The sequence below is a fragment of the Notolabrus celidotus genome, unplaced genomic scaffold (assembly GCF_009762535.1).
Source record: "Notolabrus celidotus isolate fNotCel1 unplaced genomic scaffold, fNotCel1.pri scaffold_186_arrow_ctg1, whole genome shotgun sequence".
Lineage (NCBI taxonomy): Eukaryota > Metazoa > Chordata > Actinopteri > Labriformes > Labridae > Notolabrus > Notolabrus celidotus.
This window is the reverse complement of record NW_023260044.1, coordinates 58,882-116,705: the sequence shown is the minus strand read 5'-3', so window position 1 is coordinate 116,705 and position 57,824 is coordinate 58,882. Positions and strand designations below refer to the sequence as shown.

Here is a 57,824-nt window from a genome sequence, read left to right as displayed (position 1 = left end):
AAAAAACACTTTGAAATCAGATTTTGGTCTGCCTGAAAAACCTCTTCTTCAGTCCTCCTCAGAACACTCTGTTTTCCTCTCTGACCACGCCCTCAGAAGTGGGTGGCCTCGGCTGTCCAGCACGTTGATCTAATGTTTACATGTGGCTGAATATACACGGCTGCTCACAGATCGCTTCAACCCTCTGAATCTGATCCAGAATCTGATCCTGACGAGAGGCGCCTGCAGCAGGACCTTTCTGAAGTCGGTCACATATTTAGTTTTCTTGTTGTTTTGTCAGTATGTCGACGTGTGTCTTGGTACACAGCTACGAACATGTAGCTATGTGGCTATGCTAACTAGCGCTAGTACTTTTCCATGATAAATCAAACATCACTAGATCTTCAATCTGCAGACGTTGGAGTAAACCGACCTCTACCAGAAAGACAGCAGGACCTTTCTGAAGGATTGGTCACAGATTCTGTGTTACTTGTTGTTTTATTTGTCAGTATGTTGACGTGTTCTTGGTACACGCTACAGCTACAGCTACGACATGTAGCTATGTAGCTATGCTAACTAGCGCTAACACTTATCCATGGTAAATAAAAATCATCCACTAGATCTTCAAATCTGCAGACGTGGGGAGTAAAACCGACCTTTGTGTTTATTAAGACAGCCTACAACTAGCATGCCTCCCTCCTAAGCTCCTTGTTAGCACACACGTGTGCAGGGAATGAAAAACGGAGGAGGGGTTGAGTTGTATTTTGTACAGTCTATGGGCTGAACAAGCTCCGAGCTCTGACTTCCTGTTACAGACCGGATGGCGTTGTGACGTATGAAAAACACTGAAAACTGAAACGGCTGGTTTCAGCACACATTTACAGAAAGGTGGGAATCAGAACAGGGGCAGAATGGATTCTTTACATTCTCAGGGGTTTGTAGACATGCCAGGGACACATATTTCAGGTAGAGAACCATTAAAAAGTCCATTTTGCATGACATGTCACCTTTAAAGCTTCTGCAGATTTATGCAGAGTCTTAGGTAACTGGTTTCAGCTGAGGCTATTAAAGCAGCAAACACGCACACATTCAAAATCTCAAAATAGCTTGGCCGCAGAAACAAGCGAGGTGGTTGATCGAACGAGCCAGCTTCTGATGAAAGACTGGTCCTGGAACGCGTCCGTGCACATTGGTTTCAGTATAAACAAAGCAGCTCTTCGTGTTTGCATGTTCGATGAGAACCAGTCCGCAGGAATTTGTGTTTTTATCGTTCACCTCTTCTCCATATTTCCTGATTATCTGACAGATAACACTCAGTAGTTCTTTGGCAGTCGGCTGCATGCGTGGCTGCACATGCAAAGGAGTGACAGAGCGCCGCTCTCATCCCAACAGCTCTGTTATCACTCCCAGAATAACATGAGAAGCTCTCAGTAGAGTCGGTGGACACCAACACGTGCAGATATGTTTCTCTTCTGGAGGCTTCCTCTGCACTCCGGTGTTTTTAAACTCGGCAGAGAAACACAGAAAGATGTGGATCAGGTGTTCGTCAGTTAGTGCTCAGTTTGATGATGTCAGAGACCTGCATGTGCTCACATACTGTTCATACCAACAACAGGCTGCAGGAGCAATGCAGGTTGAGTTTCTGAAGTGCTTCTGGGAAATGTTCTCTTTGACTTCCCTGTTGTCTTTTTAGACGTTTGAATGATTTTTGCATCAACTTTGCAAACATCTGCAGAAAGAGAAGATTTCACAATATCAGTTTTTCCAATATTGTGCAGTCCAACAGGAGAGTTCACTAAAACAGTAGGTCTATAAAAGGCTGTATTATATATATATTTTAAAGAGACCCAGCATGATCAAGCATCCGGCAGCAGTAACAAGACAAAACCTGCTTTAAACCAGACTCATGGTGGACTGCTGTCAGCTAAGACAGACAAGGAGATGTAGACACAGTAACAATCAATCAAGTCTGATCTCATCTTAATCCACCATGAGCAGAGCACTTTACAGCATTTAGCAAGTTACAGTGGCAAGGACAAACTTCCTTTAACAGGCAGAAACCTCCAGCAGGACCAGACTCATGTTAGACACACATCTGCTGAGACCGTGTTGGAGAGAGGGAGAGAGGGAGATGAAGAGAGAGAGAAGATAGTGGGGAGACGATAGTAGTAGTTGTAGCAGCTGGAGTCTGGCACGTCCACAGCAGCAGAGATCCAGAGGACCTACGAGACAAGGGAGCTCAGGGACTCCAGAAAGGTCTAAGACAAGAGAGAAGAGAGGGAGACCAGAAGAAAGAAAAAGAGGAGAATAATGGTGAAGGAATGACAGAAGAAAGGATGGGATGAGAAAAGGAGACAAAGGATGAAGAAAGAAGAAATAAAAAATAATAACAATGGAATGAAAGGAAATGGGAAAATGAAAGAGAAAAAAAGTAAGAAGGAATAAGAAAAAGAAAAGAAAGAGAAAGAGAAAGAAGATGAATGACAGACCTAAAAAGGAACCTACGGGACAAGGGAGCTCAGGGACTCCAGAAAGGTCTAAGAAAGAGAGAAGAGAGGGAGACCAGAAGAAAGAAACAGAGGAGAATAAATGGTGAAGAATGACAGAAGGACAGAAAGTTAAGAAAAATTAAAGAAAGAAGAAAGAAAGAAAGGATGAATAACAGACCCCAAAAAAGGAATCTACGGCAGAGATCCAGAGGAACCTACGAGACAAGGGAGCTCAGGGACTCCAGAAAGGTCTAAGAAAAGAGAAAGAGAGGGAGACCAGAAGAAAAAAGGAGAAGAAATGGTGAAGGAATGACAGAAGGAAGGACGGGATAAGAAAGGAGACATAAAGGATGAAGAAACATGGAAAGAAGAAAGAAAGAAAGAAAGAAGAAAGAAAGAAGAAAGGATGAATAACACCCCAAAAAGGAATCTACTGCAGAGATCCGAGGAACCTACGAGACAAGGGAGCTCAGGGACTCCAGAAAGGTCTATGGTTAGTAACTTTAATGGGACAGGAAGAGTTAAAGTGAGAGACAGGCAGAGAGAGGAAGAGGGAAAGACAGGCTCCCAGTGTCAGTCTAAGCCTATAGCAGCATAACTAAGACCTGGTCCAAGCCTGATCCAGCTCTAACTATAAGCTTTATCAAAAAGGAAAGTTTGAAGCCTACTCTTAAAAGTAGAGAGGTGTCTGCCTCCCGACCCTGACTGGTAGATGATTCCAAAGGAGAGGGGCCTGATAACTGAAGGCTCGACCTCCCATACTACTTGGAGGTTGTTGTGTGGTTTAAGATCAGGTCAGTAAATTTAGATGAAGGTGTGACCCGCTCCTATCCGACTGACTCGGTGACTTAGTGACTAAATAAGGACGCCTCAGTCGGTCAGGACCTCGAGGAAGGTCAACAGATCGGCGTTCCTCTCGGAGATGTCACGTGAACCCCTCCTCAGCTCTCAGCCCGACTCTGTTTCTGTCGGTCAGTAGAGCAAGGCGGGATTACCATGGTAGGATTAGACACTGTAGGCAGGTGATTACACACACATGCAGAGAGACACACACACAGAGAGACACACACAGAGACACACACAGAAGCTGAAGTAACTGTATACCTGGTCATGCTGTCTGGTTGACTAAGCAGGTAGGATAACAGCTCTGTATGTCTTCTATACGTGGAGAGCTTTGAGAGGAGAGTTTAGTGTGTCAGTGCAGGCGGAGCGTGAAGACGCTTTCCACTCCTGGAGGGAGATTTAACTTGGCGCCAAAGCTGCTGAAACATCTAAGCAATGAGACATATTTTTCAAAATTAGGGTCGTCACAATAATACAATTTCAACTTTGATGTAATATTAGCCAAAATGAAAAGATATCAATACCACGGCATCAAATAATGAACTCCTGGGGTCCAAAACGAAGTCATCTGATTGTTTTTAACACACAACCTGCACACAGAGCTGCTATAGAAATATCACAATTAAAGACACACTAAGTGATTTTCTTACAAGTTATGTGTGGACCCAAAATGTAGACTTGTAATCCAGAAGAGGTGTTGGTGGTTTGTGTCTCTCTCTGCAACAGATACAAAAGCATGTTGTGTTCCCACCAGATGGTCTGCATGAGACAACAGCATGTTCCAGTGCTGTGTTGTGTTTCAGAGAGACACGGCGTGACTTTACTGCATGTAAACAAAACCCGGCACCTTCCTGCAAGTTTGAGCAGACGTGTGGGACTGTTTTTCTTTTTAGAGTTTAGCTGCATGAAACAATCAGAAACATCTTATTCCTGCGTCACTCGACTATCACTGCTCTCTCTCTCTCTCTTTTGGTTGTGGAAATTCATGTTTAAAATATGACTGTAAATCTATTTTAAAACAAAAAGTAGCTGCGAAAAAAAGGAAAAATTGCTCAGTTTTTTTCTGAATTAAGGAGATAATTTTCTCAGAATTATGAGAAACATTTTTCAGGAAAAAAATATTTAAAAGAAACATTTTTTTCAGATTTGATAAAATGCGGCGCCTCTATTTCCTTATATGGGCGCCCATCCTGTGTTTTAAGCATTTGTCCAATCGTATCTTCAGCCATCATCTTTTACACATGAAGCATGTTATCCCAAAGCGTCAACCGTCAGTCTTAAAATATGAAGCTAATGCAGAAGTGCTAAAACTGCAGTTCCTCAAGCGTCCACTGGGGGCTGCAGAAACACCAGAAACCACATCAGAATCAAAAATACTTTCTTTATCACAGGGAGGGAAATCCAGTTATTACAGTTGCTCTATACACAATAAATTATACAACTACAATAATAAGCTCTGTAGAAAATGAATCCATGGTTGAAGTCCCGGAAATCAGGAAGAGGGCCCTCTGGTGGTCTGTCTGGAGTCTGGCTATGGCAGCGTTGAGAACGTTGGACGTCGTAGTCTGGTTGGCAGAGGGGGGGATTTAAACAGCTACCAGTATGACATGTGAGATCTCCCTGTGCAGATAATATGGTGGGAGGCCCACAGCGCTCTCGGTGCTATACCGGTCTACCCGGACGGTCTGGAAGCCGTCAATGGAGACGTTGTGGTCGGGAATATCCTGATGCAGCCACGTTTCAGTGAAGCACAACATTCTCCATTCCTGAAACTCTGTCTGACTCCTGGCTAGTCCTGTTAGCTCGTCCATCTTATTATCCAGAGATCTCACGTTGCCCATGATGAGAGAGGAGAGACACGGCTTCGATCTCCTCTCCATAAACCCCTGTCTTCTTATACCACCTCCCTCGTAGCTCTATGCCTCCTCTGCTCTAAGCGTCCTAAATCTCCAGAGTTCTGCAGGAACATCCAGCTGGGTGAAATATTTTATAACTCTTTATTATTAAAGATATTAAATGTACAAGTTTTGCCCAAATAAGGGCGTGGCTGACTTGATTGACAGGCGGGAACACTGTAGCTGTTAGCAAAAAGGCTAAAGGCCTGCCTCTTTACCAATCACTGGCTTGGACGATATCGGGTTGACTTCAGCATTTCCAATATGGCACCCACCGACGATCGGCTTTCAAAACGCAATTCAGAAGCAGATGGGTGACATCACTGAGACTACGTCCATTTTTCATACAGTCTATGGTCAAACCTGATCTGCTGACTTTAGAGAAACTCTGCAACGTCCTGCAGATCAGAATAAAACACAGCAGAGACCTAATGCTTCAGAGCAACATCCACAAACATTAATGATACCATGTCACTTAAAAAACTGCATGTTTGTGCACACGGTCCACAAAACTCTGAGTGAACTGAAGCCGAATCAAAGACCTGATTGGATCCTTCACACAGCATTCCTTCTTCTCTTCCTGAGAGCACACGGCGGTGTCCTCGGCAGCTGTCTGAGGGAAACCCTCTGGACACCGTCGCTGACCCTTGTGGGTCTCTCGGGACCCTTATTTAGCCACCGCCGCTCTGAGTCGACCCTGGTTCTCAGTCTGGTGGTTTCAGCTCTGCCTGCAGTAAAACTGCTGCTGAGGTATTTTGTCTGCGAGTGAGTGAGACATTCTTGGCAGCCACAACAAATCCTGACAGAATTGAAGGTTTAGGCGAGACGTGGAGGGAACGGGGGAGAGGAGAACAGACTGAAACATCAGCAGAGAGAGAGAGAGGGAGAGAGGATGATCAGAGCGACCTTCAGTGACTTCAACTTCTTATCTTAGAAAACAAACACAACAGGAAGGAAGACAAGAGCCCTGTTATTATATTCTCACCAGGAGAGTTATGATAGCTCCTTCATACAGCAGCAGGTGTGCTCTTCAGTTTAGGGCTCACTGTTTGATCTGATTTCACATGATAAGGCTTCAGCTTGCATCGCCATGAAAAGCGACTCTTTGCTGTGTTTATTCTTCTTCCTGCACCGTCAGTCGGACGTGAGACATTGCTATGTTTTGGGATTAATGCTGAGACATGTCCTTGGTTGGATTCTTTCAAAATCTACTGAATCGTGCTCGTATCTCCGAAGAGTCCGTCCCATGACGGTCCTTTGAACCCATCAGCTGTTATCTTAACACCATTATGTGAGTGGAAAAGGCTCATCTTTTGGGGTTTCCATGTTGCCACAAATATCTGGAAAACTTCCTCTCCTTCCCCTTTTACTATATCTTCTTTCCTTCCTCTGACCAGTCATTGTTCAAGTCAGACATGCAACTCCAGTAGCAGCTGAGACTACGTTGAGGTTTGATTGTGATTTGAAGATAGCTGTTTATGGAGATTAACAGCACCTGCAATCCGCTGCGGTCCGCAGCTCTCTCATTCGTCAACACCCACTGGTTGCGTTTTCAGTGCACAGCATGGAGCAGGACCTCTGGACAGCTGGAGTCATGTGACCGAGGTTTTCCCGCTGTAATCACTGAAATCAAGGATCCTCCTCCTCGTCTCCTCATCCATGTTGTCTTTCTGGTCCTCTGAAAACCTCTGACCTGTTGATTCCAGGCCTGGCTCCGCTCATCATGACTTTGGTTTGTTGTTAGAAGAAAAGAAAAAAAATAGAAGTCTTGTGTATCTGATCCGGATGGCTCCAACCTGCCGGATCAGAGACGCAGCTGGAACGTAACTGAGCGGATCCAGTGGAAGTTAACACATTGACTAGAATAGAGACCTATCAGATCTAGTGCTGTGACGGATCAGAGACGGATCTGGTGGAATTTGTCCGTTACTTCTGTCATGAGTTGATGTTTAGTTTAGTGTTCTCCTTGTGTTTCATGCCTTGGTTCCTCCCTGTGTTTGTTCTGTGTTCTAAGTTATCCTAGGTCTTCCTTGTGTTTAGTTTCTGTCACGTTGGGGGGAAAGACTGAAGGAGGACCCAAGTGCAACAAAAGGCAACACACGAAAGACAGAAAGATCCAACCAAGAATGGACCTAGCAGACTTTTCTTTGTTGTCTTTAAGAGGACAAGAAAACAACCTTCAAAATACTTGGAGGACAGGTTGACCTTTACTGATGCATTCAAGGAAGTTTTGAAATCGAAAGAGCGTGAGCGGATTCATCGCTTGAGTTGAAATGTTTGATCTGGAACAGATTGTTAGCTGCACGGAGATCAAGAGATTGTTGATGAAGCAGGGTGTCATTACAGCCTGATTTTGCTCTCCATACACGCAGTTTCTCGTGCGTACACTAAAGCTAACACTAGGGATGCCCCGATCCGATCCTGGTATCGGATATCAGCTAGATCGGACTCAAAAAGCTAGATCTGATATCGGTGACAAAGGGCCGATATATAGTGCCGATCCATATGGCAGATCTATTCATCTCAGTTCTATGCTTTTCTGTGTTTACAACAGCCATGTGCGTCTCCTACGTCATCAGCGCCGGCCGGTCTGTGCATGTTTGCCCGGTGGAGCATGATGGAGGATAACTACAGAGGCTCTGCAGTTTAGCTGCATGTCTCACTTCTCATGCTAACAACTCCGCCTGAAACCTGCAACATGTGCAGCGCTAATGTTTAACGGATGGCGGTCACTCTGAAAAATATAATGGAAGCCTGAAGCAGGAAGTTTACATCAGCTGTAGCCGACTGCAAAGGATTCAAAGTGTGAAAAACACACGGACAGGTTATTGGATTTAATTGTTCTGGATCCTTGAAATGAAGGGATTCCAGCCTCTGGTTTAGCACTTGGAACCCAGGTACAGTTCGCCATCAAGTCAGAAAAGCCTGAAGTTGCCAAAACATGATTCTATCCTCACATTAAAGAATAGAGATTGTTAAATCAAAACCAGGATCAGATCAGCTAGTATCGGTATCAGCAGATATCAAAGCCCAGGTATCGATATCGGGACCTAAAAAGTTGGATCGGTGCATCCCTAGCTAAAACCAGGACACTTCCCACGGTCCTTTGCGTACAGATCTTTTTGTTTTGAATCTGTGAAAAGACTTCCACCTCTCATGGAAACAAACATCAACTTCTACCTTGGATGAGATTTTAGTGATTTGTTTCTCTACATGAGATAACAAGAGTTGTGTTCACTTTTCCTGCAGAACTCAAAAGCAGCGTCTTCTTGTTGAGCACTTCTTTTCGGGGGCAAAGCTGCTCCTCTGCCTGCAGCAGCTGATTGATTATGTAATGTAAGGCTGATTCATGCAGCAGCTCTGACCTCAGGTTACATCTGAGACCAGCATCAGCTGCTCCAGTCCTCTGCTCATTCAATTAAAGAAGCAGGAAAGCCCTGCTGGACCGGAGAGCTCAGTCCAACTTTCTCCCTCTTTTGTCCCTGAACCCCTCACACCCGCCCCGTCCTCTGTCTCTGCCGGTCCACCGGAGGGCGGATTATACGGCTTTAACCCCTTAACACCGCGGCATTAGCCTCTTAGCTCAACACCGCCGAAGCTGTTAGCATGGCCTCTGCTTCACAGCTTGAGGGGCCGACAGGTTTACTGGCTGCAGGGATTTAGCACCGCGTGATGAAATACTGCAGGTGAGCGGCCGAATGCCTCCGCTGAACAACAAACAGAGAGGCGGGGAGAGACGGAAGGAGCTGAAATAGACCGCACTCCGGGAGCTTTATTGATCCCTACAGGAACAAAGGGCCGGGCTTTACACCAAAGTGGATCTGAGACATGAACTGAAGCTCACACAGTAATTTTAAGATGAGCAAAGCTGCGTTTTGGGGACTGAATTCATTAAGTGGTTATATAAGAGACATTAAGTGACAGTAGATTTGAGGCAGTGGGTTGCTGCTGGGTTCGATCCTGTTGTGTGTGGAATTGAAGGCATTCATATTATAATGTAATCTTTCCAAAAGCTCATCTTATGCAAGAGGTTTTCACTCGTATTAATCTTCCAGAGATCCCAGCGTGGAGACCGGCCTCGTGTATAAATCTGCCCGGACTTGTAGGGAATCAAATCTCTTGTTCCTCCTGTTCACTCACTCTGACATTTTATTACGTCGCTGTAAACGCTTGTCGACTTATTCCTACAATTTCACGTTGGTATTTGAGTTCAGGCAGAGTGTTTCAGCTTATTAACCCGGCGCTGGTTCAGTGTGACCTCATGAACTCAGACTCTGATGGATCTGAAGTGGAAGTCTTTTGGTTCTTCATAGCTGGAGTCGTGCGGACACATCAGTTTGAAGGGCTTTGATTGCATGCAGAAAAACAGTGAACAAGAAAGAAGCAGACTGCAGTTATGTAAAGATGAGCTCTGTTTCCGCTCCAGCTGCTTCAGAGTGTAGCTTTGCATGTTCTCCTCATGCATGCGTGGGTTCCCTCTGAGCGCCCGGCCTAACAGGTGTGCTCGTTAGCTTAATTGGTGTCTCGCATATGTGTGTATCTGTTAGTTTGCCTCTGTATGACAGATTACCTAGGGTGTACCTTGCTTCTCACCCAATGCAGCTGGGATTGACTCCAACATTTAGAAATTTTGTAGGCAAATTTTCTTTTTTTGGGTGGTGGAGACCAAATCAGAGGAAAAAATGAAGTATCTAGTTGGATATATCATCAAATGGACGAACCCGTGTCTGGTCTGTCTCCGATCCGTCACAGCGCCAGATCTGATAGGTTTCTATTCTAGTCAATGTGTTAACTTCCACTGGATCCGCTCCGTTGCGTTCCGGCTGTGTCAGAGTGTAGCTTTGCATGTTCTCCTCATGCATACGTGGGTTCCCTCTGAGCACTCAGCCTCACAGGCGTGCTCGTTAGCTTAATTGGTGTCTCTTAATTGCATGTGTGTGTATGTGTGTCTGTTAGTTTGTCTCTGTATGACAGGTTGCCCAGGGTGCATCTCGCTTCTCACCCAATGACCGCTGGGATTATTGGCTCCAACGTTTTGAAATTTTGGAGTCAAATATTTTTTTTTGGGTGGTGGAGACCAAATCAGAGGTAAAAGTGAAGTATCTTGTTTGATATATATCGATCAATGGACAAATCCATGTCCGTCCGTCTCCGATACGTCACAGCGCCAGATCTGTTCGGTTTCTATTCTAGTCAATGTGTTAACTTCCACTGGATCCGCTCCGTTGCGCTCCGGCTGCTTCAGACTGTAGCTTTGCATGTTCTCCTCATGCATGCTGGGTTCCCTCTGAGCACTCAGCCTCACAGACGTGCTCGTTAGCTTAATTGGTGTCTCTAAATTGCTCGCATGTGTGTGTGTATCTGTTAGTTGTCTCTGTATGACAGATTACCTAGGTGTGCTTGCTTCTCACCCAATGACAGCTGGATTGACTCCAACATTTAGAAATTTTGGAGTCAAAATTTTTTTTGGAGGTGGAGACCAAATCAGAGGTAAAGTGAAGTATCTAGTTGGATATGTATCGATCAAATGGACGAATCCGTGTCCGGTCCATTTCCAATCTATCACAGCTGATGGATCTGATAGGTTTCTATTCTAGTCATGTGTTAACTTCCACTGGATGCGCTCCGTTGCGCTCCGGCTGATTCAGAGTGTAGCTTTGCATGTTTAAAAGAAGTGAAGTAAAGTGGACGGAATACTTTGGATACCAACCATACGCCGTCCAACGAGAGCAATCAACCGCCAACAACCCTGTCACCCTCCCTCAGGATAAACATGCTGTCTAGTCATTGTGTTAACTTCCACTGGATCCGTTCCGGCTGCGTCTCTGATCCGGCAGGTCGGAGTCCTCCGGATCAGATACACAAGACTTCTATTTTTGCCTGATGCCGGCACGACGCATCAATCTCAACAGAGCAGATGGAGCGGACAGGAAGTCAGGTTTCACCAAAAACAAATGAAAACATCCGGTTAATTTTCAGAATAAAACACTCTGTGTTATCACCAGATCGTATTTCACTTAACACAACAACAAACCAAAGTCATGATGACGGAGCCAGGCCTGGAGTCAACAGGTCAAGGTTTTCAGAGGACCAGAAAGACAACATGGATGAGGAGAGAGGAGGAGGAGAATCCTTGATTCAGTGATTACAGCGGGGGAAACCTCGGTCACATGACTCCAGCTGTCCGGCGGTCCTGCTCTGGACCGCAGTGGATCTGGTGGAATTTACAGTGAACCTGAGACTCACCAGATCATATGAACCATTTCAACATTTCTGAAGAAACTACAGATTCTGCAGTTTAATGATGTCATGTTTTAAGTGGGCGAGAAAGTCGAGTTCATTTCAAACGGGTGAAATTCAAACTGCAGCATGGTTTCATCATGAGCTCAGAGAACGAGCTGCAGCAGGATGAAATCCATCACAGCTGCACACCAGCAGCCTCTGTGTGTTTGTGTTTTTTTCCTGTGTTTCCTTCTGTTTGTGTCGTGTTTGCGTTCAGCCTGAGAGAAACAGCATCTGTCCTCCTGTGAAAACCCAGAGACGCCAAAATAACCGCAGTCCGTCAGCTGTCGGCTGCTTTTTTTACACATCTCAGAGCTGCTGCTGTTCTTCAGGGGGGAATTTACACAGAATAATCTGACGTTTGTGTATTTACGGCTGAGACTGTTAGAAACAAGCTGTGTTGACAAGTGCCGCTGACCTTTGACCTCTGGCTGTAATCTCTCCTCAGCACCACCTGGATTAAAAACATTTAAATACGTCAGATTCTCGTCTTTCTGTCTTAATCCTTGTTTGTTTTCATCAACAGCCCTCAGAGTACAGCTCATATCACACTCTCCTTTTTATGACACAACTTTTACATCCATCTGTGCTTCTTTTGAGTTTAAAAAAGGCTTATCTTTATTAAAATGAATCATCTCTTTAAATTTAAACTCATTTCTCTCTGCGTTAAGTTTCTGTTCCCAAGATTCCCACGCTGTGCAGTGAAATACCTGACAGGTTTAGAGCTAATGCTCCAGTAATAGCTCTGTCTCCCTCATTAAGGTCATCTCTTTAGATTATTGGCACGAGATGTGTTTTTGTTTAAGTGTTGGTTTAACGCCTCGGTGAAACTCAGATAATCATGTTTTTATGTGTATTAACTCCACTGTTGTCCTCTGTGTTCTCTGCAGGCCAGTTACCCTACATGGGAGGACTTTGTGACCAAAGGGGCCAAGCTGCAGTCACAGCTCAGGTAAAACAACACTCCTAACACACACACACATCTTGCAACAGAGCTGTGCGCTTATCAGAATATTCCCACGTCAGTGATGGAGCACCACCACAAGAGAACCCTATTGTAACCTGAGTGTCATGTGAGACTCGTATTAAAGTAGCTGAGGTCATCACCTGTAAGTGGAAAACATCTGATGTGCATGGTGTCAAGGGCTAACAAGACCCAACATCAAGACCGGATCAGATCCAGTCCCATCTTCCAGACAGGACTCAGTCTGATCTCATCTTAATCCACCATGAGCAGAGCACTTTGCAGCATTTAGCAAGTTACAGTGGCAAGACAAACTTCCTTTAACAGGCAGAAACCTCCAGCAGGACCAGACTCATGTATAACACACATCTGCTGAGACCGTGTTTGGAGAGAGGGATAGAGGGAGATGAAGAGAGAGAGAGATGATAGTGGGGAGGACGGATAGTAGTAGTTGTAGCAGCTGGAGTCTGGACACGTCCACAGCAGCAGAGATCCAGAGAACCTACGAGACAGGGAGCTCAGGGACTCCAGAAAGGTCTAAGAAAAGAGAGAAGAGAGGGACCAGAAGAAAAAAAAGAGGAGAAGAATGGTGAAGGATGACAGAAGGAAAGGACGGATGAGAAAAGACATAAAAAGAAAAAGCATGAAAAAGAGAAAGAAAAAAAGAAGAATGCAATATAAGGAAATACTAGAGAATGAAATAGAGAAGAAAGACGGAAGGATAAAAAAGAAAAAAGAGAAAGATAACAGAAAGAAAGAAGAGAAAGACAGACAGTAAGGAAGAGAAAGAAACAAAGAATGAAGAATTGAATTAGAGAAAAGGGAAAATAAAACAGAGAGAAAGAAGAATAAATGAAATGAAAAAGGAAAGAATGACAGAAGAATGAAATAATTGAATTAAAAGAAAGAAGAAGAAAAAGAGAAAGAAAGAAGAAAGAAAGTAAAAAACAAAGAAAGAAAAGGATGATAACAGACCCAAAAAAGGAATCTACAGCAGAGATCCAGAGGAACCTACGAGACAAGGGAGCTCAGGACTCCAGAAAGTCTAAGAAGAGAAGAGGGAGACCAGAAGAAAGAAAGAGGAGAAAAATGGTGAAGGAATGACATAAGGAAAGGAACATAAAGGATGAAGATCATGGAAAGAAAGAAAGAAAGAAAGAAAGAAACAAGAAGAAAGAAAGAAAGAAAGAAAGGATGATAACAGACCCCAAAGGAATCTACAGCAGAGATCCAGAGATCTACGAGACAAGGGAGCTCAGGGACTCCAGAAAGGTCTATGGTTAGTAACTTTAATGGACAGGAAGAGTTAAAGTGAGACAGGCAGAGAGGGAGAGAGGGAAAGACAGGATCCCAGTGTGTCAGTCTAAGCCTATAGCAGCATAACTAAACCTTGTCTAGCCTGATTTTGACCTGAAAGTGTTAGAAAGTGGAAAAAGCTTTTCAAACATTTTGTGTGTGCTGAATTTGACATGAATACTGCGTATGTTTCCGACTCTGACACTGCTCCCTCACACACACACACACACACACACACCCACACACACACACCACGCACACACACCCCGCAGCGTTTAGCTCTGTATAATAACAGTGTAATGGCTTTGTATCCCTGTAGACCAGTTTACTTTGATAAGAATCATTCTGCCTGCTGCAGCCAGTCACAGCCCATTATCCCTGCCAGTCAGCCTGCTTCAACACACACACACACACACACACACACACACACACACACACACACACACACACACACACATGCACACAAATAGGACATCCACACAGTTTAATGTAGCTGCTGTGGATAATTAGCACACAAGGAGCTTTGACACAGACTGTTAACTTTACATTTGTTTGTTTATTGAACCGCAATAAAAAAAATCAAGAGTCCTTTAAGAGATGAAATTTAGACTCAGACGAGTCCCTGATAGTTTATCAAAGTGAATTAAATCAGGTGTGTTTAGTTCATTCAGCAGCATCACATCACAAGCATAGTTTTCTAGATTTAAGTCCAAATCTCCACAAAGAATATTTCATTACTCTGGTTTTTTTCTGGAAGTGTTTAATAATTTATTCCAGAAAAGCTTGAAAGGCTGAGAGGAGAAGAGGAAGTATTTTAAAGACTTCAACATGCAGACAAACGCATGAAGTCCTCAGTGTGATCTGGATCCTGCAGGACGTACAGGGAGCAGTCACGTTTTGAATACAGGATCGACTTTCAGATCGTTGTTTGAATCTCCTCTCCTTCTATGCACCAAATAAAGCTTCACTTGAAGTCAAATTAAACCCCCATCAATAAATAATAACCTGTTTTAAAGGATCAATAGCTCAGCGTGTAAAGTGCATCAGGAGGAGTTAGCAGAGAGAGTGTTCTTGTCCACATTCGGGTGATCGTGCAGAGAGCGATGTGATGATGTCAGCTCTTGGTGGATCTCACTATCTCAATAAAGCACTCGTGAAAACACAGGAAAATACGGCTTCATCGATGAGTTCTGGACTTCTCTTTGTCGTGTGCTGCCTTTAGATAACAATGTGGCGCCGATACATCCAACCACAACTTATTTAAAGACCAACCGGCAAAGACACTTTGACAATGTAGCCAAGAAGATGAAATGAAAATTAAACAAAAGCAGTTTAAGAAACAGATTTTTTCATGTTTGTTCTGGCAAACAGAAAGGAAATATTTTAAACTAATATTATTAAGAAAAGGACGCTTTAAGAAGAAAATATTTTGACTGAAATAACATTAAAGGTGACATATCATGCAAAATCCACTTTTTAATGGTTCTCTACCTGAAATATGTGTCCCTGTCTACAAACCCCCTGAAAATGAAAAGAATCCATTCTGCCCCTGTTCTGATTTCTCCACCTTTCTGTAAATGTGTGCTGAAACCAGCCGTTTCAGTTTTCAGTGTTTTTCATACGTCACAACGCCATCCGGTCTGTAACAGGAAGTCAGAGCTTGGAGCTTGTTCAGCCCATAGACTGTATAAAATACAACTCAACCCCTCCTCCGTTTTTCATTCCCTGCACACGTGTGCTAACAAGGAGCTTAGGAGGGAGTGTGGAGGCATGCTAGTTGTAGGCTGTCTTAATAAACACAAAGGTCGGTTTTACTCCCCACGTCTGCAGATTTGAAGATCTAGTGGATGATTTTTATTTTTTCATGGAAAAGTGCTAGCGCTAGTTAGCATAGCTACATAGCTACATGTCGTAGCTGTAGCTGTAGCTGTGTACCAAGACACACGTCGACTTACTGACAAATAAAACAACAAGAAACACAGAATCTGTGACCAATCCTTCAGAAAGGTCCTGCTGCCTTTCTGGTAGAGGTCGGTTTTACTCCCCACGTCTGCAGATTTGAAGATCTAGTGGATGATTTTTATTTATCATGGATAGTGCTAGCGCTAGTTAGCATAGCCACATAGCTACATGTTATTGTAGCTGTGTACCAAGACACACGTCGACATACTGATAAATAAAACAACAAGAAACACTAAATCTGTGACCAATGGTTCAGAAAGGTCCTGCTGCAGGCGCCTCTCCGTCAGGATCAGATTCTGGATCAGATTCAGAGGGTTGAAGTAACGTGATCTCTGAGCAGCCGTGTATATTCAGCCAACATGTAAACATTAGATCAACATGCTGGAGAGCCGAGGCCACATCCACTTCCTGATGGGGCGTGGTCAGAGAGAAAACAGACTGTTCTGAGGGGGGCTGAAGAAGAGGGTTTTTCAGGCAGACCAAAATCTGATTTCAAAGTGTTTTTTTGAGCATAAACTTTAAAGACATGTTTTGGGGACCTCTTAGACCAATATATGTTGATGACAAAAGCATGATATGTCACCTTTAACTGATAACGCGCAAAAGGCGAAAAAAGGAGCGCACTCAATCAATAAAATCCCTTCATTTGCACGACCATACAAAGACTACAAAGAGGTAAAAACGCCGGGACACTAAATGCCATTTAAATTACTTATTGCCCGGCTTTCTTGCTGATGTTACGGTTGTGTAAGATGCTTGATTCTGATTGGTCTAAACCCCTTGACTACAGTTATTAACTTTCACTAACATGAGCAACGCCAGAGGCAAACTGATCAGACGTCATGTTGGAAAAACCATAGACCGTAAGGTGAGGTAAAACCGTTAGCTTCCCTTTTAAAACAATGCTGCTAAAACATTAGCTTTGGTTAGCATGCTAAATCAGCAGGCTACGGACGTTTTCATCCTGGAACGATCACTGACAAGGAAACACTGGGACTATTTTTGAAAACTGTTTATAAATCATTTAAATCAATAAAATCATCTTTAGTCAATATTTTATAACAACGTGTTTGTATCTGAAGTTCGTAGCCGGATAATACGCGGATCATGTATGGTTAGCAGGTAGTTATGGGAAATCAAAGTAGCATGCCGACCAGTAACAGATGGGTTTGGACCAAGCGGCAGCCTCAGGTCTTGAGTAGAGAAGCTGTACTGTTAAAAACTGCAGTTCATCGAGCGTCCACTAGAGGCTGGCTGCAGGAGCACCAGAAACCACATACACACCCATTCAAAGAGGCAATCTTAACAGCAGAAATTAACAAGCTCTCTACACAACGCTAACTGACTTTGATGAGATGTGACATTAAGTGTGTGTGTGTGTGTGTTGTGTGTGTGTGTGTTTGTGTGTGTGTGTGTGTGGTGTGTGTGTGTGTGGTGTGTGGTGTGTGTAACCTCAGTGGAAATTCTCTTTCACATTGACAGACACACACAGGCTTCTGACAGCCGTGTCATCTGATCTCTAGTTTTCAGAGGTAATGAGTGTGTGTATTTTGTGTGTGTGTGTGTGTGTGTGAGTGAGATAATGGGACACACACACACACACAGACAGACAATAGGTCCATTGACGGTGATGATGTGTGTGTGTCAGGTCTCCAGTTGCTCTCCTAACACTGGGCTTTGAGGGCGACCGTCCTCCTCGGTCTTTTATTTCTTTATGATTTGTCGTTTTCTTCTGAACATGGAGATTTTTCATGTTTTGTTTGTTTTGTTCAGACTGACTGGTTGTAAACAAACAACCGTCACATGACTGACAGGCTGCTTCTGTTTCTCCTGCAGGAGCCGAGTCGGCAAATTAGATTGAGTTGATTTAATTTGAGTTTATTATAACTAATGTGGCCGTGTTCCTTCTCTCTGACGTTCAATAAAGAAGACACAGACGCATTGAGCCGATCATCTCATCCGATCATTTACGTCTGCTGTCACTGAACTCAATTTGCAGCTGAAGGCTAACGAACATTCAGCGTTCGCTTTAACGTGTTTACATAATGAGGAAATACTAAATGGGACATTGATGTAGAACTCACATGAGCACCGCCAGACACATTATAGAATAAAGCTCTATGCACCCTACGGTAACTCTCCAGGGTTCAAAAAGACGAACACATAAACCAAACACAGGACAGTCTGTTAGCATTAGCATTAGCATCCTCGTGGTTAGTGGCAGCTACCGTTCTCTATACCGGCATGTCGCTCTGAGGCTGCCGTCGTGAAACACCCACTGTCTCGGGAGAGTTGCGTTCAGGGCAGCCTCTGATTTAAAGGTGACATATCACGCTTTTTTCATCAATATATATTGGTCTAAGAGGTCCCCAAAACATGTCTTTAAAGTTTATGCTCAAAAAAACACTTTGAAATCAGATTTTGGTCTGCCTGAAAAACCCTCTTTTTCAGTCCTCCTCAGAACAGTCTGTTTTCTCTCTGACCACGCCCCCTCAGGAAGTGGATGTGGCCTCGGCTCTCTAGCACGTTGATCTAATGTTTACATGTTGGCTGAATATACACGGCTGCTCACAGACCCGCGTTACTTCAACCCTCTGAATCTGATCCAGAATCTGATCCTGACGGAGAGGCGCCTGCAGCAGGACCTTTCTGAAGGATTGGTCACAGATTTAGTGTTTCTTGTGTTGTTTTATTTATCAGTATGTAGACGTGTGTCTTGGTACACAGCTACGAACATGTAGCTATGTGGCTATGCTAACTAGCGCTAGCACTTATCCATAAATAAAATCATCCTCTAGATCTTCAAATCTGCAGACGTGGGGAGTAAAACCGACCTCTACCAGAAAGGCAGCAGGACCTTTCTGAAGGATTGGTCACAGATTTAGTGTTTCTTGTTGTTTTATTTGTCAGTATGTCGACGTGTGTCTTGGTACACAGCTACAGCTACGAACATGTAGCTATGTGGCTATGCTAACTAGCGCTAGCACTTAAACATGATAAATAAAAATCATCCACTAGATCTTCAAATCTGCAGACGTGGGGAGTAAAACCGACCTTTGTGTTTATTAAGACAGCCTACAACTAGCATGCCTCCCTCCTGAGCTCCTTGTTAGCACACATGTGTGCAGGGAATGAAAAACGGAGGAGGGGTTGAGTTGTATTTTATACAGTCTATGGGCTGAACAAGCTCCGAGCTCTGACTCCGTGACAGACCGGATATTGTTGTTACGTAACAAAAACACTGAAGTCTGAAACGGCTGGTTTCAGCACACATTTACAGAAAGGTGGAGAAATCAGAACAGGGGCAGAATAGATTTTTCATTCTCGGGGGGTTTGTAGACAGGGACACATATTTCAGGTAGAGAACCATTAAAAGTCAATTTTGCATGATATGTCACCTTTAAGAGTGCTGTAATGAAGCACACCAGTTTGGTGGGTCTCACGGCCAAAGTCCACCAGATCCGTGTCCAGTCCGTCACACCACCGGATCTGATAGGTTTCTATTCTAGTCAATGTGTTAACTTCCACTGGATCCGCTCTGTTGCGTTCCGGCTGGGATTGGCTCCAACGTCTAGAATTTTTTGAGTCAATTTTGTTTTTGGGTGGTGGAGATCAAATCAGAGGTAAAAGTGAAGTTTCTAGTTGGAAACATATCGATCAAACGAACGGATCCGTGTCCGTACACTTGCGTTTCGACCGGAGGAACCAGGGTCTAAATTTAGTTCAGGGAAGATAATCTCCCGCCTGAAAAGCCCCTGCTAGGGGGGTAGTACTTTTCAAAGGTCTAGGGACTCTCAGTTGAACGTAACGGTGTTTGTGAAGTTGTTGAAACAGAGGGAGTTCCTGGGAATGCAAACTAGTTTAGTTTTTTTATTAAGATTTCAAAATATTATTTAATTTTTCTTTTGTCTCCATACGTCACTGGCCTGATTTGCACAATCTACCCGGGACTTCAGCCCGCGGTCGAATGGCAGACAACAATGGGGGCACAGGAACCTTTTAGTTCAGGGGAAAGTAGTTCTGGGGGCTAAAAGACCGCAGAACTCTTGGTCGAATTGCACCTATTAGCTGTAGAGAGACAGGAAACATGGGCAGTAGAGAGCGGGGGAAAGACATGCAGTAGATGTTTGACCTGCCGGGAGTTGAGCCGGCGACCTCTGCGACGAGGACTAAAGCATCTATACGTGGGACGCTTAGACCACTAGGCCCCCAGCGCCCCTCAATAATTGTTTCTTTAACTAAAACATTTCACCCTGATTTCTTTGAACATCCAAATGCATACTTTAATGCATCTTTGAAAAATGCAAACACCTGTTTCATCACGTCGTCTTGACACCTACCCTCCAGCAGCGGTCTCAGGATTTCGATATAAAAAGCAGAATTCATCAATCTTGTTGCTGATGGTTTTGTTTGCTTTTGTAACTCAGATAGAGATGTCAATATTCGTTTCAGTGGGTTTTATTACAAGCCAAAAATTGCTCACTGGAGCTTTAATATCTCTGAATCACACTTCATATTCGTAACGCACATCGCCTGTTCCCTGATACTTTGGAGACTGATTATAAACGTGTGTTTGACACTAAAGTAACATCATTTCTCTGTCTCTGCACACACTCATTGATTGAGTTGATATATGTTGTGTTGTTCTTCTTCGATTCAGGACGACCATCATGGTGACCGGAGCAGCTTCCTGGATGCGTTTCAGAAGGTGGCAGACATGGCGACCGGGACCAGAGGTAAACAAACAAACACATTTGAATACACCTACACACGAAAAACACACGGAGGTACATGTGGAGCGACAGGGAAGCATTTGTTCTTGTCTGAGAGCCAGAGTCTCCAAAAGGAACATTATTCTGAGATTAGCCTTTTCTGGATGTGTGTGTGTGTGTATGTGTGTGTGTGTGTGTGTGTGTGTGTGTTTGACATCATGTAAGAGAGCTGAGGGAAATGTTCTCCCCCTCGATCTGTCTGTTCTTTCCTTCCTCCTTGCAGCCGGATCTTTCACTGTGTCTCTTTTTTATTATAAATAGTGAGATCATGAGGGAGCTAATTATCTCCATTTACTCCCTCTGGATCTGACTGTGTGTGTGTGTGTGTATGTGTGTGTGTGTGTGTGTGTGTAATATTGTATGATGTAGAAACCATTAAGGATTGTGCTACCGAAGGATTAAATAGGCCTGGAAAATTACTCCGCCAATTTTCAATTCATTTTTCTTTTCTTCCTGCCTTCCCTCGCCTTGTTTTGTGCTTCCTCCCTCTCTCTCTCTCTCCTCTCTCTCTCTCTCTCTCTCTCTCTCTCTCTCTCTCTCTCTCTCTCTCTCTCTCTCTCTCTCTCTCTCTCTCTCTCTCTCTTTCTCTCTCTCTCTCTCTCATGTGCAGCTGTCTTGTTTAAAGCTGGATCAAGTTTCTCACATTCACACAAACAAGCTTCATAGTGGAGGAGGGAAGGAGGGGAGGAGGGGTCTTAGTTAGAGCTGGTCTTTGAGAACATGTTTCACCATCTCTATGGATGACCCTTATCGCAGTGACACCAGGAAGTACGCTGACTCACTGACCATTGAACCTTTAAAACACTGCGCGAGTAGAGACAGAGATAGAAGTTACCAACTCTTGTAAAGATGGACGACACGTCTCCACCTCCTCCTTTTTGCACAAAATTGAAGCCAACATCCCTTAATGACAGGCGCAGACATATGGCACGTTAGGAACCAGAGTCTGTGCAGTAGAGATCAGCTGGTTGAGCCTTGGTATTGATGCCCCGCCCCATTTACCCATAAAACATCAGAGCTGGGAGCTGGTCCAGTCCTCCGGTGGGTCCAGTCCTCAGCATCACAGACTCTGTGTTGGTTTGAAGCAGACTCTCACGGTTGTGGAAAGTTCAATGACTTGTGTTAGTGTGTGTTATGTTTCCTCTCACCGTTCCTCCTCTAGTCTGATAATCCGGTGCTGCAGGAGCCTCATTGGTCCACACATCTGTCAATCATGATGTCACCCCCTCTTTTTATAGCTTTAAATAACTCATTCAAATTAAAGGTTTGGAGGATGAAGGAGGCGGGCTTTATGATCTTTACTGCAGCCAGTCAGCAGGGGGAGCTCCGATCTTTTTGGCTTCATCTGCCAGGAGTTGTCCGGCAAAATTGATCCGGTCGAACCAGACGTGATGTTTGTAACGTGGTGCCGACTTCACTTATGACCAACACTGTAACTCAGGTTCCCACGCCTCCTGGAAAAACTGGAAAACCTGGAAAACAGTTGACCAGTTTTCCAGTCCTGGAAAACACCTGAAAAATGGGAGAAAAAGTAAATGTCCTGGAAAATCACAGATTGTCCTGGAAAATGATTCCAACATGACCGTGTGCGACCTCACAAGGTTAAAAAACACATCCCCATTCAACATTTGTAGCCATTTCTGTCATTCAGATCTATTTAGGTCAATTTATGCACTGATCCTCTATTATTATTATTATTCCTTTATGTCAGTAAGGCAGCTTCCAGATTCCTTTGCTGGCTCTTTTGTTTTTTTCTTGGCTAATTTTATATTTTTTGAGAAAAGAAAAAGCTGAGATGAGAGTTGCCCATCATTGTTACTTGGTTGCACTAATAAAGTGAAGTGCTGTACATCTGTGGTTGCATTTTCTATAATCAATTTGCCATCATTTTAAGCATGTAAGAGATGATTTCATGGATAGCTATAGACTGCACGTCTTCAATGTAGACTTCCACTGAGAGGAACATATTAGACTATTCAGGAACTAAATTAGGAACTCATTTTAGACTGTCACACCAGCTTGATCATCACTGAAAATGTCCTGGAAAATGATCTCTGGAAAAGAGTGGGAACCCTGGTAACTGAAGAAACAGTGTTTGAGAAAATCACTGCGACTGTCGCTGATGTTTTCTTCTTCTTTTGCTATTCAACCCTAGGACACTAACGCTAAAATTAGTAACACATCTCTAACGCTGGGTGTTTTTTTACCTGATATAACATACCCAATAAAAAGTACTTGTCATCCAAATATTTCAAAATATGACAACACATGACAAATTAGAGTAGTGTTCCTTTATTTTCAACTGTGCCATGTCTAACAAATAATAAAAAAAATTACATTGGGGGACCCGATAAAACGCTCCAAATTACTGAAAAATTTGCAATTCGAAACCAAAATTCCCATCCATCCATTTTCTTCCTTATCCGGGGTCGGGTCGCGGGGTTAGCAGTCCAAGCAATTGACCCAGACATCCCTCTCCCCGACACTTTCCAGCTCCTCCTGGGGAATCCCGAGGCTTCCCAGACCAGCGGGATATAATCCCTCCACCGCGTTCTGGGTCTACCCCGGGCCTTCTCCCAGTTGGACGTGCCTGGAACACCTCTAAAGGGAGGCGTCCGGGAGGCATCCTTATCAGATGCCCGAACCACCTCAGCTTTTTTAAAAAAAAGAAAAAGATGATTGGGGCGCTGGTGGACTAGTGGTCTAAGCGCCCCACATACAGAGGCTACAGTCCTTGTCGCAGGGGTCTTCGGTTCCATTCCCGGCCAGTCAACCATTTCCTGCATGTCTTCCCCCGCTCTCTACTCCCCACAATATCCTGTCTCTCTTCAGCTGTCCTGTCAAATAAAACAAAAAGGCCAAAAATATAACTTAAATTTTTTTTTTTTTTTAAATGATGAAACTACAAATATGGTGTTGGTTCCACCCAATCCTGGGACATTTGAGACTTCCCTGGCACAGTTTTCTTGACACACAATAGCTGCAGGAGAGAGATACTAAAGAGGGTGACAATCACCCGAACATGTACCTGTAGGAAAAAGCGTGTTTTGGAGGGAAACACCCACGCCTTCAAATACAATGCTGAAGCTACCCAGGGAACCATGACACTCAGACAAACGCAACATAATGAAAATGTAGATGTGTTTGCTCTGAAAATCACCCGGCGATAGTGTTCTAGGGTTAATGGTAAATGGATTTGTACTTATATAGCGCTTTTCTAGTCTTTCTGACCACTCAAAGCGCTTTTACACTACTCATCACATTCACCCATTCATACCCATTCACTCACTGATGGTAGAGGCTTCTACAGTAAGGGACCATCAGTGTTAGCTGATGTCATTCGTTCACATTCACACACCTCTGAACAACAGAGGGAGCAATTCGGGGTTCAGTGTCTTGCTCAAGGACACTTCGGCATGTGACTGCCGGAGCTGGGATCGAACCGCCAACCTTCCGATTGATAGACTACTGACTCTACCCACTGAGCCACAGCCGACCCTGCAGTTAGCATTCTTCATCTGTTTGCTAATGCGGTTAGCAAACAGCTTTAAGACGCTCTATAGCCACCGTCTGGCGGGAATACCGTATTACAACCAGACACCGGTCAAATGATGAAAAATTGTACTTTTAAAATGAGAAAATATTCAAAGTAACTCTTCGATTTTTACAAAGAATGAATATTCAAATATTCAAATATTCAAAAATCATTGCCCATCCCTACTTTCTGCCTTCTTTCACCTCCGCAACATGGCCCGCCTCCGTCCCACTCTCTCCAAATCCGCTGCTGAAACCCTAATTCATGCTTTTATCTCCTCACGACTCGACTACTGTAACAGCCTCCTGTATGGTCTTCCCTCCTCCCATCTACAAAACTACAATAAGTACAGAACTCTGCTGCCCGGCTACTCACCCACTCCCGCTCCAGACCACATCACCCCTGTCCTTCAACAGCTCCACTGGCTCCCCGTAAAACAGCGCGTCCATTTCAAGATCCTGCCACACGTACAAATCCCTCAATAACCTGGCCCCCCCATACCTCACTGACCTTCTCCAGTACTACCACCCTCCCGCCGCCTCCGATCCTCTGACTCCAACCTCCTCACTCCCATTACTAAATCCAAGCGCCGTACCTTGGGGGACCGGCCTTTGCCATAGCCGCCCCACCCTCGGAACTCTCTCCCCCCACACATCCGTGCTTCTGACTCACTTCATTCATTTAAGAAACAGTTAAAAACTTACCTTTTCAAACAGGCATTCCCCACACATTCATTTTCCCTTGTCGTCTGCTTGTCTTATATGTCTTTATTTGTATTATTTTTGTCTCTCTTGTAAAGCGTCTTTGAGTTATTTAAAAGCGCTATATAAAACTTAGGTATGAAATATGGACGTAGTATCCGTGACGTCACCATCTGTTCCTGGGCGCTGTTTTGAAGCCAATCGACGGCGCAGCCATATTGGAAATGCTGAACTCAATCAGGCAGAGTGTGACGTCAAGAGGCGGAGTTTGAGCCTCCTAGCCAACAGCTATGTGTTCTGTCCGGGAGTCACGTCTGTCATGTCCTTATATGGGCAAAAACATAGTTTAGACCGGAGGTTGCCGCTTGGTTGGAATTTAAATTTCCATTTAAATGAGTCTGAAATGAGCCGCTTAGATCTCATCCCTGACTAATGTCACCTCTCTATATGGCGATGGATCAATTCCCTTCCTCTTGTCACATGATCAGTGAGTCACACTCGTTCGTTTACACATAACTTCTGTCGACAAGTATTGACAAGGTGTATTGAGTGTCTGAAGTAATCACAATTGATAGCATAGAATACAATATATAGGATTTAACCAACTCTATCACAGAGAGATGAGAGATAAGTTGCACTACCAATCATTCAAGACTTAATCTGTGTTGCTCCTCCTTTTTAAATGTTCTCTGTTATAAGAGTTCACATCCTCTAATGGGTCCTCATGTTCAGTTTCTGGATCCTGGCTGCAGAGATTTGTCCCCATAGACCGCAGCAGCATCACTGAGGTCCAGCTCTGATGTTGGGCTACATGCTCTGGCTTCATTTTGGCATTCCTCTTCACTCCTGAGGTGTTAGTGGGTTGATTTCAGGGCTCTCTGTCAGCCAATCAGCTTCTCCAAACTCTGTGCATTCACTCTGAAACATCCCTGTCAGTATTTTTTACTCAAGGTCTGCTTCAAACAGACACAGAGCCGTCCTCTCCTGTGAGCACAGAATCAGTATTGACTCCCAATGATTCAGACTGCAGGCTCTAACACACGCAGGATGTGGACAGGGACTACCCGTGTGTGCAGAGCTGCTTGGTCTGTGTATTCCATCTGTGTTAAGCCATTCAGCTGCTGCTGCTGCGGTTATGTAACGCAGAAGTCGGTTGGTATTTTGAGGAAATCCAGAAGCACGTGGGTGTGTGTGTGCGGGAGGTGAATCACGGCCGCTCCCCCTGTGGAAGTCTCTGCAGACCTGCTCCATCACGTCTCAGTGTTCATGTTTGTTTATCAGAAAAGGCACATACACACAAACACCTACAAACACACAACACACACTCACTGTGCACACTGAATTCATTTCATGGTCCTGCAGGTTCAAACTGAAGCAGACTGCAGGTAAACAGCAGCAGCACAACTTCCTGACATCACATGAAGCATGTTGTGTCCTCTGCAAAGCATCATGTTATCTGAAGGTAGCATCATGGATCTCACATGACAGGAAAGTTCAGCTGCAGGAGAACGTTTCCACAATGTACAGCTTAACAGCGTTGGGTTTTCTTTCTGTAACGACATGGACTCAGTCTCTAGTTTCAAGTTGTCCTAAAGTTCTATTATTTGGACATTTTTACCTTTTATTTTGATAGGACAGCTGAAGAGAGACAGGAAATGTGGAGAGCAGAGAGTAGGGGAAGGCGTGCAGAAAATGGTCGAGGTCGGGAGTCAAACCTGCGACCCCCGTGACAAGGACTTGAGCCTCTGTGTAGGGGGGGAAAAGGCTTAAAGGTGACATATCATGCTTTTTTCATCAATATATTGGTCTAAGAGGTCCCCAAAACATTCTTTAAAGTTTATGCTCAAAAAAAACACTTTGAAATCAATTTTGGTCCTTTGTTGTTTTCTGATGGACAGGTTTTTGTCTTTTCACCGTTTGTTGTTATCATCCGTCTCCGCACATGAACGAGCTCCTTGGCTAATCTTCCAAGATCGTCATCTCTGTAGTGATTCTCCAAAGTTGATACACTTCCCTCTTTAGTCCCCCCAAAGCTGGAACGTGGACAAAACTCAGTCATCCACAATTTGGACCACAGCTACAATATGATATTCAGCGAGTTGACATTTTCTACGCCCAGTATGATACAGCGTCTCATGTCCTCCAGTCTTCTCTCTCGGTCATCTCATCATTACTCTGAATGAGGCACCGGCTCTTTCGTAGCCCCCGTCTGGTTTGACCTCACGTGACCCCCGCAGCCGACACCTGCTGCCATCTGTTTAGCAGTTAGCTCGGTGAAAAGCTAACACGAGCTCCACAGACTGCATGTTGACCGAAAACATTCCTCCGCTCTCTGGATGTGCTGTGTGTGTTGTCAGCTGTCTCCCCGGTGGAGAGCAGGAGACGCAACGGGAAATATTAAAGAGCACGTTTCTGACTCTGCTCGGCGACATTCAGAGCCAACGGGAGTCATGTGTGCTGGATCAGATGAAGCAGATCCTGATCGGGCACAGCAACTTCTTGAGTCTGCTCTTTCAACAGTTCATCATTCAGTCATCTCAAACATGCAGACCTGCACTGAACCAGATTTCAACCTCATTGTCCTACTTTAGGATTATTATCCTACTCAATCTTTACCTTCATCTATCTTGGACTGATTTGTTTGAAATCTGACTTTCAAATTTGTGCTAACCTAAAAAAAAATACATGTACAGTTTTTCAAAGTGTGTAAATTTAGATTTTTTTTAACAGACACAACAACTTTCCTTTTGATGATTTTGAAAATGTCCCCAGTGAAAGAGACCTTTTACTTCAGATTCAATGGAGAGTGGGTCATTTAAGGTGCTTTCAACTGCAGGAACTTTTATCAGGAACTAGGGACCTTTTGAGGAACTATGCACGTTTCAACAGCAGGAACCAGGTCTTATTTAGTTCCTAGGTAGTTAATCTCCCCCTGAAAAGTCCCTGCTTTGGTGGTCGTACTAGCCAAGGATCTTTGGGGGCGGGGCCTGCAATACTAAACGTTTCTGATTGGTAGAGTACCCTCAGTGTTTTTATTTCACCCTCCGTCCACACTAACATCACACACACCTGTGATTCACTTGGTTTAGTGACTCCTGAACATTGGTCTTCTCTCAGACTGATAGTGTGAATGCGTCTGTCAGCTCCCGGTGTTCCAGTCTGAAGAGCGACTCTGTAAACTGGAGACCTTCAGCTGAACGTGTCAGTGTTTTTGGAGTTTAGAACAGCTGTTGAAACACAGAAGGAGTTCCTGGGAATGTAAGCTAGTTTAGTCCAAATATCCTCATGAGATATTTAATCATCTAAAGACGTTTGTGAGGAAAGTCTCCAGTTGACAGGGTCGCTGTTTAAACTGGAACACCAGGCAATCAACAAATCCATGTGAAAGACTCTTAGAAGTGAGCATGAGCAGCTTTGATGTTCCTCTCACATTAGAGCCTGTTCTCACTCAGAGTTGGCTGAGCAGTGTTAGCTTTTTTAGAGCTCCAACACTCCTCCTCTTCCTCCTCCTCCTCTTCCTCCTCCTCTTCCTCCTCTTTCTCTTATTGTCAGCTCCTTCAGCCTGTCAGCTGCTGAGTGTGTGAGAGACAGAAGACAAGAGGAACAGCTGATCTTACTCCCTCTGTATCTCTCTCTCTCTCTCTCTCTCTCTCTCTCTCTCTCTCTCTCTCTCTCTCTCTCTCTCTCTCTCTCTCTCTCTCTCAGGCGTGTGCACGAAAACCCAGAGTGCTGCTCTGTCTTTCTGTTGACAGGTCGTGTCAGCATGTCAAAAACATTTCAGCCCCTCTTAACGCCAGCATTAGACTCTCTCACAACTGGTCTGTTGAGTTTTGTTGTGGTTTGTGTTCTCATCTTTCCTTGGTAGAAGAAACTCAACTGAGGAATGTTTGGACAATGGTTTATCAGCACAGAGAGACTCCCCCTCGGTGGTCTGATGCAGCCGATGTGATGGTTTCATCCTGTGCAACACGGTTTCTTCATTCAGTGGACGCTATTAAAACTCCTACACACTTCACAGAATGTTCTAGTGGAGCTGTGTGTGTGTGTGTGTGTGTGTGTGTGTGAACCAGGAAAACAAGGAGGAGTGACATGTAACAGGATGGATGGAAGCAGCTGAGGTTTTCAAGATGTCTGCACGTCTGTCTGTTGTCTCTTTGCATTGTTATAAATGCATGACCTGTAATCCTAGCGGGCCTCCGTTTCGTCCTCCATCATGTTGTAAACATCACACCGCAAGCTTTTGATGTCCCCAGACTCCCCCGCCCACTCGCCACTTTATCCACCAAGGAAATCTTCACGCTTCAGGAGACGTGTGAAGCAACTTTGCAGAGGTGCTGAAACTTACAGGAGAAGCTGCAGACGCATTGATTGTCAGACAGGCTCAGTAAGAAGACAGATGTTGAGATTTAAAGAAGCACAGGGATGAGATTGTGTAATCTTCATCGTCGGTGAGATCAGAATCAGAAATAAAACTCTGCACCATCAGCTGATTGTACAGCAGCTTCCTCTTGTCTCTTCTCTGGTGGATCCACATGACTTGTTTCCACAGCAACGCAGGAACAAGTTGACGTCTTTGGCATCATGGGGTTTTTCGGCATACACACACACACACACACACAAACACACACACACACATTCGCACGCACAAACGCAGATCACAAGACCACCTACTGTGTGCTGACGAGCTCTATTGGAGGAGGTTTCCTGAGGTCAGCTGTGTGTGTGTGTGTGTGTGTGTGTGTTTTAGATTGAAGAGGCTGACTGACCGGTCGACTGGTCAGTTAATCAATAACAGGATCAATAAAGAGAGAGCGAGGTGCAGAGAGCTGGAGGCGCTCTCTGCTGCAGATTGAGATTGATTTAGAGGTTAAAGATGGCGGTATGGCGTGGTCAGTGAGGCAGCGTGAATCTTATATAAACTTCATACAGTAATACTGATGGACATGGCCTCCATGGTGTCACCTACTGCTCCCTGACTGCCTCAAGTTGAGCTTTGTGTTGGTTTCCTGGAGCTTGAAGTGACCGTATAAGGAGGAGAGGGCGGAGCCAGAGAGGAGCGAGGGGTTGGCAGTGACAGCGGAGGTTTGTCTACAGGAGTTTATTGATCAGGCTGGAGAAGCTGAGAGAGCTCTTTGGTTTCTGACACGCTGCATAAAACCTCAAATAATGGGTCCTCTCGTCATTACCATCAAAGGCTCCACGCCGTGCTGACGGGCCAGATGTGTTGAGTAATAAGAAGAAGAAGAAGAAGAAGAAGAAAAGGAAGTAGAAGAAGAATTATAGTAATAATTGTAATAAAAACTAATTGAGTAATTAAATTATTAATTCATTAGATCATTATAATGATAATAAATCAAATAAAGAATTATAAAGACAACCATAACAATAACAATTGTAATAATAACTTATTCAATAATTAAATATATACATAAATAATTTAATAATTAATTAAATAATAATTATAATAGTAAATCAAATACATAATTATAGCAATAACAATAATAATACAATAATAACAATAATACCAATTAAACTAATGCTTCTACTACTATACTACTAAAAATACATGAAGTAATGAAATAATTGAATACATTGATTAAAGTAATAATAATAATAGTAATAATAACAATAACTTTATATATATATATAATAATAAAAATTGAAGACCCTAGTTCCTGCTTTTAATTACAGTTAAATAAATACATAATTGTTTTAATAATTGATTAAATAACAATAATAATATTTATAATATTAAATCAAAAATGATAATGTAATAACAATAATTAGTTACATAATAATAATAATAATACTAATAATAATAATTATTATTATTATTATTATTATTATAATATAACTAATACTTCTCTACAAATAATAAAAATACATGAAGTGATTAAATAATTAAATACATTCATTATAAGAATAATGATAATATGATATAACTTATATATATTCACTTTTCAAAAACAGGTGATAAGTGCTTTACATGGGCAGCAAAATAAAACTACAAAAGATAAATCAAGTATAAAAGGTTTTTTTATATGACAGAAATGTATTTTAAAAGGTGACCATATCACGCTTTTTTCATCAATATATATTGTCTAAGAGGTCCCCAAAACATGTCTTTAAAGTTTATGCTCAAAAAAACACTTTGAAATCAGATTCTGGTCTGCCTGAAAAGCCCTCTTCTTCAGTCCTCCTCAGACACTCTGTTTTCTCTCTGACCACGCCCCCTCAGGAAGTGGATGTGCCTCGGCTTTCCAGCACATTGATCTAATGTTTCATGTTGGCCTGAATATACACGGCTGCTCAGAGATCACGTTACTTCAACCCTCTGAATCTGATCCTGACGGAGAGGCGCCTGCAGCAGGACCTTTCTGAAGGATTGGGCACAGATTTAGTGTTCTTGTTGTTTTATTATCAGTATGTAGACGCGTGTCTTGGTACACAGCTACAGCTACGACATGAGCTAGGTACTAGGCTAACTAGCGCTAGCACTTATCCATGATAAATAAAAATCATCCACTAGATCTTCAAATCTGCAGACGTGGGGAGTAAAACCGACCTTTGTGTTTATTAAGATAGCCTACAACTAGCATGCCTCCCTCCTAAGCTCCTTGTTAGCACACATTTGTGCAGGGAATGAAAAACGGAGGAGGGGTTGAGTTGTATTTTATTCAGTCTATGGGCTGAACAAGCTCTGAGCTCTGACTCCGTGACAGACCGGATATTGTTGTTACGTAACAAAAACATGGAAGTCTGAAACGGCTGGTTTCAGGTAGAGAACCATTAAAAAGTCCATTTTGCATGATATGTCACATTTAAGAACTCTAAAAGAATATAAAATAAATTGAATGTATTTTTTTAATTCAAAGAAATAGTTCAGGTAAAATTAGTAAAAAGGCTCTGCAATAAATTAGGAAGGGATTTAAAAGAGATGAATGACTCAGCAGACCCGATCTCAGATCATCCCAGAGTTTCAGACCCCTCTCTGCAGACTCTCTGCCCCCTTTTGTTTACATTTTGGCATCAGACACACGCAGTACTGTACACCTCTGCCCAAGGATCAATGTACGCAAGTCTAGTATACCTGCTACTAAATGCAAAACCCAGACTTCTTGCACCACCACCTAGTGCCAGAATCCACACATACATACAGTCTTATTATGGAATAAAAAAAACAGAAACAGTCTGAGAGGTGAAGTTCAGACCTACAGCTGTCGTGAATAAAGCTGTGAGCTGAAATCTGACTTTTGTACAACTAAACATCCGAACTCTCAAACTTATTTCCTCTGAGTAGATGATCTATAAAAACAGAGAAACTGAATATTTGGTGATTTATGGATTTAAATTGTTAAACTATTAAATCTAATAATGCTCATATCTTTGAGTTTAACCCGCTCACAAACTTTACCTCCAGCTCTCTGAACTCACTTCTCAAAAGTTGCACAAGTGACGTTTTCATGATCCCACTGTGAGACAGAAGTTTGTCACACTCACAGAGAGAACATTCAGAGGAGTCTGAGGAACAACGTGAGAGCACAGAAATCTACAGGCGTTAATATTCACACACACTCACACACACTCTCACACACACACACGCAGACTTTACTGAAAGGACACATTATGAGCGGAGAGGAGGAGAGTGAAGCGGAAAAATCTGTGTTTGGGAGGAGGGTGAACAGCCCGCTCTCTGTGACTCTGCTGTTGTGTCTTTGGAAAGTGGAGGGAAATCATGAACGAGTGGAGCAGCGTCTGATTTCCTCCTCGGCTCCACACGAGCAGAGACTTATGGTAATGTTGATGAATCTTAAAGGAGCTTCTTCAAACAACTAAAGCTCCATGTTCTCTAACGATGAAGGATCATTGATCTGCGCTGACTCAGCCGAACATCAACACGAGAATCAAAAACAACCCGAGTCCGTCTCGTCTTGTCGGGTCACATTCTTCTCTAAAGTCATCCCTGCTCCGCTCTGAGCTCCATTAGACATGTCTGAACACAGACGCAGCAGCAGCAGACGCCCACCGAGGTTAGCACCTGGATGCAACACACACACACACACTCACACTCACACTCACACACACTCACACACATGTGTTGCTAAATAAATACTTACAGCATTAATCAGGGCAGAGCAGAAGCTGTGATTTCCTTCCACACCTCTGTGCAGACGTATTGACCTTTCATTCTGAAGCAGTGACAAGGAACTCACTGATATGATGAAATATAAAATAAGACATGTAGATAAAACTTTCTTGCAGTCGTGCAAGTTCTGCAACAAAAGCCTGGGTTCAAGTCCTGCACGATCAGACACGTGTTGAAGAAGATTTGAAGTTATAAAGAAGGCAGGCCGTGCTCCTCCTTTCATTTGATATGTGAATTTAAAGAGAAGAGTTCACTGAAACAAGGGGTCTATAAGGTGCTGTATTTTCTAATTTTAAAGAGACCCAACATGATCAAGCATCCGGCAGCAGTTGCAAAACAAAACCTGCTTCAAACAGGCAGAAACCCTGAGCAGAACCAGGAGACAAGACACAGTAACAATCTATCTGTATTTATAAAGCGCCAAATCACTTTCTAAGACTCTTTCCAAACAGAGCAGGACTAGACTGTACTCTATTATCTACAAAGACCCAACATTAAGACCGGATCAGATCCAGTCCCATCTTCCAGACAGGACTCAGTCTGATCTCATCTTAATCCACCATGAGCAGAGCACTTTGCAGCATTTAGCAAGTTACAGTGGCAAGGACAAACTTCCTTTAACAGGCAGACACTTGGACGCACACTTGATCTTTCACCGCTATCGTTCTCTTTTTTATTTAACCGAGATGTGACTCAGCTCTGCAGCCTGTGTGTGTGTGTGTGTGTGTGTGTGTGTGTGTGTGTGTGTGTGTGTGTGTGTGTGTGTGTGTGTGTGTGTGTGTGTGTGTGTGTGTGTGTGTGTGTGTGTGTGTGTGTGTGTGTGTGTGTGTGTGTGTGTGTGTGTGTGTGTGTGTGCGTGCCAGTGTGTGTGCCAGCCTTCCTGTTTCCTCTCTGTACAGCTCTCTGATTTTGAAATTCAAATAACATGAGATGACTCAGCGTGAACTCACACACTTCAAACTGTTCTCTGGAAATCTGCTGTGTCACTTTTCCTCGCTCGCAGGATCGAGATGAGTGACGGCGTGTCGTCGTTAACGGTCTGAAGGAGGACGAGATTTTTTTGTGGATTGTTCATGGTCTTCTTTCAGTTTGTAGTCCTGGTAGTATTGATCATCCTGCATTCAATGTTAATCAGCTGCAAGGACAAACTTCCTGTAACAGGCAGAAACCTCCAGCAGGACCAGACTCATGTTAGACACACATCTGCTGAGACCGAGTTGGAGAGAGGGATAGAGGGAGATGAAGAGAGAGAGAGAGATGATAGTGGGGAGACGGATAGTAGTTGTTGTAGCAGCTGGAGTCTGGACCACGTCCACAGCAGCAGAGATCCAGAGGAACCTACGAGACAAGGGAGCTCAGGGACTCCAGAAAGGTCTAAGAAAAGAGAGAAGAGAGGGAGACCAGAAGAAAGAAAAAGAGGAGAATAAATGTTGAAGGAATGATAGAAGGAAAGGACGGGATAAGAAAAGGAGACATAAAGGATGAAGAAACATGGAAAGAAAGAAAGAAAGAAAGAAAGAAAGAAAGAAAGAAAGAAAGAAAGAAAGAAAGAAAGAAAGAAAGAAAGAAAGAAAGAAAGAAAGAAGGAATAAAAAGCAAAAAAGAAAAGAAAGGACAGAAAGTAAGGAAAAGGGAAAGAGAGAAAGAAAGAAAGAAGGAAAGAAAGGATGAGTAACAGACCCAAAAAAGGAATCTACGGCAAATATCTAGAGGAACCTACGAGACAAGGGAGCTCAGGGACTCCAGAAAGGTCTAAGAAAAGAGAGAAGAGAGGGAGACAAGAAGAAAGAAAAAGAGGAGAATAAATGGTGAAGGAATGATAGAAGGAAAGGACAGGGATAAGAAAAGAGAAAAGTGAGGGAGATGAGAAGAAAGAAAAGAGTAGAGTGGTGAAAGAAAGGCAGAAAGAAAGAAAGAACAGCAGGAATAAAAAGAAAAATGAATGAAATAGAGAGGAAGAAGGAAGGGATGAAAGAAAGAAGAGCAGAAAAGAAGGACAGAAAGAAAGAAAAAATGAAAAAAGAGAAAGAAGTGAAGAAAGGACAGAAAGTAAGGAAAAAGGAAAGAAAGAAAGGAAGAAAAGAAATAAGGAAAGAAAGAAAGAAAGAAGGAAAGAAAGAAATAAGGAAAGAAAGAAAGAAAGAAATAAGGAAATAAGGAAAGAAAGAAAGAAATAAGGAAAGAAAGAAAGAAAGAAAGAAAGAAAGAAATAAGGAAAGAAAGAAAGAAGGAAAGAAAGAAAGAAGGAAAGAAAGAAAGAAAGAATGAAAGAAAGAAAGAAAGAAATAAGGAAAGAAAGAAAGAATGAAAGAAAGAAAGAAAGAAAGAAGGAAGGAAAGAAAGAAAGAAGGAAGAAAGAAAGAAATAAGGAAAGAAAGAAAGAAGGAAAGAAAGAAATAAGGAAAGAAAGAAAGAAAGAAATAAGGAATGAAAGAAAGAAAGAAAGAAAGAAAGAAATAAGGAAAGGAAGAAAAGAAAGAAAGAAAGAAAGAAATAAGGAAAGAAAGAAAGAAAGAAATAAGGAAAGAAAGAAATAAGGAAAGAAAGAAAGAAAGAATTAAAGAAAGAAAGAAATAAATAATGAAAGAAAGAAATAAAGAAAGAAAGAAAGAAAGAAAGAAAGAAAGAAAGAAAGAAAGAAAGAAAGAGAGAAAGAAAGGATGAATGACAGACCCCAAAAAAGGAATCTACAGCAGAGGTCCAGAGGAACCTACGAGACAAGGGAGCTCAGGGACTCCAGAAAGGTCTATGGTTAGTAACTTTAATGGGAAAGGAAGAGTTAAAGTAAGAGACAGGCAGAGAGAGGAGAGAGAGGGAAAGACAGCATCCCAGTGTGTCAGTCTAAGCCTATAGCAGCATAACTAAGACCTGGTCCAAGCCTGATCCAGCTCTAACTATAAGCTTTATCAAAAAGGAAAGTTTGAAGTCTACTCTTAAAACTAGAGAGGGTGTCTGCCTCCCGGACCCTGACTGGTAGATGATTCCAAAGGAGAGGGGCCTGATAACTGAAGGTTCTACCTCCCATACTACTTTGAAAGACTTCAGGTACGATGAGCAGGCCTGCATGTTGGGAGCGTAGTGTTCTAGAGGGGTGATATGAGCTCTTTAAGAGCTTTGTGGAGTTGAAAATGAAATAATAAAATATATTAAAATTAAGGCTAAAAATGCCAATAAAACTGATTAGATACATTAAAAAGTAAATTAATAAATTAATAAAAATAACAGTCAAAATTAATTAAATGATTAAACAACATTAAAATCAATATATTAAAAGTAAGTAATAAATAGTTAGCAATGATTATGGAAGAGGGAACTCCATCTTTGTCTCTCTCTGTGGGCGGTCCACTCTTCTGCTGTGGGATTAATAAAAGATTACTTCCTCTTTTTTTATCTGACATGCAGGAACGATTGCTTTCTCCTGATTGACCTGTGCACAGGAGAACATGCACACTATAATAAAGTTAACTCACAGGACAGGAGAGAGGAAATAATCCAACCTTAGAATCACAGGCCGGTTTGTTTCACTCAGAGACGTTTAAATTCAACATTTCTGTGTGTGTGTGTGTGTGTGTGTGTGTGTGTGTGTGTGTGTGTGTGTGTGTGTGTGCGTGTGTGTGTGTGTGTGTGTGTGTGTGTGTGTGTGTGTGTGCGTGTGCGTGTGTGTGTGCGTGTGTGTGTGACAGAGACAGCGGTTTAACAGGAAGTGTTGTGTCCACATAGACTGAGTCCCACAAAGAAACCATTATGACGAACTTGGCTCTGCGTGAGTGGATTTGTGTGTGTGTGTTTGTGTGTGTTTGTGTGTGTGTGTGTGTGTTTGAAGATGACAGAGGACTCACTGTAGGACTGATGCAGCTCTTTCCCTTCTTTTCTCTGCCTGTGTCAACATTTATATCGCTCCGATCTGAAGAAATGATTTGAAAGTTGACCTCGAAACATAAAGAAATCTTTCTTTATTTCCCAAAAATTCAACTTTAATCAATATTTTGTTATTAGGGCCCGAGCACCGCTGGTGGCGAAGGTCCTATTGTAACCCTAAGGATTGTTCTTTCTTCCACCACTTAAAACGCATTTTTGGACCCCTGAACGTGAATGAAAGCGTGGAAATTTTTGGACACTCATCGGGTCTGGTGAAAATTGCAAGTTATTATAGGTCTCGCAAAAGAAATTCTCAGTAGCGCCCCCTAGAGGTAAAAATAACATACTACGCATAGAGTTTTTTTGAGCTACTTGCATGAAAAGTACTACGCATATTCATGGCATCAGGACGCACAAAAAAGCCTCTTGCAACCATATTTGAAACTCAACAGGAAGAGCGCCACCTAGCTTTGAACATGAAAAATGGGGCCAAAATGGGTCCGTGCAAGGGTGCATACTTTTGCTAATTTCTCCTAGAGCTTTTCTCCGATTCAGTCCAAACGAGGCACATTCTATAGTAAACCCATTGATGATTAATACAAAGTAAAGGCATTACATTGAGACTAAAGATGTGGGCGTGGCAGACTTTGGGGCGGGGCATAAAAAAAAAAAACATTGAAAAATGGATTTTTGTGACTTTAAAATGCACGTAATCTCACCTCATCCAACACACTCATCAGTCCTGGGGAAAATTGCGACATTTTATGGGTTTCGCAAAAAAAGTCGAAAAAATGTGATCACTAGCGCCCCCTACAGTTTTCAAAAAACCCTCCCCATAGAGGTTATTTTGAGCTACATGCTTGAAAATCAATACGCATATTCATGGCATCAGGACGCACAAAAAAGCCTCTTGCACCCATATCCCAAACTCAACAGGAAGAGCACCACCTAGCTTTGAACATGAACAATGGAGCCAAAATGGGTCTGTGCAAGGGTGCATACTTTTGCTAATTTCTCCTAGAGCTTTTCTCCGATTCAGTCCAAACCAAGGGCAACCTATAGTAGACACCTTGACGATTAAGAATTTTAAAAGGAATTCCGTTCAGTCTAAAGTTGTGGGAGTGGCAGACTTTGAGACGCAGCATTACAAAAAAAATGTTGGGAAATGGATTTTTGGGACTTTAAAATGCACTTAATCTCACCTCATCCAACACACTCATCAGTCCTGGGGAAAATTGCAACATTTTAGGAGTGTCGCAAAAAAAGTAAAAAAATGTGCTCACTAGCGCCCCCTAGAGTTAAAAAAACACCTTCCCATAGAGGTTATTTTGAGCTACATGCTTGAAAATCAATATGCATATTCACGGCATCAGGACGCACAAAAAAGCCTCTTGCACCCATATCCCAAACTCAACAGGAAGAGCGCCACCTAGCTTTGAACATGAAAAACGGGGCCAAAATAAGGGTGCATACTTTCGCTATTAACTTTTAGAGCTTTTCTCCGATTCAGTCCAAACCAAGGTCAACCTATAGTAGACACCATGACAATTAAAAAATTATTAGAACAAATTTTGATCAGACAAAAAATGTGGGCGTGGCAGGCGTTGAGGCAGGGCATCAAACGCACATACAGCTTTGAATGTGAAGAATGACGCCCAAATAAGGGTGCATACTTTTGAGAGCTCCTCCTAGAGTTTTTCTCCGATTCAGTCCAAACAAGGCACATTCTATAGCAGACATACTGACGATTAAATTATTGTTAAAGGAATTCTGTTCAGACTAAAATTGTGGGCGTGGCACACTGTCAAGTTTTGAGGTTTTCTTGGCAATCTGCCAAAAACTTGGAACATTTGCACCACCTGACGCCGTATATACTCTCAGATCTTGCTTTGGCATCATGTGATGGCAAATATCAGGCGACGGTTTACATGTGGCGGCGGCCTGTTTTTCTGTTGCCATATTGATCTTAAACTGACTCTTGAGCATCTTTAGAGCTACAAAATAGCTACTATAGCCGATGAGAACTTCACCAGGACAGCCTTCTGTTTTTAAGATTAAGCTGCTTATAACAACATAAACACACTGATGTCTGAAATGCATGGAATAAGTGTTGTTTTATTTTGACGTAACGTCACATTAAGCTGCATTAATAAGCTCAGAGCACTGCAGGGAGGAATTAAACGACATAGCATGCCATATCACACAAACAGGAGTAACTAATGTATTCAAGCACAAAAGAAAAGACAGATAAAGACTTTGATAAAAAGCTCTTTTCAAAGCTCTGTGTCTCATGAAGTCGTCCTCTCTGTGGTGAGTGAGTTGAGGCTCTGTGTAACTTTAGTCTTTGTCTCTTCAGAGAGCTGCTAACAGTGTTTGTTTAAAGTATGACGGTGATGGGAGGCGTGTTTACTCATCTTCTGGAGCCGTCATAGTTGTATAAGCTACAAATTCATGTCGTCAGCCATTTTCCCATACTTCCATACTTCCAAAAAGTGCAGTTCCTCAAATGGCCACTGGAGGCAGACCCCAAAAGTGAATCAGTCCCAATTAAGCCCAATGTTAACTTTAAATTGTTTTGCTAAAGTGAAGCTATAAATGCTTCTTCAATGCAACAATAAGATGCCTCCTTTTCACTCCATCACAGGTCCTCGATGGTATCCACACACTTATGTTTTTGCAATAGTGTGAAATTGATAAAAGCGTTACATCCCAGTCCAGAGTCAGGGCTGCTTAATCCACAAACATCAGTCAATCTTTATTTATAAAGCACCAAATCACAACAACTGTTCTCCTCAGACTCTTTCCAAACAGAGCAGGTCTAGACGGTACTATTGACCTTTCATTCTGAAGCAGTACGAAGGAACTCACTGAGATGATAATATAAAATAAGACAGGTAGATAAAACTTTCTTGCAGTCGTGCAAGTTCAGCAACAAAAGCCTGGGTTCAAGTCCTGCACGATCAGACACGTGTTGAAGAAGATTTGAAGTTATAAAGAAGGCAGGCCGTGCTCCTCCTTTCATTTGATATGTGAATTTAAAGAGAAGAGTTCACTGAAACAAGGGGTCTATAAGGTGCTGTATTTTCTAATTTTAAAGAGACCCAACATGATCAAGCATCCGGCAGCAGTTGCAAAACAAAACCTGCTTCAAACAGGCAGAAACCCTGAGCAGAACCAGGAGACAAGACACAGTAACAATCTATCTGTATTTATAAAGCGCCAAATCACTTTCTAAGACTCTTTCCAAACAGAGCAGGTCTAGACCGTACTCCATGTTCTATTATTAACAAAGACCCAACATCAAGACCGGATAACATCCAGTCCAATCTTACAGACAGGACTCAGTCTGATCTCATCTTAATCCACCATGAGCAGAGCACTTTGCAGCATTTAGCAAGTTACAGTGGCAAGGACAAACTTCCTTTAACAGGCAGAAACCTCCAGCAGGACCAGACTCATGTTAGACACACATCTGCTGAGACCGTGTTGGAGAGAGGGATAGAGGGAGATGAAGAGAGAGAGAGATGATACGAGTTGTAGCAGCTGGAGTCTGATCCAGAGGAACCTACGAGACAAGGGAGCTCAGAGACTCCAGGAAGGTCTAACGTGTTGGTGTGTCAGATTCTAACTTGTTGTAATGAGTTAGATTAAGAGTCTCCAGCTGTGTGTTGTTTGTGTGCACACATGAGCTATTAAAGGCTCATTGGATGGCATGAGTAGTCGGATCGTATTATCGTTGCAGCATTGTGTGTTAGACTTAAGACCGCTCTCCAATTAACCGAGGCTGATTGTGAAAGGAGGCGGACTCAGTGTTACATCATTAATCATCACACCCCTGGGTTTAGCACACACATTACAACACTCCTCATAAGATCTTAATCAGATCCATTTTCCTTAATGCCATAATATGAAGCAATTAAAGCACAGCAACACACACACACTGCGGCTCAGTGCTTCACATCAGCTGTTTGTTACACAGACATGTTTGAGGTTAAACCATTGACGGCAGATAAAGATGGTTGTTGCGTTTCCACCTCCTCTTATTGTAGAAATGTGAAACCACCAATCAGACGCCACTTCTGCGAACCAAAATCTATATTTGACTTACCCTAAAAATCGCCAAAGACCCCCCCAGGTGGGTCCGGTCCACAACAGAACAGACTCTTGTGTGGGTATGGAAAGTTAAGGGACTCTTGTGTTAGTGTTGCAGGAGCCTCATTGGTCCACAGAGCTGTCAATCATGACATCACATCCTCTCTTTGTAGCATCATATAACTCATTAAGACTAACCTCCTCAGACATGAACACAGCGTAAAAAAACTAAATAACATGACAGGAGAGTTTGTTTGATGTGTATTTTTACTTCATAGTTCGACCCATGTTCCATCTGTTAACATGGAGGAGGCGGGGCTTATGAGCGATACAGTCGCCAGTCAGTATGGGGAGCTCCGAATGCTAAAGTGTCCCCCCTTTGGAGATCTGTCGTCAGCCATCTTTTTATACTTTGAAAACTTTAAATTGAAGCCAATGGTGAAGTGCCAAAAAATGCAGTTCCCCAAATGGCCACTAGAGGCTGATCCCAAAAGTGAATCAATCCCCATTAGGTCTTATTTCGACCGGAGGAACTTTACCCTGGAACAACTAATCTCCCCCCTAGAAAGCCCCTGCTAGGGGGGTAGTACTTTTCAATGGTCCCTGAGATTTCAGGGGGCGGGGCATGCAATACTGAACCTCATCAGATATTTAATGATGGTCTAAAGACGTTTATGAGGGATGCATCCGGCTGAAAGTCTCCAGTTAACAGGGTCGCTGTTTAAACCAAAACACCGGCCGATCTCTGCCACGGCTTTTTGAGTTCAAAAGGATTTTAAAGCCGTGTTGAAACGTCTTTGCTACTCGCGCTTATCTCCTCTCACGTGTTGATTCATTCTTTGCTTTTTCCATGTTTTTAACCACAGGAGCAAAATTTTTACTTTTTTTCATGTTTTTCTGCTTTTGGAGCAAAATTTCAAACATGAGGAAAATGTATTGTTCCGACAGGCTCCAGGTCAACTTTTTTATAATTTTTTTTAGTCAATTTTTTTTTTTTATCAAATTACTTTTTTTCAAAAAAAAAAAAATTTTTGAATTTTTTATCAAACTTCTTTTTTTCAATTTTTTTTTTATAAATTTCTGTTTTCAAAACAAAAAATTCAAAAAAAATGTCATTTTTTTTTCAATTTTTCCAAACAACATTCACAGTCATTGTTTTTTCCATCTGTGATTCACTTGATTTCTCTTTCTTTCATTAGTTTTTATTTGTTCTATCTTCTTTGTATGTGTGTGTACTTTTCAAAAGAAGAAGCTGTGATTCTCTTGATTTAGCAGCTTGTAACAGTAGTCTTCTCTCAGTTAACAGGGTCGCCGTTTAAACCAAAACACCGGCCGATCTCTGCCACGGCTTTTTGAGTTCAAAAGGATTTTAAAGCCGTGTTGAAACGTCTTTGCTACTCGCGCTTATCTCCTCTCACGTGTTGATTCATTCTTTGCTTTTTCCATGTTTTTAATCACAGGAGCAAAATTTTTACTTTTTTTCATGTTTTTCTGCTTTTGGAGCACAATTTCAAATATGAGGAAAAAAAATTTATTTTTCAATTTTTGTCAAATTTCTTTTTTTCAAACATTTTTTTTCAATTTTTTTTTTTTATCAAATTTTTTATTTTCTATTTTTTTTTTATACATTTCTGTTTTCAAAACAAAAAATTTAAAAAAAATTCTTTTTTTTTTTTAAATTTTTACAAACAACATTCACAGTCATTGTTTTTTCCATCTGTGATTCACTTCTTTCATTCGTTTTTATTTGTTCTATCTTTTTTGTATGTGTGTGTACTTTTCAAAAGAAGAAGCTGTGATTCTCTTGATTCAGCAGCTTGTAACAGTAGTCGTCTCTCAGTTAACAGGGTCGCCGTTTAAACCAAAACACCGGCCGATCTCTGCCACGGCTTTTTGAGTTCAAAAGGATTTTAAAGCCGTGTTGAAACGTCATTGCTACTCGCGCTTATCTCCTCTCACGTGTTGATTCAGTGAATCCATCTGTGATGAAATATAGCACCATCTAAAACAGAGCCAGCTGAGTCTCTTCATGCTAACAGGCTAACTGTTGTGTTGCTCATAATGATACCTGCCTGTCCGTCTGCTTCTATGGTGTCATCTGTGATGAATGGCATTCCTCTTTGTTTTACTGCCCTCTACTGGTCTGGTGGTGTAGTGCAGTTCCTTTTTTTTTTCCTCCATACGTCACTGGCCCGATTTGCACAATCTACCCGGGACTTCAGACAATGAGTCCAATGTTAAAATGCCAAACTTTAAATCTGGATTAAACATGTTTAAAGCCTGCTGGTAGAAAAAAAACAAAGAATCTGGTTCTCTTTACATGAGAAACACATGGAAGGTTAAATTTGATATAAATTACCAGTAAGGATTATAACTATTTGGATTGGGTCACTATGAGTAACAGGTGGAGCTGCTAGGTGTCATCTTAGCTAATTTAGCCACTGAACTCAGCCTATTTGAGTTGATTATCTACTTTTAATTACTCACAAAGACTCTTACAGAATATTTGTGCTACATTGTGTTATTAAATTAGCTCTAATTAGCATGCATTAGCGTACATACCTGAGCTTTTTTAGTGTTTTTCACACACTGTTGTATTTTGAGCTACACATGAACCTGTTATGACATTAGCAGGGCTTTTATTGTGAAATTTCAATGCTTTATTTTGAAAGGTTATTCGTTATCACCCTATTCTAGTCTCCTATCAAAGTAAAACTCATGTCTTTGTTGTGTTTTGTCTCTCAGGTGCAACCAAAGAGATCGGCTCAGCGCTAACCAGGATGTGTATGAGACATCGCAGCATCGAGTCCAAACTGAAACTGTTCACCACGTAAGACAAACACACACACACACACTAACACACACATGCACACACACACACACACAGGGATAAGCTTTGCATGTGTTGTTTACTACGCAGGGAGGACAGGTGAAGGTGTGAATGATGTGCGATGGCACCTTCCTCAGTATCTGACAGTGTGGGAACTAGACTCTAATTACTCTCAGCTGAGGTGTGCTCACACACGACAGTCTGCAGGTTCACTCTTCATCCTGATTTAACCCCCGGCACTGTCACGACAACAACACGGCAGTTCCTCACTCACTACTGTGTGTGCCATTAGAGAAACTGTCACTCAGGTGACACACACACACAGACACACACACACACACTGCATAGCTCTCAGGTGAACTATGCGGTTAGTCATGCATGATGAAGGTTTTTGTAACAGCTGTCCTTTAAATGTTACAAATCATGATGTTTTTATAACAACAACATGACAAAGTGGGAGGAGTCAGAGAACTTCAGGGGTGTTTGAATCAGTATTTTTTCAGGAGGTAATCTCACAAAGCTCCTAAAATATCAGCAAAACTTTTATAGAACCCAAATTTGACACAACTTAACTCAATAAAGCACCAGGAACAGAGTAAATTCAACTTACATGTGTTATTTCAAAGACTAAGTGTTCCCTCTGTTAAATTTTAGCTCTGTTATTCACACAAACACAACTCCCTTGGTTTCTCTGTACTTCTGTCTGATTATTTTCCTTAAAGGGACCTCTCCGTTTTTTTGAAGTGGGGTTGTATGAGTTACATGTCACTAGTTATTGTACTAGCCACAATAGAGGCTGCGTAGCTCGGCCCCTTTAATGAGAAACTCCCAGGAGGAACAGCGCGCAAGCTAGGCTACAGTTTTCTGCAGATGGGGTCGATCCTGCCACCTAATTTAGATCATTTTGAGACCTCTACCTGAGCACCCATCTCAGTTTAAGTGTACATACACCTAAACCGAGATGAGTGGGTGGGATGGAGTCTCTTAAAATTAGCTCAATTAACCCTCCTGTTATGTTGCGGGTCAAATTGACCCTTTTAAAAGTCTATTTTAGGTCATATATATGTTCAAAACCTGCTAAATGCAGCATCAAAATCTAGGCAGCATGTGACAGAAGAGGTGTCATGTTAATTTATCAACATCACTTCATAAGAAATTTTAAAAATCCGAATGTAAAATAAAACAAACAAAAATCTATGTCTTAAAAAGCTATGTATTTATATTTAGGGCTTTCCAATGTACATTTTAACAAGTTTTAACATCACCAAGGCAGAGGCAGTTAACCAGCCCCCTGTAGCCGGTGCGGGGCAACCTAGCCTACCTAGCTCAGCTAGCTTAGCTTCCCCCCCCCGGCAGATCCCGAGCAGCCGGGATGCAGTGGCTGGGTTACGGTGCGAGGGAGAAAGCATAGTCGTAAGCTAAAGAATCCCACGTCAGACAACCAACCGGTTCACGTTCCTAACAGATTTGCCCCACTTAGCAACACACCTGCTAAGACTGTAAAGCCTCAGAAGGCTAACACTCTGGTCATTGGAGACTCCATAGTCAGAAACGTGAACTTAGCAAGGCCAGCGGTGTTAGTCAAATGTCTTCCTGGGGCCAGAGCGGGTGACATCGAGGCAAATTTAAAACTGCTGGCAAAGGCTAAACATAGATTCAGAAAGATCGTAATTCATGTCGGCGTTAACGACTCCCGGCGACGCGAGTCAGAAATAACTAAGCTTAATGTGGGATCGGTGTGTGCTTTAGCTAAAACGATGTCTGACTCAGTAATTTTCTCTGGACCCCTTCCTACTGTAATGGTAAAATCCGTTCCTTTGTGGTCAACTGCCCGAGACGCCCCATCTCTTGACCCCTCATCAAGACACTAGGTCCCATTGTGTTTTAAATTGTGACGTCTAGACCCTGAAACCTCCTTGATGAATACACAATCCCATCCTGGTGCAGATACCTACAACAGACAAAGGGTGTGAAAGGGTGTGAAAAACACCTTAGGGACCCCGTCCTGATGTAGATACCTGCAACAGACAAAGGGTGTGAAACACACCTTAGGGGGCGGTCCTCAGGTATAAATGTTCAAGCTTTCCCCATGTTCGAGGTCTTTCTTCATTCCAACCGCTCGGGTGTTGACTGACCTTTTCCTTGCAAAGAAAATAAAACCTTGTCGGCTGGCAGAAGTCTCTATTTCATTATTCACCAGAAATGGGAAGTAACGGCGAAAACTTCCACAACAATTTGGTGTCAGAAGTGGGATCCCTCGAGCGATCGTCTGGGACGGAGCGCGGTCAGTGACAGGCCATCCTGGAAGTAAAAAGTTTTCCAGCCTCTTACCTCAAATCTCTTTCTGAGAAGGGAGGACTGACCGCAGACGCCCCAGATCTTTGCCGCTGGGATTCCACGAACGCAATTTAGCGAAATTCATTATTCACCAGTAACGGGAAGTAACGGCGAAAACTTCCACAACACTACTCAGTCCGGTGATGAGTTGTTTAGCCGCACCTCATCACTCAGCCGCTGGCTGTCGGGTTGGCGTCCGCAGAACGGCGTGGGTTTCATTGATAACTGGAGATCGTTTTGGGGCAAACCTGGTCTGATTAGCCGAGATGGCATTCATCCTACTTCGGATAGTGCCGTCCGTTTAACGAGAAACGATTGAGTTATCCTCATTGAACCATCATTTGAGAATTAAAGAACACCAATGGACTAAATCTTGATTTTAATGGTTAGTAATGAAGTTAAAAGTTAGATTTAAAAAAATGTATATTAGGATTTTTGGGGGATCTGACACTTTTGGATAATTGAATATGCCCCGGGTCAAATTGACCCAGGAACATTATTGCTGTTCCAGAGAAACGGACATAACAGGAGGGTTAAGTGACAGAATCGGCCCCATCTGCAGAAAAATGTAGCCTAGCTTGCGTGCTGTCTCCCCCGCAAGTTTCTCATTAAAGGGGCCGAGCTACAATGCATCCATTGTTGCTAGTAAAAGTACTAGTGACAAACAACTCATACAACCCCACTTCAAAAAAGCGGAAACATCCCTTTAAGTGTAGTAATGTATTTGTATTGGGTTTTTATGGCTTTATTAAGAGGACAAGACCATGGACAGGGGAATGAAACCATTGCCGCCACTTCAAGGACTTTAAAAGTCAAAAAAGTCAAAGTCTTCTTTATTGTCAAATAATCTGCAGTATGCACCAGACATACTGAGGATTTGATATTACGTTCCTCTCTCAGACCCTAGCAACAACAACAACAGATAAACATAGGAAAGCTAGAAAAAGATAAGAAGTAAGCTAATAAAAATAATAAATACAGTTTAAAACAGTGTAAAAACTTTGCTATAGTGCAATTTAAAATCAAAGTGAGTGTGTGCGTTTCAGTCCTGAGGATGACAGACCTCAGCGTTGATTTAGGGGGGCAGGGGGGTCAGTGACCGGCTAAATCTTTGAAGGGGGCACTATGGGAAGAGGGGGCAAAACAGGGAGAGAGTTCAGCATCCTGACTGCCTGGTGGATCAAACTGTCCCTCAGTCCACTGGTTCTGGTTCTGGCCCAGAGACTGCATATAGTCTCCTTCCTGATGGCAGCAGGCTGAAGAGGCTGTGAGACGGGTGGGAGGGGTTGCCTGCTATGTGCAGGGCTTTTGGGGTGAGGCGGGAAGAGTAAATGTCATGGAGGGAGGGGAGAGAGGCCCCAACAATCTTCTCAGCTGTTCTCGGGATGCGTTGAAGGGTCCTCTGTACCTGTGTCTGATTTTTTTAAGCACTTTTTCATAAAACAACCCTTTTTTTTTTTTAAATGTGTCACTTCATGCTTTGTTATCACAACAGGTGAATTTGGAGTAATTTCTTTTTACCCCTGGACTGCATTATTACCATCATTACTATTGTTTTAGAATCATATTTTATTTTATTTTATTTTATTTTATTTTATTTTATTCTATTTTATTTTATTTTATTTTTAATTCATTTTATTTCTGTGGTATTTGCCTTATTAATTTGATTTTAATATTTTTTTAATTTGATTTTTCTGGTATTTATGTGATATTATTCTATTGATTTAATTGTAATAATTTGATTAGATTTTTTCTGATATTTATCTGAAACTCTACAGTGTAAGTTTATGGGATAAAACAAACACAAAGATGAACATAGATCTGTTTCTTCCTCTCAGAGCTCTCTCAGAAAGTCTCATCACACCACTGGAGCTGAAGATGGAGGAGTGGAAGAAAGTGGCCAGTCAGCTGGACAAAGACCACGCTAAAGGTCTGCTGACATGTACAAACACACACACACACAAACACACAGGCCTCAGACACGAACCAGCCCTGACTGCTGACTTGTCGTTGTTGTTGTTTAGAGTACAAGAAGGCCAGAGCGGACATCAAGAAGAAATCCTCAGACACCATCAAACTGCAGAAGAAGGTCAAGAAAGGTAAGAGTCTCATACCCAGCACTGAACATTAAAAACACTCTAACTCTAACCGCTTTAGCTCCAGCTCATGGTCTGTTGAATTCAGAGGTAGTGTAGTAGACGGAGAGGTATCAGGTTATCAGGACACACTGACAACTGAGACTCCTGAATCAGTATCCTGACTCTGCAGAGTCTGTAAGCCTGTCAGCTGGACTGGTTCCAAGGCGCTCAAAGTGTACTGCCACACGCTCACCTGGGCCACACCCACCCCCGCTATCACAGAGACACACCCTGTGGTTGCCATGGTCGCACCTGGCGTCACCATCCCATAATCAAAGAGGCTGAAAGCAGGCGGATTGACTTATAGGGTTGAAATAAAACAGAAACGCCCAAGCACGTGCAGAAACACACACACACACACACACACACACACACACACACACACACACACACACACACACACACACACACACACACACCACAATCAAAATGTAACCTCGAGGCCTCTACACAAACGTCCTCTCTGTCCTCTCTCTCTACAAATCCAATACGCAAATCCACAGACACAGAAATACTCTGGACACACACACACACACACGCGCACAGACCCGCCCATGGTAAACAGAGCGATTCTGATGTGGCTTTAACATCTCTGAACACGTTTTCTGCTATGTGCCCTTTTTTTCTTTCTTCCCTCGCTCACTTCAATCCTTCGTCACAACTCCTAAAACCTCAAATATATCATTTAGAAGTCTTAAATAGAAATTGTAGTTTCCTAAAATGTAGGTCTTAAATTCAAAGCTGAGGCCACGCTGTTATACGCGATGATGTCACTAGACTAAAGCGTCCTTACAGTTCAAAGTATTTAAAAAGTGAAACACTCAGATTAACTTGAATATAAAAGAATGAAATGATAATGAATTGTCTAAATGTATAATCACACAGCTGAGTGAAATACTTGATTCTGATTGGTTATGACATCACAACATTCCACAGCAGCAGTCTGTTATTTCTGGATAGCAGACTGTCGCTGGGAATAACTGACTGCTGCTAGAAAAATGCTTTTTTCATTTTAATTTCTTGATCACTCGCAGTAGTGACCCCCGAAACCTTATACTCCCACAGTACCCCCCACAAGAGCCCCCGTGGAACATGATCGTAGGCCTTCTCCAAGTCCACAAAACACATGTAGACTGGATGGGCAAACTCCATCCCCCCTCCAAGAGCCTTTCCCAACACTCAAGGTCACTTTACAGAGGGATTAAAACACAATAAATACAATAACACAATAAAATGCATGAAAACAGCAAGCAAAAGTAACACCAAGTTCAAATGAAGCAGTGAAATTATATGGACAATGCAGCTTGGAACAGATGGGATTTGACTCTAGATATGAAGAGGGGTAGTGAATCAATGATTCAGATGTCTGGTGGGAGTGAGTTTTAGAGTTTGGGAGCAGAGCGACTGAAAGCTCTGCTCCCCATGGTGCTGAGACGGGCAGAGGTCACAGAGAGGTGGAAGACCTGAGGGAGCAAGAGGGGGTGGCAATGCGGAGGAGGTCAGACAGATACAGGGGGGCGAGGTTGTGGATGACCTTAAATGCATGCAGAAGGATTTTGAAAATTAAGAGCTGGTCCACTGTCCCACGGCCAGGACGAAAACCACATTGTTCCTCCTGTATCCGAAGTTCGACCTCCAGTCGGTGCCTCCTTTCCAGCACACTGGAGTAGACTTTTCCCGGGAGGCTGAGAAGTGTGAAACCCCGATAATTGGAGCAAACTCTCCGGCCCCCTTTTTTAAAAATGGGAACCACCACCCCGGTCTGCCCCTCCACAGGCACTGTCCTAGACCTCCCTGCAACACTAAAGAGGCATGTCAGCCAAGACAACCCAACAATGTCCAGAGCCTTCAGCATCTCAGGGTGAATCTCATCCACCCCCGGCACCTTGCCACTGAGGAGCTTTTTGACTACCTCAGGGACCTCTGCCAAGGACATGGACGAGACTCCCCCTGGGTCTTCAGACTCTGCCGCCTGCTCGGAGGATGTGTCAGATGGATTTAGGAGTTCCTCAAAGTGTTCTTTCCACCGCCCGACGATAGCCCCAGTTCTCGACCCCTGCTGAAAACAGCCTGGGTCCAGCCCTGCTTTCCCTTCCTAAGCCACCTGAAGGTTTGCCAGAACCTTCTTGGGGCCAACCGAAGGTTCTTCTCCATGGCCTCCCCAAAACTCCTACCACAACCGGGTTTTTCTGCTTCCATGATCACCGACGCTGCGGCCTTCCTAGCAACCCGGTACCGGTCAGCCGCTCCCAGAGACCCCTGGGCTAGCCAAACCCTGAAAGGCCTCCTTCATCAGCCGGACGGACGGCTTCCCTCATCGCTGGTTCATTTTAATTAAATTTAAAATAATAACAATAATAATTTAATAAAAAAAAAATAAAAGTGATTTGTTTTCATAGAAATTAAAGGCAAAAAAACTTAAATCTCTGTCATAAATATAAAAAATAAGAAATAAAGCGGAAATAAATAAACAACTTTCAGAGTGTGTGTTTCCTCTCTGTGAGGACTCAGAGAGACGACAAGACAACAAATAGGCAAAAGACAAAGACACAGATTCATATGTTGTCACCACGTAATGACATAGCTAACACACACACACACACACACACACACACACACACGCACACACACTACACAGAGCTAAAATTGTTCTGTCTACTCACCAATCAAGGCGCCACATTATAATTATCCTGCTGTATAGTGTGTGTGTGTGTGTGTGTGTGTGTGTGAGTGTGTGTGTGTTTGTGTGTGTACATCATATAATAAGTAAGGACACACACAGAGTCTAAACTGCTGTAGCTGTTGTGGGCAACAGGAAAGTACTCCTAACACGGGTCCAGGTTTTCAGCCGAGGACTCTTTGTTCAGCGTATTTCATTCACGACTAAAACGTAACAATGACAAACTACTTATATCTGTGATGCACGTATGTTTTGTTGTCGTTAACGAGGTGAGACAGGACTAAAATGTTAGTGATGAACTGACAGACATTTGCAATCCATGATATTTTCCCTCACTGTGTCTAATCTGTGAAAAAACAAACATCTGTTCCTGCATTATTTAAACAGCAGGGCGGATTTTATGATCTCTAATCAGTCTCAAAACTCAGTTCCTTCAACAAGATTTAAAAGGTTGTCTCTCTGTTTAGACATCTTGAGTCCTCCATCTTTAAGTCCACGTCAGTTTGTTCTCCTCATGTTGGACACAAACATTCAGTCTGATAGAGACTGTCTAAATGAAAAGAGAGACTTCTTTCAGTAAACATCTGGTCCATCTCTAATTATTCCATATGACTCTGTGAGTGTGTGTGTGTGTGTGTGTGTTCTCTATCATTATGTGGTGTGTAACCACCTCAAATCGGGAATCTCCAACAGTTTAGAAAGACGAGAGGCAGATGACGGAGGAAGGATCGAGGAATAAAAATACCTACACCAAGCTCATCAGGACTTTTTCTCTTTTCAAGAAACTCTCACTGGCCTTGTTTTCAAAACCATGTGAACTAAATGTTACATCTGTAGTTCATCTTTGTTTATAGCAGTATTCTGCATACATTAATGCACCTATAGTGAGTAAATGCACCTTCACCTGATTAAAGGTTTACTGTAGGTACGTTCAGGAGACTCAAACCAGATAATCTGAGGGATGTTTATAAACTGCTGTCAACGGGCACGTCAGTACGAAAGGGGATTAGAGACACTTAGAACTTACACTTAGATTTATTTGGAGATTAGGTAAATAAAAAATAAAAAAATAAGCTGATATTTTTTTAAATGCTTATCAGCTTTAAAGCTAGGGTTGGCAGTCTCGGAAAACTAGCATGAATTTGAATGTAGCATTTCCTCAGGACTCCGTCTAACCCCTCCCCTCCTCCCTCAGAGCTCCTCCAAAACGACGCCCCCCCCCCCCCCCCCCACTCACATGCACGAGCCCCGCTGACTTGCTACCATATGATGGTGACTGATTCAAAACCAGTCCTCACAATAACATTCTCATAGTGAAAGTTAAAAACACAAACAAACATGGCTGCTGTTAGCACTCACAACTGTCATGCTAGCATTATCCAGTTGTACCAGTGACACAATATCAGGAGAAAAGTTATAACACATATATAATACTGTAACAGCTCTACTGTTTGTTAAACCTGTTCAGTGTAGATGTTCTTAATTCCTACAGTGTTGACAGTCAGTGAAGGCATCAGGAGAGGTGTAGAGTGTGTGAGCGGGAGAGAGGAGAGACAAGAGGAGAAGTTCTTCATTCATTCAAACATTGATTGTTGCTTTGTTGGTTGGCGTGGTAACGGCCGACAGTGACCGGTTATTAAAGATCAACGTGTTCACCAATCGGCTCGTCATCCGGCGCTACAGTACATCTACATTTTCTGTAGGACTTACTGAATGTCATTAATTCTTCTGCTTGTCAGAGCCCCCGTGGTGAGAGCTTTTTAGACTCTGATCCGGACTACAGTCCTGAGCAAAGCACCTCATCAGGTCAGAGGGGACAGGCCCGAGGTGGAGCGAGAAGGGCAGTCAGTAGAGTCAGGGGAAGCAGAGGCAGGAGACGGGGACGAGGAGTACACGCCGGGGAAATGTACGCTCTGCAGGAGGCGGGCAGAACGGCAGGACGGGATTTGAATGGTTTAAAATTTTGGCACCCAAAAAAGGCTAAATCTGATTACCAACCCCAGCTTTAATCTAAGAACTCTGAGATCGAAGTCAGAATTCTGAGATTAAAGTCAGAATTCTAAGATTAAAGGTCAGAATTCGGAGATTAAAGTCAGCATTCTGAGATTAAAGGTCAGAAATCTGAGATTAAAGGTCAGAATTCTGAGATTAAAGTCACCATTCTGAGATTAAAGGTCAGAGTTCTAAGATTAAAGGTCATAATTCTGAGATTAGAGTCAGAAATCTGAAACAAAGTAATATTTCTGAGATTAATGTCTGAATTTCAAAATAAATATTCAGAATTTTTTCTCTTTATTGGCCTAAATATAAAGACATATTTTTAGCGGCCCTAATCCTCCTCTGTAGATCAGAGAGAAATTGAGGAGCCTTAACACTCAGAGCTTTATAGACAAGAAGTAATATTATGAAGTCTATTCTAGTCTGGACCATCATTAGATCCTGAGAGATTATCAGTTCCTCAGTGTCCTCCATAAAGCTGCACAGGGAAGAGGAGGAGTAGGACAAGACGAGGATGTAGGGAGGGGTTAGAAGTCATCCTCACCATGACTCTGCAGCGGTTACTGTGGTGAGAGAGATCAAGTGAGGAGAAGAGAGGAGGAGGAGGAAGAGAAATCAGATGTTTGTAATGATAGACACAAAAAAAGAGGATCAACCCAAAGACGAGGAAAAAAGAGAGACATTAAAAATGGGAGAAGAGATGGAGGCATGATGTAATTAACTTTTTCTCAAGTGGTTTAATCAGAAGAGAGGGGGATGACGGAGGGAAAGATGGTTTCCAAGTAGAGAGAGATACAGAAACTGATAGAAGAGGAGAAGAAAGAGAGGGGTTGATGAAAAGAGAGGGTAAAAGAGGAGGAGAAGGATATAGAGCTGAGAGTGAAGTTAAAGGATGAGTGAAGAGGGAGGAGAGACGAGCCGCGGGCTTAAAGGAGGTCAAGTTCGTCACATGCTCCCGTTTGAATCTCATGTTGTTTTTCTTTGCATAAAGCGCCTGCGTGTCTCAACCTGCTGCAGAAACTCACTGATCATGTGAATTAAAATACCTGATCATCTGTCTGACATTGATAACATCATCAGAGTGTGACTCGGAGGGTCTAGACTGCTGGATGAATAAGACGGTAAATGAAGCAGGTTGCTGTAAAGACCAGATCAGCTGTTTGGAGATAAGTGAGTCACGGTGATTAAAAACAGACCGTACGTCGTGTTCGTCATCAGAGAGCACTTTAAATATAACAGCAGCTGAAGTCATGTGATGATACAGACTGTTTACATCATCTGGGCTTTTATTGAGATGACTAATGATCACGTAGAGGCATTCTCATGAAGGTTAATGTATAGTGAGAGAGTAGTTATGCAAATTAGACGCCCAACAGAGTGAGCAGGACCCTGGCGTAAAGTCCTGGGATCCACCTGCTCACTATACATTATCCTGCAGACACAGAAGAGAGCACAGTGAGGCAGAAATCATAGACTGTGTAAGTTCCTGAAGGGATCGGCGGCGGCTGCCATCTTGGAAATGCTGAACTCAACCAAACTTCTGTCAAGCTAGTGTGAGGTAAAGAGGCGGGCCTTTAGCCTTTTCGCTAACAACCTCCAGTCTCAAAATATGAAGCCCATGCGGAAGTTTTACAAACTGCAGTTCCTTTTGCGTCCACTAGAGGCTGCCTGCAGAAACACTGGAAACCACATACACACCCATTCAAAAAAGACGATCTTTGCAGCAGAAATAAACATGTTTACAGCCTGGTTCAAAAAACGGCTTCGGTCTGCACACTGGCTGAATTGAATGTGACACTGAATTTGTTTCTTCGGTTCAGAACATCTTAAAGGTGACATATCACGCTTTTTTTCATCAACATATATTGGTCTAAGAGGTCCCCAAAACATGTCTTTAAAGTTTATGTTCAAAAAACACTTTGAAATCAGATTTTGGTCTGCCTGAAAAGCCCTCTTCTTCAGTCCTCCTCAGAACAGTCTGTTTTCTCTCTGACCACACCCCCTCAGGAAGTGGGTGTGGCCTCGGCTCTCCAGCACGTTGATCTAATGTTTACATGTTGGCTGAATATACACGGCTGCTCAGAGATCGCTTCAACCCTCTGAATCTGATCCAGAATCTGATCCTGACAGAGAGGCGCCTGCAGCAGGACCTTTCTGAACCATTGGTCACAGATTTAGTGTTTCATGTTGTTTTATTTATCAGTATGTCAACGTGTGTCTTGGTACACAGCTACGAACATGTAGCTATGTGGCTATGCTAACTAGAGCTAGCACTTATCCATGATAAATAAAAATCATCCACTAGATCTTCAAATCTGCAGACGTGGGGAGTAAAACCGACCACTACCAGAAAGGCAGCAGGACCTTTCTGAAGGATTGGTCACAGATTTAGTGTTTCTTGTTGTTTTATTTGTCAGCATGTCGACGTGTGTCGTGGTACACAGCTACAACTATGAACATGTAGCTATGTAGCTATGCTAACTAGTGCTAGCACTTATCCATGATAAATAAAAATCATCCACTAGATCTTCAAATCTGCAGACGTGGGGAGTAAAACCGACCTTTGTGTTTATTAAGACAGCTTCTACTAGCATGCCTCCCTCCTAAGCTCCTTGTTAGCACACATGTGTGCAGGGAATGAAAAACAGAGGAGGGGTTGAGTTGTATTTTATACAGTCTATGGGCTGAACAAGCTCCGAGCTCTGACTTCCTGTTACAGACCGGATGGCGTTGTGACGTATGAAAAACACTGAAGTCTGAAACGGCTGGTTTCACACACATTTACAGAAAGGTGGAGAAATCAGAACAGGGGCAGAATGGATTCTTTTACTTTTGGGGGGTTTGTAGACAGGGACACATATTTCAGGTAGAGAACCATTAAAAAGTTGATTTTGCATGATATGTCACCTTTAAGATTACTAGTTTTTGCCCAAATAAAGACATGACTGACTTGACTGACAGGTAGGAACACATAGCTGTTGGCTATGAGGCTCAAACCCCGCCTCTTTACCTCACACTAAGTTAGGTTGAGTTCTGCATTTCCAATATGGCTCCCACCAACAATTGGCTTCAAAACAGCGCTCAGGAACAGATGGGTGACGTCACGGATACTACGTCCATTATTTATACAGTCTATGGTTTCTCCAATGTACCATTCCCTGCAGTCTCTTTCATACCAACGCTCTTCTCTGTCCAGAATCTGAACCATGCTGTCCTCAAAGGAGTGTCCCTTGTCCTTGAGGTGCAGATGTACGGCTGAGTCCTGGCCTGAGGAGCTGGCTCTTCTGTGTTGGGCCATGCGTCTGTGGAGAGGTTGTTTAGTTTCACCAATGTACAGTTCCCTGCAATCTTCGTTGCACTGTATATGGCATGAACTACATTACTCTGTTTGTGCTGAGGGGCTTTGTCCTTGGGATGAACCAGTTTCTGTCTCAGAGTGTTGGAGGGTTTGAAATTTGGCATTCTGCATAATCACCAGAGTGCCACAAGGAGGCTCGTCCTGCGTGCAAGCCTACAATGTTTGATCGACAGGTAGTTCTTGGAAGTGAGGTCTAGAGCATCCGGGAACCCTTCTCATTTCATGTGTCCGTCTTAATCAGTTAAACCAGCATCACTTTGATTTGGATCACAACGTTTGTTAGCTTTCAAGTCAGACACGTCAGAGCTCTGACACGGGACTTTCACCAGATCTGCGTCCGATCCGTCTCCATGCTCTCTCGTCCGTCAACACCCACCAGTTGCGGATGGAGGCGGACCAGACACGGATCTGGTGGAATTTGGGCGTAAGAAAGACACCCATGACCCCTCTCCCTGACTCACAGAGCGATAACAAAGGTGACTCTGAACCTAAAAGAGCTCCCTCTCCGCTCCGCCTGAACTGTGTTTCACCTTTATACAGAGTGAATGAGTTGACTCTGCACACAGCCGAGTGTGTGAGTCCAGATCTTTGTGTTTTTGTGGGTGGCGAGCCAGAGCCTTGTAGAAACAGTCTGACAACACACAGCCTTTGAGTGTGTGTGTGTGTGTGTGTCTGTGTGTTTCCACAGAGGCCAGACGTCAGACAGACCAACAGCACACCGACACTGAGCTTCTGTTAGCAGTGTGGAAATTACCCTCTGTGCTCTCCTTGCTCTCCCACACACACACACACCTGAGAGAACAGGCTGTGTTTAGGTTGAGCTTTATGACACAAAGTCAGCAGTGTGTGTGTGGGAGTGTGTGTTTGACTGTGGAAACCTACCTCACACTGTTTTCCACAAGATTTACCGCCTGTGTCTCTGTATTTCTCTCTTCCTTTGAATTATTTAAAGCTCCAGTTTTTATGTTTGATAGAAGAATGTCTGAAGGTCATCTCAACGCTCCTCAGAACATATCGGCGTATAAATCAGGAGTGTTGTGTCTGCAGCCCAAATAAAAACATTGCATTCATGTGTCAGTGAGAAACAGTTAAAGAGGCATCCTTTACTGAAGGGAAAGGAAAACATAATCACAGTGGGAGCTGACCATTCTGCCCCGATTAGACGTTTTACAGACTGTCATTACCAGAGGAACCGGGCTTCAGGATTGGCCGATAGCTCTGCAGCCTTTACTGCTCACATGGGGTTATGCATCACCAACAAAAGTTACCCATGCATGAGACCGATATCAACCGATACTAACGTTCTATTATTAACAGTGACTCAGTCTGAGCTCATCTTAATCCACCATGAGCAGAGCACTTGTTGGCACTTGGAGACCGTGTTGGAGAGAGGGATAGAAGGAGATGAAGAGAGAGAGAGAGATGATAGTGGGGAGACGGATAGTAGTAGTTGTAGCAGCTGGAGTCTGGCACGTCCACAGCAGCAGAGATCCAGAGGAACCTACGAGACAAGGGAGCTCAGGGACTCCAGAAAGGTCTAAGAAAAGAGAGAAGAGAGGGAGACCAGAAGAAAGAAAAAGAGGAGAAGAAATGGTGAAGGAATAACAGAAGGAAAGGACGGGATAAGAAAAGGAGACATAAAGGATGAAGAAAGAAAGAAAGAAAGAAG

At 42.9% G+C, this 57,824-nt stretch overlaps 1 protein-coding gene across 1 annotated transcript; it reads left to right on the top strand.

Annotated features, from left to right (window-relative positions):
* The first annotated feature begins 12,313 nt into the window (after nucleotides 1-12,313).
* LOC117808941 (protein MTSS 2-like) lies at nucleotides 12,314-48,127 on the top strand. Its single transcript, XM_034678611.1, has 5 exons — nucleotides 12,314-12,440; nucleotides 20,371-20,446; nucleotides 43,560-43,644; nucleotides 47,820-47,911; nucleotides 48,006-48,127. Exons 1-5 carry the CDS (start codon nucleotides 12,330-12,332, stop codon nucleotides 48,110-48,112), a joined length of 471 nt encoding a protein of 156 aa, XP_034534502.1. The 5' UTR covers nucleotides 12,314-12,329; the 3' UTR covers nucleotides 48,113-48,127.
* The last annotated feature ends 9,697 nt before the right edge of the window (nucleotides 48,128-57,824 follow it).

Coding starts and splice junctions, on each gene's coding strand:
- LOC117808941 (XM_034678611.1), top strand. CDS start 12,330: ATGTTTTTATGTGTATTAACTCCACTGTTGTCCTCTGTGTTCTCTGCA. Junction 12,441..20,370: donor AAGCTGCAGTCACAGCTCAG/GTAAAACAACAC, acceptor TCTTCGATTCAG/GACGACCATCATGGTGACCG. Junction 20,447..43,559: donor CATGGCGACCGGGACCAGAG/GTAAACAAACAA, acceptor TTTGTCTCTCAG/GTGCAACCAAAGAGATCGGC.